We start from the raw sequence: 72089 nt of genomic DNA, 5'->3' as shown, positions 1-72089 counted from the left end.
ACTGCAGTAAAGTTATCATGGTATGAAGGACTGAGTAGAAGTATTTAGAACTAATCTTTCTTTCCAAAATAGTAAGCAAAAAATCTGTACTATGTGCCTGGGCTATCAAAAAGATTTGACAGATGCAGAAAGTGAATCTTAACACACTGTCACTTAATTTACTTGTTTGGTTTCGGAATAAAATGGAGAGACAGGCTAAATCTGTGTGGAAAATGGAAGCTTAAAAGAATTCTGTATCATAAGCTTGACATTTTGTGATTTACCGTTCTATGAGAAAATCCTATAGGAGAGAGTCAAAGGCTATATTTGGCTACGATCTCTCAATGTCTTCATTTCCCAAGGCAAGTGTCACTTGGAAAATAATGAGGTTCATTGAAATAATTATATAGATCAATTAGACAAACAAAACAATGTCTTTTGTTTAAATTACTGTTTAACAAGTGAGAATTCCAGCTATTACACGTAGGGAAAAGATAAACAGGTTGAGATTTAGGAAATCTAATTTCTTGTTTTTAATGTGTCACCATCTGAATGTGCAACTTGGGGAGTATTTCTTTCGTTCCCTGGGTCACTTTCTTCATATGAAAAATAAAAATAATGAATTCGATAGTCTTTAATAATTCATTCAATTCTCAATGCCTAAGATTTTTAAATTTATTTCTTTATAGATCAAATTATGGCCTCCATGTATTTGAATTCTCAGAATATTCTCATTATAACTTGAAATCCAGGATTATCATTCTGCTTCAATTGAAACATGCTTCAACACTTTCCAGAGACTTCTGATTTTGGAAAGCTTTTAAATTAGACAGAGATCACTGAACTTAAAGAACACAGACTGGTTTTTAGTTCTACCACTTACCAGCCTCACTATCCTGGACAAGTGAAATAAACCATTCTAAGCCTCAGCTTTTTTATCTATGAATTGAGAATAGTGTATTCATTTCATAGGGTTATTTGACATTGCATATGAAAGAGCACTGCAAATAGTACATGCTCAATATATGATACTTCCTTATAATAGTGAATTTAGGGCAGATTAGAAATGGACAGGCATAGTAACATGCCATTAACTGACTTAACAAAGTAAACAAATTAATAATAATAATTCTAAATTATCTAATAGGAGAGATGTGAAACTCTCAGAGGAAGAAGTTGACATGTTTCAAATTCCAAGTATTTTTTGAATCCATTTTTTAATGCCTCGAAGAGACAGGATGAGAAACCATCTTTTTAAAGCCTTGTTGAAAGATGGATGCTAAAGAAAGATCATGCTAACTACCTCAGTAAGCTTTTACATGGAAGGTAATGTGGAGCCAAAGTCAAGATGAATACTTGAGGCCAGACAGACTTGAATTATATCTTCAGGTCTGCTCCTCACTACCTGTATGTCCTGGGCTACAAGGCTTAACCTCTCCTTGTCTCAATTTTTCTTATCTGTTGGAAGGAAGAAACTTCCAACCATGTATGATTATATTTTAAAAATATTAAATGAGATAATTTATGTAAAATTCTTTGCACAATGCCTAGCATATATGAAGCCGTGAATATCATTTTTTGATATTACTTATAGTAATAAAGGCCTTCTCACAGAACTCTATAATTTACAAAATGATTCACATATCTTAAGAGGAAAGTAGGCTTAATTTCCTTAGTCCTTAATTATTTCAGAACTTTAATATTTCTGACATCACAAAAATGGAAATAGAGCTGATAAGGAGCTATTAGAACATTTAGAAGGGCATTAAAATGTTTTTAAGAAGTGTCTTTTCTAACTCTCTAATTAGAATAATATATAATCATCATAGAAAAATATAAAATACAGATAAGAAAAAAGATAGTTTCAGCATTACAATAACTTTATAAAATAATACAATTTTGCTCTATTTAGTTTCTGTATTTTTTCATACATACTTTTACATAACTGTACCTATATTTTTCCAAAAAACGTACATGATTTAAAATATAGTAAATAAGCATATTTCTACCAAGTTGAAAGCTTTTGGAGAAATGCTTCTTTAATTCCTGAAGGCAAAAAGGGGTGCCTTATTTAAATGCACTGAAATGGTTTATAGCTTTAAAGGGGACTGATTGAGTGCTAGCAGTATATCCATCTTGGTTTCTATATTATCACGTGCATCACTTATGGGCATAGATAAGGCTCTTCACATTTTGTGGCCCTCTTGGTAGCTATGCCTCTACTAGAGTCTACTCAGATTATTCTTACCAGTCTTTCTTCAGAAAATACCATAGCAATATTTTCTGGGGCTCTAAGGGGAGAAATATTATTTACTCCTCAAGTATACGCTATTATACATTACAGTAACTCTAGGAAAACAAAATCTAGAGGCATAAGAAGGGGATGGAGAGCATTGGACAAGTAGAGATCTCTTTTGTTGGGGAGGAGGTGTGCTAAGAAAAAGGTAGAAGAAAATGGGTTTGAAGGAGAGAGTATCAGTGAAGGAGAACACTTGTAAGTAAATCTATTTCTGTACGTCAGAATATTACATTTGACACTCATGTTAAAACTGTAATCATGTGTGACACTGTCTCTGTCTAATGCCAAAAGTAACTAATTCTGATATGTGTGGAGTGTGTGTGTATGTGTGTGTGTGTTAAATAGCACACAAACAGTCACTTTGGTAAAGAAGTAAAAAAAGATTCATGCTGGGTAGTTAAAAACCATGTAGATAAGTCATAGGCAAACATGTCCTCATTCTTTTTAATAATCCATTGCTTTGGATGGCATACATGCAGCCTCATAGAAAGAACACTATAATAAGAGTCATACTCAAGTGTCCTCCATTTTCACAGTCAATAATGATAACCTACTCTTTAAAAATGTTCAGTAAGAATGAAAATAACTGATATTGCCAATTACCTATTTTGTGTCTACTTTGTGCCAATTGCCGAGCTAGTAGCCCTCTCACTCTCAGACATCATTTGAATCAATTATCTTCATTTTACAATAAACAGTCAAGAGATTCAAAAGTTAGATACATTTTATAGAATTATTTTTGCTTTTTATTTCAATGAAAGGCTAGGATTGCAGCCCACTGACTTAAGTTGAAGAGCTTCCTTATCCTTTCTAAGTCTTAGTTATTTCATCTGCTAAATAAGGATGATAACAGTGTCTGACTCAATGTTGATGTAAAGATTAAATGTGTCTGGCACTTGATAAACATTCAAGGAAATATTGACTGTGTTAGTTGTGACATCTAGATATGAAATTGTCTCAATAAATGACAGCACTGCCTTAAGGTGATATCCAAAATCTTTGGAGTAATTTTTACTCTTTTCTCTCTTTACATCCACATTAGTCCATCAGCAAGCTCTATGGGATGTGCTTTTGTAATACATCAACCTCCACTGCAACCATCCTCCACTTTTGCTCCTACCATCCTGGTCCAAACCACCATCACTTTTCAGCTGGTTGTTTACAATAACCTCTTAATTAGTCTGCCTGCTTCCACTCTTGCTCCTCTGTAACCTATTCTCCATACATAGCCAGAATAATCCACTTGACACTTAAGTCAGAACCTGCCATTCTTCCATGGAAAACCTTCCAATGGCTTTACTTGTCACTTGGAATAAAATCATCTCTCTTACAATGATCTACAATGCTCTGTAAGATCTGCCATCAACCAATCCTTATTCATTCCACTCCAGCTACCCTCACCTCCTTTGATCTATTATACCAGCTGTGCTCCCTCCTCAAGGATTTTCCACTTGCTGATCTTCCTATCTGGAACTTTCCTTCCGTAGATGTCTTTGTAGCTCCTTCCTAACATTCTTCAAGTTTGGCTTTTGGGTATCTTTCTCAAAAGAGCCTTCTCTGACTACCTTATAGAAAATAATCCTTCTTTCCAGACTCCATGTATCCTTCACCTTGCTTTATTTTCCTCATAGCAGGTATTAATATTTGACATACTACATAATTCCTTTTTAATTTATTTTCTTTCTCTACCTACTACAATGTAAGCTCCATGAAAGTAGAGACTTTATCTGTGTTTTTATTTTGTTTTCTTTTGTTTTGTTTTACTGTTATATCCCACTTCCTAGAGTCTTGGGCATGTGGTAGATAATCAATAAATATTTGGAAATGAACTTATAAATTAATGATTAAATAGAGCATAAAACTATATTCCATCCCATAATCCTTACCCCCCTCATCCTACACACACACAATGGCCAAATTGACATAATTTGTTCCATAGCTTGGTTTTCTTTTGATTGATAAGGATACTCATGTTAGCTAAGTAAGGGTAGGAGTGGAATAGAGAGATTAATAAAAATCTTTTTTAATAACATTGTTTGTTTCCATTTGACTGCAAAACAGGTTTAAAGGAGATTTTTTAATAAATTGATTAAATAGAAACAAATCCCAAACAAAATAAAACAGAAACACTCATTGTGAAATAACACACAGAGTAAGAATTATCTCGGTTTTTATGAGTCTTTTAGCTGATCTTTCTAAAATATAATATTCTAATATCCAACAGCCAACAAATTATCAGAAAAGTGAAATCATGACTTTCATACAAATATAAAATGAGCACTACAAAGATTTGTTTTTAGCCCATTAATTAAAGAGGAAACAAATAAGATGTAATCAGTTTAAAGCAGAATCCAATGTACCACATTTACATTGTTCAATCAGGGGTGTATAATAAATTTACAAAGAAATACAAAACTGGCTTTATATGTAATGTTCAGAGTAATCAACTGAACTTCCACCAGACAGCATTTGCATTTCTATAGACAAGAATTATTTGCGTTATCAGTTTTCTACAATGTAAAGAGTTGTAAAATAGCTTAAAGGTAGTAAAAGCACAAACACTATACAATTATAAAACCCTATATATAATTATAAAAAAAAGAGAGTGCTATAGATAATATACAGATTTCCATTAAGGACACCCCATATCTTTATATTACATTTCAAAGTCTTGTACAATACTTTTCCTTGATTACAGTTAAATTTATTTAGCAGCTATACATCAAAAGAAGTAAAGACGCTTTTTAAATAAATTTATATAAAAGGAAAGTATTTTCTCATTTATTTTTATTTATTTACTAAGTGAAAAGTGCAACTTTCTGTATCTACTGGAGCCCTGAAGAAGCATACTTAAAATGAGAGATTAAAAAGAGTATACTTATGATGGTTATCAAGGTGTGCTAATAAGGGATGGTAAAGCACCCCAAGACTAAGGACAGTAGGAAGCCGTTCCCACAACTAGGCCTAGAGGGCAGGGGAGAGAGTGATCACAGGAACCCAGAGGGTCCACCCAGAAGAGACTAGTCTCAGTTAAAGACACTCACAAGAGGGAAACAGGACAATAAATACTCTGGCATTCTTTTCTTCTCACCTTCCCTCTAACATTGAGATAGTACTAACTGTTGTCCAGAAGGTAAAGGAAACAGACCAGGGATGACAGCTGCTCAAGGTGGAGAGAGTAACAGCAGATGTGAAGGGGTGAAAGGAGTACCCATAGTTAACATTCCAACAGTTTATCAATCTTTTTTCTATGAAAGAGAGCAAACACTTTTTTTTGGAGTTACCTGGACAATAAAACACAGAGGAAATAAGTAAAGAGCCTCACAACTTAGTTATTAATTTAATATTAATTGAATAAATAAATGAGTCACATACTGAACCAAGTACTGAGGATAAAAAGATGAACAAGACAGATACAGTCCCACTTCTCTGTGACCTATTTAAAGGGCTTTGAAATGGAAGAGGGGTGAGTTAGACTTAATCTCTATATCAGCAGTGTGCAGAACCAGAACCAATAGTTGTACAAATAGATGTTTTTTATATTTAAGGAAGAGTACTTAACATTTTTTACTGGCTAAAAAGCAATCAGTTTACTGTATGGTGAGCTCCTTGTGCCTGGATGTCCTCTAGCAAAGCTCCAGTGACCACTTGTCAGAAGGTGTTGTGGGGCGCCCCGTGGCCAAATGGTTAAATTAGCACGCTCCACTTTGACGTCCCAGGGTTTCGCTGGTTTGGATGCTGGGCGCGGACATGGCACCGCTCATCAGGCTACGCTGAGGCAGCATCCCACATAGCACAACCAGAGGGACCTACAACTAGAATATACAACTATTTACTGGGGGGCTTTGGGGAGAAGCAGAAGGGAAAAAAAAAGAGAAGATTGGCAACAGATGTTAGCTCAGGTGCCAATCTTAAAAAAAAAAAAAAAAAGAGAAGGTATTGAAGAAGGATTTCACCATCCTTGTAAGGATGTGAACTAGGCAGCTTCAAAAGTTCACTCTTTTTATAAAATAAAAAAGTAGCATGTGTCTTCTCCTCTGGCACACCATGAAAGAAAATAGCTTATATTAATGAAACGCTTTGGTCTTATCTGAAAACTCAAAATATAAAGTTCTCATCACTTTGCTATTGAAAATATTGTCTTTACAGGTTAATTCCTCACTTCTGAATTCATCATCAGCTTTGAAATGAAAGAAGACAGAATGAATGTGACTGAATTCATTCTAATGGGACTTACACAGGATCTTCAGATGCAGAAAATCCTATTTTCAGTATTACTTATCACCTACATTGGCATTGTCATAGGCAACCTGCTCATTGTGGTTACTATAATCTGCAGCCAAACTTTGGACTCCCCAGTGTATTTCTTCCTGGCCTTCCTGTTTTTGATAGATGCATGCTATTTCTCTTCCATAATCTCTAAAATGCTAGCAAATTTGCTCTTGGATTCAAAAGCTGTCTTCTTCCATGGCTGCATGACACAGCTCTTTATTGAACATTTCTCTGGAGCTTCAGAGTTTATCCTTCTTTGTCGTCATGGCTTATGACCACTATGTGGCCATCTGTCGACCTCTGCACTATTTGATCATCATGAACCACCGCATATACTACCTCCTGGTGGGGGAGTGTTGGGCAGTGGCTTTTCTCCACTATATTGTACAGATTCTATTTCTTTCTTGCTCCCATTCTGTTGCTCCAACATTATAGATCGCTTCATGTGTGTCATTCTCCCCCTGATACAACTTGCCTGCGTGGACACTTTCCTTATTTGTCTCTTGGTTGCTGCCAATGATAGGGTAATTCCTGTGAACACTTTTGTAATGTTATTGGTATCCTATGTGGTCATCCTGTGCTCCGTGAGGACTCACAGCTCTGCAGGGAGGAAAAAGACCTCTCTACCTGTGGCTCCCACATCATAGTTGTTGTGTTTTCCTTTGTGCTTTGTATTTTTATGTACCTGTGACCAGTAGCTACCTTTCCCATGGATAAGACCATAGCAGTATTCTATATTCCTGTTACTCCCATGTTAAACCCTGTTAGCTACACAGTAAGGAACAGAGAGGTAAAAAATGCCATTAGAAGCTTGTTAAAAGGGAATATAACTTCAGATAATGAATGACTCAAGATGAACACTTTATTTCTATCATGATCTTTGCATTTTTATGTTTTATTATTTTAAAGCCCTTCCCATACCTCTCACCTGACGCTTCCAGCACCTTTGCAGGGTAGGTATTATTATGATTATCCCTACAGATGAAAGAAAATGAAGTTCAAAAAAGCTAAATAACCAGCCCAATGTCAGAGACAGAGCTAGTATTCATTTAAATCCAAATTTGATGCTCTTTCAACCATTTCAAAGGTTATTGGACAAAAGGCAGCATTTACGCCAGAACCTCTCTTGTTTGGTACCACATTGAAACAGTTTCTTTTCTAATTTCAGAGTCGTATCATGTGCCTGCGTATATAAACTTCGGTATTCAGAAAGCCATTCTTTTCACTGGTGTCTAGAACACTGTGGAATATAATTTAGAAAGAAAATACTTGCCAGTACCTCTTGGCACACCCTTAATCTACCTAATATTTAAAATTATATTGGGTATCTTGTTCTGTTGAGCAAAAATTGCTAGTGTTTATAAAAATTAATTGTATTTAAACCTATTTAAATTTTTAATATGTCCTCACATGGTCACAACAACCTTGTAAAATTGAAATCTAGTGTTCTTATTTTACAGAAAGAATGGGGGTTCAAAAAGTTTAAATAACTAGATCATGGAAGATGTAAGTCAGCCTTGACCCCAAATATTCTTACTCCGTATCCTGTGATCTTTTCATTATACAGAATTCCTTGGAGCTAGTATGTGATTATGGCTTGGTATATTAAAATATTTTTTGATTATATACCATAGGAAGAGATAATTTATTAGATTGAAAGTTATTAGTGGCAATAAAATGTAGCTTTTTTCCAAAAGCCAATGGCAAAATACATCTCTAAAATAATTTACTATTAAAAAGATTCCTATATACTAATTTCTTGAATCTAGAACCTTCTCTGAAAACTGCTGTGGGCGATCTTTTATAAGGGGAAAAAAAAACATCAAACAGTAATCGTTACTCCATAGTTGACCAAAGAATCTATTTCTCAGCTAAACAACTGACCTAACTTTTAAGACTTTCTTGTGAATTATTTTGGCTGTTTTCAAAAATGAAACCTGCTACCAAAATACAAATGTGTACATGTCATAGATGTTTCTATAGCTTCCTCTTTTGACAGAAAGATCCAGCCTCCAACCTCATGGATACTGCATGTTTTATTGAAAAAATTGATGAATTCCATCACGTAACAATATTTAGCAAGCGTATTATGGTTATGGAAACATAATGGAGAGTAAGAACACCAGCTTCAGGATCAGGAGACATGGGTTTTATTTCTCACGGTGCCATCATCTCATTCTACGACGTTAAACAATGCTCCCTTTTTCTACAAGTAGTTTACTTAGTTAATTTAGAAGGTGTATCCAAGTTCTGTTATTCTGCTGATGCCAATATTTTTATTACCATAAATATCACTATATTTGCTTCTACTTCAATTAGAAGAAGTAAAATTGGAAGAGTTATGAGAAATTATGTGTCTATAGGCTGGCAATAGACTACAGCCCACCTCCCCAAACTTTTCCACTCCCAGTAAACAATTTAAGAGAAGTCCTTCTGGGATGAAAAGATCTTTGGATTGGATTAAGACAAGATGAGCTCTGCTCTTGAGCATTTTGTTACTTTGAGAACATGTTCCTCTACCTATTGAAGTGCATGAAGCTGCCAATAAGAACACTTTGACAGGTACCTGGTTTTTGCGAAATTAGTCCTTGAAACTATCAAACATCAAACCATACCTCAACTAGTTTCTGACCAACTGGGATATGATCCATATATAATTTCTTCTGCCTTCATTCTAGTTTACCCTTCCCATTTGAAAATATATGTTTCTATCTCTCTAGGGTTTTAAACCACCCTCTCCTTAGATTTGTATTATGGAAACAGATTTTTTTTGGAGAGGCCGGCCCTGTGGATGAGTGGTTAATTTTGCGCGCTCTGCTTCAGTGGCCCAGGGTTTTGCCAGGTGAGGCCCTGGGCGCAGACTTAGCACGGCTCATCAAGCCATGCTGAGGTGGAATCCTGCAAAACAGAACCAGAGGGACCTACAACTAGAATATACAACTGTGTACTGGGGTGCTTTGGGGAGAAGAAGGAAAAGAAAAAGAAGAAACAGCTTTATCCTGGAACAGCCCCAGGAACTTCTCTTTTGAAAGTTCCTTCATGGACAGCCCTTACTGTTTAGACTTAAATCTGCACTTTTTCCATTTTGTAGTACTCTAGGCCTTGGGAAGCTAGACAGGTATTTGGGTTCTAAAGCAATCTTTCCACTCACCATTGTAGCCATAATATTTTCTTCATTATCATGTTAATCTAATTCCACAATTGGCATAAGAAACAACTACATTGAAGAAGTACTGTAAACGTTAGCCAGTGTGAAGTGCCAAAATTATAGTAGAGTTTGTAACTATCACAATGCATATCTGAAAACAATATTTAAAAACTATGATCATCATGAATGGTAGTTCAATTAAAACAAAACATTATAATGAAAAGTTTGATTCAGATAGTTACCAACCTAAATGTTTAATTTATACAATACCAGATATATAGACTTTATGTTGAGTTCATTTGTTATCAAATATACAAATTTATGTGGTTGAGTTATTTTTCTCTTGTCATGGTGTTTTGTCTTCATGTAGACTTAAGGAAGGTGTTAAAAATTAAAGATGAATGTTATAAAAGTTGTCTTCTGATGTTCACTTAGATTACATGAAATAATTGGGTTGTTAGAAAGATCTGCTAATGACAGTGAAATACTCCAGAGGTCTAGTTAGCCACAGCTAAGAAACTCCACAGGATTTACCTACAAACAGGATATGTGTTAGCACTTATGAGGCTCAAGAGAAAGACCTTATCCGAAGGATGCCATTTATAAATCAACAAAGAACTTACTGTAGCTGAGCTAGTTGGCATTTTTAATCTTACAACTTGACTTCTTTCTTGGTGAACTAACAGCTGCCTGGGGGCCTGGCCCTGGAGCTAATTCAGACAAATTCACGGGTGAGATTTTTTTTCCAAGAAATAATATAATTATAGAATCTGAGGTTTAAATGGATCTTACAAATCACATAATCACTTCTCACCCCCACCAATCTGAGTTTTAAATCTCTTCAGCATGTCAAGTATCAAGGATAATAGAATCAATTACCCTGCTACCAATTCATAACTAAAAATGTGTTGGGGTCTGCTTTTTCTTATTAATACATATTTAAATTAGTTAGAATCATATTATCTATTTCAAATTGCTTTAAGATATTTCTCCACTTAATATTACAATGTAAGAATTTTGCTATGTTATTGAACAATTTTAAAAAATATCCCTGTTAAAAACTACACATTATTCAAAGAGATGCCCTATATTTTACTTATCCATTTCTTTAATGTTGGACATTCTATGTAATTTCTAATTTCCCAAAGCTCTTAATAATTGTATCAAACATATTTGTATGTAACGATTTTTAACTTTTAAAAATATTTTCTTTTGAGGATTACTCATGGACAGATTATTGTGGCGTCAAAGTAAAAAGACAAACTAATTTATCTCTCTCCATAGTTATTTTTAAATCATTTTTATTAACTGTGTCTTATTCTAATGTTCTGTCACTATACTCTTCTGATCTGTTGAGGAGTCCACCTCAGAATAAGGGAATGCAGTGAAGCTGTGCACTTTGTGTTCATGTCTGTGTAAGATCTTCATTTTGGGTAATTAAAAAAATGAAGCTCTTTATTCATTATCTTTGAAAGGAAAAGAAATATTTTTTGCAGAGTACATTTTGTTATATCAATATTTTCTCTTTTATTTCCATTGGGAAATTTATGTCCCCAAATTTCCTCATTCTATTAGCAATGCAATATCCTGTAACCAGAAATGTTGGATGATGGATGTTATGGGAGGATGGGAGGAGAAGACATGAGATTGCTAGGCAGAAACATAAAGGAGTGGGAGGATCTCATGGATGGAAGAGATGGTAATAAAATGTCTGGGGGGATTATGAAGGGCATTTAAAAGGGATACTTTTTATGGCTTTATATGGATGAACATACGTTAATATACATAGTAAGTGTCCAAAAAATATTTGTTTACTGAGTGAACATGTCATAGGTACTTACCATAAGTAATACACTTTATACACTTGTGTGTATGTGTATAGTACTTTATGTGTCTATCGTATCTAGTACACTATTTCTTTCTCTTTTCCACTCAAAATTTCTGTTTTTAAAATTTGAAAATAAGACTTTCCTTTGCTTGATAGATCCTCATGTATTGAACAACTATCCAAAAGTTTTTTTCTTTTAATCTCAGTCTACCGAAGCTATAAATTTACTGATGTGACTATGCTAAATTGTATGTGGAGCAGAATTTTGAAGAATAAACACAATAATTATCTTGAAAGTAAAATGACCCAGTAACATACCCTTTCCTAGAAGCATTAACATTTTCAAACTTACCCTAAAAAGTGTGTCAGAAACTATTAAACTGAAATGCAGCTTTCTTTCAAAAGTTTATTTACATTTCTCCTAAAGTAGAGAGTAATGATAAACAGAGTGGGAGGATGAGAGCACATGAATACCTGGGTTTGTGGGCTGGAGAAACATGCGTAGTTTTACACACAAAGAAGTGGCGATTCACTAAGTATTTATTCACCACCCAGTAGGAGCCAAATACTGCAGATATTCTGCCAGGCACTATGGTAGGCACAGAGAGGAAACACACATGAATAGCATAGGTTTTATGGTAGGTATCAGGCAGGGTGTGTCAGCAACGACATGTATTTTACCTAATCTGTCTTCTTATGACAGATATTTATTGAGCCTGTCTTTCTTTCCACACTTAGAGCTGTGGGTTCAAATGTGAACTCTCCTAGAAGAGGGAGGAACTCTTAACTTAGAAAATACATCTGAGAGTTGCAATTTGTAAGCTCATAGACACAGAGGAGGTCTGAGAAGGATGGGACACTGAAATGACTAAGTAAAGTCACGGAGTTGGAACCCGAAGAGTCCAGATATCATGTATATAGCCCAGTATTTTCTCAGTAAATTACAAATCAAATGCTGCCCTATAGATGATTTATAGGTGACAGATATTAGATATTTGAAGAGATGGAAAATATCATGGAGGAAATAAGAAAGAATTGAAACTATTACTGGGGCAAGATGTGCCAAGGACCTGCTCCATAGTTACAGTGACTGCTCTGTTTTCGTATTATCAAACTCAGAGTACAATCCCTGCATGATTAATAGGTATCTTTCTTTATCCCTTTATAGGTAATTTAGGCCTCAGCCAGGCGTTAATTCCTAAATGGATCACCTCACTCCCAACAACGTGACTGAATTTATTCTCTTGGGACTCACACAGAATCCACACTTGCAGAAAATACTCTTCATTGCCTTTTTGTTCATTTTCTTATTTACTGTGCTGGCCAATATGCTCGTTGTCGTTACCATCTCCCTCAGCCCCACACTTTCAGCTCCCATGTACTTCTTTCTTACTTACTTGTCCTTCATAGATGCCTCCTTTACCTCTGTCACCACCCCAAAAATGATCATTGACATGCTGTACCAGAACTATCTCCTTGGGTGGCTGCCTGACTCAGATCTTTGTGGAACACTTCCTGGGAGGATCAGAGGTCATCCTCCTCACTGTCATGGCCTATGATCGCTATGTGGCCGTCTGCAAGCCCCTGCACTACATGACCATCATGAGACAGGGCCTCTGCTGTCTCCTGGTGTTTGTGACCTGGATTGGGGGAATACTGCATGCCACTGTGCAGGTTATTTTCATGGTCAACCTGTCCTTTTGTGGCCCCAATGTCATCGACCACTTCATGTGTGATTTCTTCCCACTGTTGAAGCTTGCCTGTAGGGACTCCTACAGGCTCAGAATTGTGGTGACAACCAACAGTGGGGCTATGTGCTTGCTCATTTTTTCAATGCTGCTCATCTCCTATATAGTCATCCTGAGCTCCCTGAAATCCCAAGGCTCCAAAGGACGACGCAGAGCCCTCTCTACATGTGGCTCCCACTTTACTGTAGTTGCACTCTATTTTGTGCCTTGCATATTCACCTATGTGCGTCCTTTGGCCACCTACCCTATGGACAAGTTGGTGGCTGTGTTCTTTGCAATCTTCACTCCCATGTTAAATCCTATCATTTACACAGTGAGAAATACAGAGGTGAAAAATGCCCTGAGAAGTTTGTTGAAGATGAGAGTAACTTAGGCTGTTCATAACACCAAGAAAGTGGTGATATATATATATATATATATATATATATATATATTTTGGGAGGATTATATGTGTTGTAAACTGTTAAAGAAAGTTAACAAATTCTGCAGATCACTGACAGAAAAAAAAAACCCACATGCTAACATTTATTGAATACTTAACAGTGGTTAAGCTCTTTCATACATTCTTTTGATAGCTTTTAATGTACTTTACCAAGGCTTCAAAGGTCATGTGCATAGATTCAGGATATGCAATGGAAAGAACAACCATTGATCCCTAGTTTGATGATTCTAGAGTGTATTTTTCTCGAATCCCACTGCTACTTTACTAAATTTTTCATACATATGTTACTTGGATGAAATCAGCTTTTTCATAGAACCATGATCTCAGAACTTCTTTTGTTTTTGCTTTGTCTGTTGTAAAGGAAAAAAAAAGGATAGAAATTCTTAGCTGGATGTAGAAGGGACAGATGGGGAATGAAAAAATTCACTACAGATTTTTTACTTTTGGCACTATGAATTTACAAAAAGCAAAAAATACAGATACAAAAGGAAGAAAGAATAATTTATAACCGAACTTTATGGGTTTTTTTGGCACAAGAAATAAGCCAGAAATGTTGAAATTACTCTTAATTTTGTCTTATTTTCATAAATATCCTTATGGCTCACAGTTTTTCTTGAATACAAAGGAAGTTTTTTCTTTTGCCTTACCAAGACTTGAGGAACCATTTGAAGCAATAAAGATGAACATTCTTCTATTTAAACTCAACATAAAGGCATATACTTAAGTTCCAAAGGTATTGCTCTGTAGATGTGATACGTATATTTACACTAAAGGAACACTGTGTTATCTATCAGGCATATTCACTTAAGTTAGTTGATTTTTCATGTATTAAATTGGTAGTTCCAATATTACTGTCGCCATTTTACAGAGAAGTCGATGCCAAGAAAAGTTTACTAATTTACTTGGCTCAGGTCGCATATCTCATGTTTCAGCTACAAAATTTGAATCCAGGTCTTTCAGATCTCAGTCCTACTTTCTTTGAAATAAAACTCAGTTGTCCATGTTTACGTCTATAGATAAGATACTTTTCTTCAGCCTTAATGATTCACGTTGTCCTTCAATAAAGATTGTGTCAAATTTCTTGTAGCCTTGTCTCAGATGTAGCAATATATTTAAGCAATTATACTCCTCTATGGACAAGGAAAATCAGATCTTTCTATATTAGTACATAACACTATAAATCAAAGCTTCTCTGACTATACCACATCAACTTGTGTTACTTCTCACAAAATTCCCTTTCTCAAAGTGTGGTCCTCTAGAGCTATTTTTTATTTTGACCACACAGTAACGCCAGAGCATGGTACACTGTTCTCTTGGGTGACTAGGTGTTCTAGAGTATGCATGGCTCTACCAAATTTGTAAGAAATAGGACCTTTTCCCACAGATTCTAGGCTTGAAAGACCATATAAACAGGACTTAGTATATTAAAAAGGATCAAGTTTACAATTGCTGGGGAGAATCAAACATTTCAGCAGAATCTGGATTAAATGATGTGGTTCATTTTGACTGTCAGATAGGAGATGAGAGAAAGCCAGTGGTAAGGAGAGGAAAAAGTATTGAGTAAATGTTGTTTCTACTCTAAGACAAAAGAGGGAAAATAAGGCCAACGATTGTGTCTTATAGGTAACACCAAGTGCTCAGGGGAGGGGTGATAAGATTAATGAAACACAAATTATAAATTGTCAACAGCACCCTTGGAAGCTGTGAGAACTGAAGGAGGGAATGCAAGCCAGTCTGACATTCTCAGTAGATGGAAACCTCTGGTTTGTGAATAATTTTAAGTCATGTTAAGATGTCCCTTTTTATTCATCATCAAGAATCTCTCATGAGGTCCAACTGCCATCTGATTTTTTCTAATACTTAAAACAACATATAAGGAAGTAAGTATATTTTCCACAAACAATTAATAAGGTAAATAATATTTGGATCTATTGTATAAGGATGCTTTGGTTTATATGGACTTTTAATTCAGTGAAAATAGGCATTAAGTGAGGAGAGATCAATAACCCGTGTTTAATGCCAACCATAAGGCATAAGTTTTGATAGGTTCTCTACATACTTTAACTCTTTTAGTGTAGCAACAAGTTTTATTAGTCTTTATTCCATTTTATACGAGCAGAAAATGAGGCTCAGTGAAGTTAAGCAACAATATCAAGTCTTTTAGACTCTGTCATCTCTACTCTTCCCACTTCACAATATTGCTTGCCAGCATGATGTCAAAATTTCAACACACAGAACTGATCATTGGTTGCATTGTCAAGATTGCCCTTGAGGCATTCATCCCTTATTTTGGGGCATCACTTTCTTCCCTTGGCTGTCCCTTGACCTCCTTCTCCTAGGTCACGTGCATTCTCTTGATTCCTCATGTGTTAGAGAAAAGCCATCTGATGATCTTGTAGGGGAGTAAGACATTTCCTCTACCCAAAGTGGGTTCATCTGGCTGGAGAACGAAGTTAATTCACATGAGACAGAATAGCAGGAGAAAATTAAACAAAGCTTTATAACATGTATACATGGGAGGAGTCAGGCAAGCTGAGCAACTTGCCAAAATGGCTGAAGTCCCCATGTAAATATCATCTCAGCTAACGACAAAGGAGGATGTTGGGGATGGAGGGGGGGTCAATCATGGGAGATTACCACACAAGTACAGTAAACAAATGCAGATTTAAGTCTTTGCCTTTGGCATTGATTAAGAGCTTCTAGAGAGAAGGTCATCCCCTTTCTTCTCCCTGGTACTAGAGGGAGGCACCTTTACAGATAGAGATTTCCTTTACAATGTAAATGTCTCCTAACAAAGGGCCAGCAAGTTCCACCCCTCAGAGCCTCCTTCCCTGTCCCAGTTTATCAAAAGCAATCAGCCCAATAATCCTCATACCAAAGAGACATATCTTGGCGTGGCCAAGACCAGTTCCCCACAATCTCATTTCTATAGGTGTATTTTCCTACATGGGCATCATGGAAAGTGAGATGTAATGGGCTCAAGAAATAAAAGTCAAAGGAGAAATTTCAAAGGAAGTGACACAGGTGAGAGACATGTTTGGAGGAAGAATAAGGAACTCGATCATTGAGGAGAGTGATACTCTGGGCATGAGGGTAGCACTTTGAAGAGCTAAATGTTGTTTCTATAGGACTTTTCCCATTATTATCTCATAGTGCTAATATTTATTACTTGAAAACTGGATCCATTGTCATTTAAGTTCAGCAAACTTTGACTTAGTTCATTTATCAAAATATATTGTTCAGTGCCAACAGTGTGCTGGAGAGTTCTGGGGGCTGTTGAATACCACAGACAAGAACTGTGTTTGTATGTGATGCAGGGTCGGTGAGCCGAGGAGTCGAAAGAAAGATTTCTTGGACTCTCAAGATCTGGCAGTAGTGCTATTTTATTTAGAGAATAGTGTGGAATAGCATGGGGACAGGACCCATGGGCAGTCGGAGCTGCTGCTGCCGGCATGGGGACAGGACCCATGGGTAGTCAGGCTGCTTCGTGGGGACAGGGCCCACAGGCAGGAGGAGGTGCTGCTGCAGCCGCTTCTGCTGCAAACATGGGTGGAGAGTAAGGCTAAATTTAAGGCATAGGTATGTGAGCCATCTCTTTACAAAACAAAGGAAAGAACATGTAAAATAATTAAAATGGTATCAGTGCAGGTGGGGTCTGGCCATTGGATGGTCCCACAACTTTTAGATAAGAATCAAATTGGATTAAGTAAAGGCCAGAAGCCACCACCCTAAATCAGTTACATGAGGTTGTCAGACAGTAACCAACTTAAGTTCTTGCCTTCCCCATTAAGAGTTTCCAGAGATAAGGCCATTCCCCTTCTTCCTGGCACAGAGAGGAAGGCATCTTTACAGATGGAGGTTTCCCTTACAAATGTAAATGTTTCTCAGCAGAGGGCAATCAAACTCCAGTCCTCGGAGCCTGCTTCTCATCTGCAGTTTTGAAATTAACCAGCCTAAAATCCTCATCAGTATGGATCTTAAATTCAGGGCGGAATAGATGGATAATAAACAAGTTAACACATAAATAAAAATGTAATTGTGTTAGTAATAAGTTTGCTGAAAAACATTTTATTGAGAGGGTGACTCAGAGGAGAAAAATTAGATATAGATTTGTGTAGTTTGAAGCACAGCTAGAATTTTAGTTAAGATCAAGATTAAAAAAACACATTATTTCTCCCCTTTCTTTTTGTAAGTAAGTTTCTTTAACACATGCATTTGCAACGGGGATGTTATCTCCCCAAAGGTAGGTAAAAATGATTTCTATGGAGACGAAAATATCTTACTGCTTTTACATATAAAGCATAGATATACATAAAGTACATAAATAGTATATCTGTGATGCTAAGATTGTAGGGGGGTTGTTAGGGAAAGAGTATCTAAAAAGGTGCCTTAGGCGGGCAATACTGAAAAAAAAGGTGGAGGAGCACTGCCTAACCCACAGTTAGGTAAGGACATGGAGTAATGTTAGAATGTTAGTAAAGATAATCCAAGTGCAGAGGTTGGTGCATCACCTGTGAGGAGGATATTTAGTAAAGCTGAGAGACTCTTCTTTCTCACGAAACTTCCCACGGTATGTGGGCAAATGTTAATGACCAGGTGTAATCTGTGAAGTATATTGTAAATGTAGCGTATTGATATTTTTTTACTATTGAAAGTGGAAAAAGAATAAATACTGTAACCCCAAATATTTCTAAATTGAAAACATGTCATTTGGGAGTACAAGTTGTTATGGGGTGAGACAGAATTTAGTTCTTATTTTTTCTGGCTGAGGTACCTTTTTTAATCCTTAATACTTGCAACTGTACTTCAACTAGATATGACACAATTTTAATAATACTCTTAAAAGATGAAAGAGCACCAAATTAGGTGATAGAAAAATTCAGTCTTGATACGTGCTATGTGGTCAAGAATAAATCCTATTGACTTTTCTTCATTTACATTAATGGGCAGATGGATCTTTGTATGGCCATTCTGTTATTGAAGAAGAGATCTTAGTTGTGGAGTAAATAATTGAATGGTTAATACAGTGATCTGATTTTGTGTTCATGGAGCATGAGCTTGACCTGGCTCCAGTGAAGTTCCGCCCCTGGGAAAAGCAGATCATTGCAGAGGTGGTTGGGAATTCACTGGTATGGTGATTAGCTCTTCAGTCAGTAGAAACATAGCCTCAAAGGAATACAATTAGAGTGATGCAAGTGTGCACACTTTGAAATTCTATGCCCTTTGAAAGTGCACTCTGCCCTCTTTAGGCCCAGGGCTACTACCCAAAGGAAAACATCTTATTAATGATGTTTCTTCTAAGATGTGGATTGGATATTGTTTACAAATTATGCTCAAAATGTAGCCAAATGGCAGACATACTTCCACAAATTATTTTGTAAACAGTTTACCTGGCTGTGTTTTGGGGCAGCATTTTCTATTTAGATGAAATTCAAATTCCTCTGCCAACCACAAGGGTTGTTTTCTATTTAAGTTGTTGGACACTTAGAGCATATATTTCAAATCTTTCTTTAAAATTATTAGAAACTCTGATTCTATCAAAATAACTTCCCTTTTTTATTGTGGTAATGTTGGTTCATAGCATGTTAATTTCAGGTGTAAATCATTATATTTAGATTTCTGTGTAGATTACATCATGTTCACTACCCAAATACTTATAATCCATCACCACACACGTGCCTAATTGCCCCTTTCACCCTCTCCCCTCCCTCCTTTCCCTCTAGTAACCACCAATCCAATCTCCGTTTCTATATGTTCATTTGTTGTTGTTTTTCTCTTTTATGTATGAGTGAGATCATATGGTATTTGACATTCTCCCTCTGACTTATTTCACTTTGCATAATACTCTGAAGGTCCATCCATATTGTCACAAATGATTCGATTTCATAATTTCTTATGACTGAGGAGTATTCTATTGTGTGTATATACCACATCTTCTTTATCGATTTGTCCCTTGATGGGCACCTAGTTTGCTTCCAAGTCTTGGCTATTGTGACTAACGCTGCAATGAACATAGGGGTGAATGTATCTTTATAGATTTGTGTTGTCATGTTCTTTGGATGAATACCCAGCAGTGGAATAGCTAGATCATATGGTAGTTCTATTAATTTTTGGAGGAATCTCCGTATTGTTTTCCATAGTTGCTGCACCAGTTTGCACTCCTAGCAGCAGTATATGAGAGTTCCCTTCTCTCCACATCTTCTCCAACACTTGTTGTTTCCTGTTGTGTTAATTACAGCCATTCTGAGGGGAGTGAGGTGATATCTCATTGTAATTTTGATTTGCATTTCCCTCATAGCTAATGATGTTGAACATCTTTTCATGCGAATGTTGGTCACCTGTATATCTTCTTTGGAGAAATCTCTGTTCAGATCTTTTGCCCATTTTTTAATGGGATTATTAGTATTTTTGTTGTTGAGATGTATAAGGTCTCTGTACATTTTGGATATTATCCCCTTATCATGTATATGGCTTGCAAATATCTTCTCCCAGTTGTTAGGTTGTCTTTTCATTTTGTTGATGGTTTCCTTTGCTGTGCAGAAGGTTTTTAGTTTGATGTAGTCCCATTTGATTATGTTTTCTACTGTTTCCCTTTCACGGTCAGACATGGTACTTGAAAATCTGCCACTAAGACTAATGTCAAAGAACATACTGCCTATGTTTTCTTCTAGGAATTTCATGGTTTCAGGTCTAACATTCAAGTCTTTATTCCATTTTGAGTTAATTTTTGTGCATGGTGTAAGATAATGGTCTACTTTCATTCTTTTTCATCTGGCTGTCTGGTTTGCCCAACACCATTTATTGAAGAGATTTTCCTTTCTCCATTGTGTGCTCTGGGATCCCTTGTCGAAAATTAGCTGTCCATAGATGTATGAGTTTATTTCTGAGCTCTCAATTCTGTTCTATGGATCTGTGTGTCTGTTTTTCTGCCAGAACTATGCTGGTTTTATTACTATGGTTTTATAGTATATGTTGAAATCAGGGAGTGTGATATCTCCAACTTTGTTCTTTTTTTCTCAAGATTCCTTTGACTATTTGGAGTCTTTTGTTGTTCCATACAAATTTTAGGATTCTTTGTTCTATTTCTGCGAAAAATGTTGTTGGAACTTTGAAAGGAATTTATTGAATCTGTAGGTTGCTTTAGGAAGTATGGGCATTTTAACCATGTTAATACTTTCAATCCAGGAGTACGGAGTATCTTTCCATTTCTTGATGTCTTCCCTAATTTGTTTAAAAAATGTTTTATAGTTTTCAGTGTACAGATCTTTCACCTTTTTGGTTAACCTTATTCCTAGACATTTTATTATTTTTGTTCCAACTGTAAATGTGATTGTATTCTTAATTTCTCTTTCTGCTACTTCATTGTCAGTGAACTCAACTCATTTTTATATGTTGATTTTGTATCCTGAGGCTTGACTATATTCATTTATTATTTCCAAAAGGTTTTTAGAAGATTCTGTAGAGTTTTCTATCTATAAAATCATGTCATCTGCAAATAGTGATAGTTTCACTTCTTCCTTTTCAGTTTGGATTGCTTTTATTTCTTTTTCTTGCCTGGTTGCTGTGGCTAAGACTTCCAATACTATGTTAAATAAGAGTGGTGAAGTGGATATCCTTGTCTGGTTCCTGTTCTTAGAGGGATGGCTTTCTGTGAGACTAAGGACACCAAGATGACCCTGAAAATCAGAGTTGAGTATTTTTTCCCTTTTTATTGTAGGTTGTGGTAAAGCAGGGTGAACTTCAGTGTGCTGACTATCCTTTTTAGGATGCTGTCCAATGTAGATTTTCTTAATGAGCTTGTTGCAGCAGAGAGGATGATTTCAGATAATCAGAAGTTTTACTTATAGTGGCATTTCTATTGAGTCCACATATATCAGAGGCTGTTAACCTTTCATGTAGCAGATCCTGATTATTCAGCATCCTCTATGACAAATTTACTTTTTCCTCTCACTGAAACTATAATAAGCACCAGTGTTAGTTCAGCAAAACAAGAGCCATATAAAAGAGTAAATTATAAACTTGAGTATTCAATAATAAGAACCATTAGATTTAACAGATCATCTTGGAATTTATTTAAATCCTCTCAAAATTATAAAAGTATAACTAGACTTTTTAATGTTGATATAAGAAACAAATCCAGATATAGCTGTAAAAAGAGATACAGACACTGGTATAAATGTAGATGCAGGTGCAGAGGTGTTTTCTGTTTCCTTATATCAAATATCTCCTCCTGGAGGAGAGGGGGCAGTGTATCTGTCTAGTCATGTTTACTTTTTATGACAATTGATGGTATATACTGCTTTGAGAATAGCATCTATGTCTATATTTACTAAATTAATTGATGAAACAATGTGGTAAGTTACATGAGTTTATTGAATTCCAGTAAACTATTGTGTTTATATTTAATTTAATTTCATTCATTATGTAGTCTTCATAAACGTATTACCAAATAAGGAGTTTTTAAATTAACTTTAATTACAGAACTGATACTGAAACATAATCTCTTTAATAAAAATATTGTATACCTCTAAAAGCCCCTTTGGCCATCACCCCCTTTATTTCTCAGAAGTAAATCTTTCCTTCCACACATTCTCCAATTAATTTATGAGCACAAATGTTCTCATAGAAACTACACAGTAGTCTGTGGTTGTGATTTATTTTAACATACAAGTTATCATACTGATTACCTTTGTGTAATTTATTATATTTTCCACTCAAAAATATATCTTAGTGATTTGTATCACAGTAAATATGCCACAAGGATCCAAAATTTAAATTTCTACCTTGTTTTCCATAATAAGAATGTACCACATCTTGTTTCCATTCTACTGTCAGATAGATCATTTCCATTTTCCAAATTTGAAAGTCTGCTATGAATATATTTTTCTATGTTTTCTGGAGTATTTTCACTGGGCCACTCATCAAAGTGTTATATAAACAGGCTTTTTAATTTTATTTTTATGAAGTTGATGAGTGGGAATAGTATCTCATTGTTGTTCAAGCTTTATTTCCCTGATTCTAATGAGGTTGGGCATTTTTATATATGATATTGGCTAGAAGTAATTTCCTTTCTGTGTATTGACTAGTCAAATGTTGTCTTTTCTAGAAAATTGTGTTGCTTTTCTTTAAATTATTGCTTTGTAGGATTTATATTTACACTCATTTTGTCACTTTTTAAAATACTTTGTTCAAGGTGGGCACAAAGGGTGAAGTGGTGCACCTATAATATGACTGACAAATAATAACGTACAGCTGAAATTTCACAACGTTGTAAACTATCATAATCTCAATAAAAAGTAAAAAAGCACTTTGTTCAGATAGAATTTTGTCATACAGAAAGTATAAATATATATTTTATGAATTTGCTTTCTGTAATTTGCTTAAAACAAATCCCTACTCTATGAAATAAATCCATTATAATTATTTCTCAAATATTTTTCCTGGTTTTATTTGACACATTTATATCTTTCAACCATCTGGAATATAATTTTTATGCCTTGTGAGGTATTTTTTTCCTCCAGAGGGAGATTCAAAGTCCTAACATCAGTTACTGAAAAGTTCATTATTTCACATCAATTTTAAATTTCAATTCAAACATAGAATAAATTCCAATATATTTATGTGTTTATTTATTGGCTGTCTTATTGTCTAGCTATCTGCTTTCATCAATTCTTTAATTGTCATAGTTTTCTAATATACTTCCATTCTGAAAGGTATGTCTATCTTCTTCATTCTTTCTTTTAAAAAGTTAGCTTAACTACTGTAGATATTAACTGTTTCTGAATTTTGGAATCAGATTTTCAAGTTTCATGAAAGTTTTTGTCAGAATGTTTGTTTTAATTATTGAATGCATTGATTAATTTGGGAAGAATTGACATCTTTTCTATATTGATCCCACCTAGCTATTAACATGGTATATCTTTTTACTTGTTTCAATATTTTTATATTTTTTAACACCATTCTATATTCAAGGAGGGAATTTTATTTGTAAGGACAAATAACCACAGTTAAAAGAATCTTTAACATTGTATTTTAAACAAATCACACTGCAGCTCAGAACCATTGCAATTGGAGTTTTGCTTGTGTGACAGTGATATTGCCAGAGATTTTTCAAAAAATCAGACCACAGGGTGTTAACTTGGGATTCATGGATTCAAGTTCAATCAAAAGTCCATGAACCTCTTAAAATCCTATTAAAAATATCTTTATATGTCAAATGTGCATTTTCCTAACACAATGTCACAGGAACTCAGAGGGAATAATGGACAGTGTTCAATTGCTGTTATAGCTCTTCACAATTAGGCTGACAGATTTTATCAATGTGTTGGGTTAATCTTTTTATAAAAATGAACCTCGAGTTTAGCTGTTTGTGACACATTTTAGATGAGTTTGGAGAAAGGAAGTAAGAGATGTAGTATAATATTTTACACCAAAGAAATATTTTCTTTTTAACTAAAATATTATAAGGATTGGTCCCAGGAGCCTGTAATGAGCCTGGCAAAGAAAGTTAGTGGCTCAATTCAAAGAGATACAAGATAGTGGAACAGATCTAGTGAAGAAGAGTGTCTGGATGCAGTTTGCCCCTCAAGTGTGCTGCCATAAAAGAAAGTGTCAGAAAATGTGACCAAAGGAGAAAAATGATGAGAACTCCTTGCTTAGACTGGGAAGTGAACTGTACTCTACCCGTAGGTAGAGATTGTATGTATTTTGCACACTGCTATACTGTTAGTACCAATTATAGGGGTTGTATCATAATAAACCATCAACATATTTTCATTGAATAAATAAATGGCTTTTAAAATAAATCAATAATTTTAAAAAGCTCAGTGTTTTCGAGTATATTAACTTCCCTCTCTATATGATCAAACTCACAGAAGCAATAGGACAGAAAAACATCATAGAATTTATCCTCCTGGGACATTTTAGCTATGAGGATGTGAAGGTTGCCTGCTTTGTCCTGTTCTCGCTTTGCTATATTGCAGTTCTCTCAGGAAACCTGCTCATTCTTCTTACCATCAGAAGCAGCCACCTCAGTGAGTAGCCTACATGCTTTCATGGATGTCTGCTTCAGCTCCACAGTGGCCCCCAAACTGATCACGGACTTACTGGCCCAGTAAAAGACGATCTCCTACAATGGCTACACACCCCAGATGTTTTATGCTCACTTCTTTGGTGCCACTGAGACCTTCCTCTTGGTGGCCATGGCCTATGACCACTTTGCAGCCATCTGCAGGCCCCTTCACTACATAGTCATCATGAGCAGACAAGTGTGCTATGTCCTTGTGATGGCCTCTATTATGGGAGCATTTATCCATTCAATCCTGCATGTATTGATTATTATTGAACTTCCCTTCTGTGGTCCCAATCAGATAGACCACTATTTCTGTGATGTATTCCCCTTGCTGAAGCTGGCCTGCATGGACACCAGCTTATTGGTCATTGTGACCATTACCACCACAGGAGTGATATCCATTTTGACCTTTGTTGCCTTGGTAATTTCTTACATCATCGTCCTATCAACCCTGAGTACTCATTTATCCGAGGGCCACTGCAAAGCCCTCTCCACTTGCAGCTCACACATCACTGCTGTGTTCACGTTCTTCTTGCCCCTCATCTTCACCTATGTCCCCACTGTTGATTCTCTCAGTGATGATAAGCTTTTTGCCCTATTTTACACCATGATTGCACCCATATTCAACCCTCTCATCTACACACTGAGAAACACAGACATGAAGAACACCATGAGGAAAGTGTGCTGAGGTACATTGTTTCAAGGGAAATGAAGACAATGGTGTTCAAACCTTTGGCAGATCCTGTTCTATCTACAGAATCATTAATGCCAATAAATGCACAGATACAGAGATGTGGTGGGCTGTCATGAAAATTTGCAAGCCCTGAAGAGATAAGGACCGTCAGCCACTCTCTTTCTGTTACTTTTCTGAGACTGTATAGAAGAGAGGTGGACCAGATGATCTCCAGATCTCTTCCAGCTCTGACAATCTGGAATTTACGTCTGACTTTTGAACCCTTCTGCTTTTTATGATCCATGATGTAGTGGGCATTATAGCACTTTTATCAGGGCAAATTGTGGGTAAATTGTAAAGACTGCATGGTTTGGCAGTTGTGCCCTGCTTTAGGAAACAGATATCTTGACTGAGATACCTCTCACAGATAGAGGTCCTAATCATTTCCAGTTTTTCTTTTTTGAGGAAGATTAGCCCTGAGTTAACATCTGCCACCAATCTTCCTCCTTTCTGCTGAGGAAGACTGGCCCTGGGCCAACATCCATGCCCATCTTTCTCCACTCTATCTGTGGGATGCTTACCACAGCATGGCTTGACAAGTGGTGCGGAGGTCAGCACCTGGGATCTGAACCAGTGAACCTGGGCTGCCAATGCGGAACATGCAAATTTAACCACTGTGCCATCCAGCCAGCTGCAAGTGTTTCCATATTTTTGAAGTCTCCATTGCAATAAAAAAAAAGCAATGATAAAATTATGTGTGTTGTATATTTTAAATCTTTAAATTAACATATTGGAGGTTTGATTAATTCAAGAATATACCTCATAATCCCAAATTCTACAGTTTGACCATGCTGTTCTTGGATCGGCCAGCTCTATATTGACATGTAACAAGCCCTTCTAAAACCTGTGTCTTATACTCTAAGCATTTAATTATCACTTATGTGTTCTTGGGTAAGCTGGGGTTCAGCTGATCTAGGTTGAGCTTGATGGGGCTTAATTCCAGACTTCAGGGTAGATTTGCATTCCTTACTTGTACATTTATCAGTGTATAAATCAGGGGGTTTAACATGGAGTGACAATGGTGTAAAATACAGCTGCCATCTTATCCTCTGAAACGGCAGTACCAGGGTGCATACACATGAAAGTACAGGGACCAAAAATGAGGATGACCATAGCAATGTCGAAGCCACAGGTAGAGAGAGTTTTGCACCTGCCTTCTGCTGACTGCTTTCTCAGGGACACCAGGATGATGGTATATGAGGTTAGCAAGACAATAAATATCCTCAGTGATGACAGCACTGTTTGCTGTTACAACACCACCAACCACATATGTGTTTGTGCAGGCAAGTTCCAGCACAGGGTAGACAGCACAAAAGTAGTGATCAATCTCATTGGGTCCACAAAAGCATAGTTGGACTATGAGAGCCTCTTGGTTAGTGGAGTATAAGAAACTTCCCACCCAGATTCCCAGCAACATTTTATTGCATCTGTCCTGGCCCATTATAGCTATATAGTACAGGGGTTTACAGATAGCAACATAACCATCATAACCCATTATAGTAAGGATGATGATCTCAACCAAAGAAATGTTCCCCCAAGAGTTGCAACATGCACCCACACAGGAGACACTTTTGCTCTTGGCTGGTAGGTCAAAAAGCATCTTAGGAGCTGTGACTGAAGAGTAACAAATGTCCACAAAAGACAAGCAATTGAGAAAGAAATACATAGGGGACTTGAAAAGGTTGCCCATGTAAGTTATCAGCATGATGAGGAGGTTTCCCAGAAGAACGACTGTGTAGAAGAAAGAAAACACCCCAAAGCATAATTCTTCAACCTCTAGGTTCTGAGAAAGACCACGGAAAATGAATTGAGTTACATTGTTAATTTTTTTCCATGGAATTAATCTATGAGGCCAAGTTCCCAAGAGAATTAAATTATGAGAAAGAAAAACATAAGAAAGACCAGCAAAATTTACTTCTAACTCAAAACAAATGTATAGTCACAGTAGTTGAAAATGCAAAAATGGATGCTTACTGTTTCTTAGCATGTGTACTTAAAGAAATTGAAATTCACATATTCTGATCATCTTACCTCCACATGATAGTCGATTCATTCACTTCAGATGAGGAAACAAAGTCTAGCGAAATAAAGTAAATCCCCTAGTCACACATCTAACCAAGGATCTCACCTCCCTCACCTTTTATTAGGTTTTTTCATCTGTTTGTTTCTAAAAATTTAGTTAGTTCTTATTCTGTCCAAGGCACTCAATGTAATTTTGAAACACCTTCTGTGTTTGGGGATATTGTAACATTTAGATATCTGAAAAGATTCACTTTATTTTTAACACAGAAATGTAAACATATATCTGCATTTTTCCTTCTGAATACTGCCATGAGTATTCAAGTAGTTGAAACCAGGTGACCTCTGCAGGTTCTTCTTAAGAAACGTGGATCTTTTTGTACATGAATTTATGGTCCCCTATTTGATATTGTACGGGAGGAAGACATTTCCTCTACCCACTGTGGGTTCTTCTGGCCAGAGAACGAATTAAATTCACATGAGACAGAATAACAGGTGAAAATTAAACAAAGCTTTATAACATGCATACATGGGAGAGGTTCAGGCAACCTGAGCAACTTGCCAAAATGGCTGAAGCCCCCACCTTAAATATAATCTTCAGCTAAAGACAAAGGAGGACGTTGGGGGTAGGGGGAGTCACTTACAGGAGGTTACCAGACAAACACAGTAAACAGAAATAAGTTATTACACAGATTTAAGTCCTTGCCTTCTGCATTGATAAGAGTTTCTAGAGAAAAGGTCATCCCCCATTCTTCCTGGTATGGACAGGGAGACACCTTTACAGATGGAGATTTCCTTTACAATGTAAATGTCTCTTAACAAAGGGTAAGTAAATTCCGCTTTTCAGTTGCTTTCCTATCTGCAGTTTATTAAAAGTAATCAGCCTAAAATAATCCTCATGCCAAAGAGACACATCTTGAGGTGGCCAATTCCCATCCCCCACAATATCAAGCTCTCAGAGTCAAGAGGTGGTGTGGTGCAGTAGAAAGAGGACCTGATACAAACCTGATTCTGAGATAATGGTGCTGTAACTCTAGATAAATCATTTATCTTCTTGGGGCTTCTGTAATCCAATTTGTGAAATGATATAGTTTCAATTTCATTATCATCTATCATATTTACAGTAATTTCTACCATGAATTAAATCAATTCTCTCAGCCTGGAATAGCCATAAAACTCTGATAAGGAGGCAGAAATAAGAGAAGATAAAGCAATAAAATAAACCGCTGGAGGCAAAGCAAGATCTGTTTGATTTGAATCGAGGGAAGGAGAAGTCTTTGATAATTTCTGGATTCCTCAGAAATTACTTTGCCTTGATATTTTAAAGATTCGTCTGTTAATCAGAAAAAGAAAAAGAAAACCTCTGCCCTTTAATTTCACCATTCCTTCATGTATCCTTTTAATCTTTCATGTTTCATGCTAGTCTATATTAGCTCTTCCATGTAGGATAAATTAAATATTCCTGGAAGAGTTCATCACTGAAAGATACTTTAGTATACTGAAAGACAGGTTTAGGAAGAGGACAATATTTAGTTTAAATGGATAAGTCTTCAGTGATGGAATTTCGGGTACTCTAACAGGGTCACTGGAATGTATATGTGGAAAGGGGTATGTGGAATAGTTTTGATCAAAGGGGCTTACAAGTTATTCCTCAAACCAAGCCACAGATGTAAATTATTCCTTTAGTTTTAGGTTAGGATAGGATTGCACAGAATCTTATATAATTATTAGGAATTTTGCCCACCTAAGGCAACTTCATTGCAAGTTAGTGCTTACAACTCTGACTGATCTCTGTTCTTGGCTATCCCTTTGAAGCAACATTGTGCCTTGCACTTCTAGCTTTTGGGAAACTACAGGGCTGTGTTTCCTCAGGTCTGTATAATAGTGTTGACAGAGCAGTCAGTACAAGTGTACCTTTTTTTATATATTACAAAATAATAATAATAGGAATAGGAATAATTCAAATTCAGACTCAAGCACATCCCTATGTTTTTTTTACATGCTCATTCCCCTCTGGTTTTTCTTTCTGAATTAAAAATTACTACTCTCACTGAGAGAGTCCTTCAACTTTAGAGAGCTCAAATCCTAGTAGTTTTTGACAACCATGAGTTGTGTTGCTTGCTTTTCATCTAGAAGACTGAGACTTGTTCCACCACTGTCCATACCCTAAGTCCTAAAGGAATTATTCTTTCTCCTTGAATCAAGACCCATCTCAAAGAATTCCTCTGTCAACTTTCTGAGCATTTCAAACATGGTAATGTCTCAATTTATTTTGAAATTATTGGCATTTTCTTATTCACCATCATGTTACCCTATGTGATAGTCACGTATGGATGCATTTCATTACCTTATCATCATCTTAATAATTGTATTCTCCCCTTATTTCTGAAAACAGGGTTGTTCTACCACATGCCCAGCTGGGTGGCCAGTGCAGGACAGGTTGCCCAGAGACCAAAGAAAAAACCCAGAGACAGCAAACAGACATATTGGTTCATTGGGGAATTAACTTACAGGGAAGGTCCAGTGTGGCTGGTGGGACAGGCAATATGCACCCACTACTGCCCCCTGAGAGAAGCTTGTGTAAGTAGGCAGAGGAACAAAGGCTGCATGCTTGCCATGGGGGACTGTCCCTGTATGACCTGCATTCCGAGGGCCAGAGCCCCCATTAGAGGGCCTCTATGTTCCCTCAGACTGTGAAGGTCCTTGTTCTAACTATCTCACGAGAAAGCAGTTGGGTTGGCCAAGCCCAGGACTGTTATCATCATGAGTGCTGGCATGTAGTCCAGACAAGGAGCTTCAAGGATACATTGTTTTTAAAGGGGCACACTGGCTAGTGCCCCTACAAATGTCTTGCAATTGTATTACAGTTATTCACAATATAGATATTTAATTGAATTCTCTTTTTCTGCAAATGTTTTATATTAGTTTTAGAATAAAAACAATCTCACCAGTTTTGTCCAGGGCTTGAGTTTTGCTTTATTTTCCTGTCTTTCCTGAGATAATTTGGGTACGGCTGTCCAAAATAAAGTGAGAGTGATGCTTTGTAAATTGCCTTATTAGTACCAGAGAATCTCTGACCCCAAAAACTCAAAGGCTGATAGAGGTTGTATTTATTGTTCACGGTTCTGTCTCTCACCTACTGAAATCTGCCATGTCACAGTATCTTTGACAACAAATGCTCTTTTCTCTACTTCGTGTAAGGTCTTCTTAAAGAGAATGATGCAAAATGTTAATGACCTTGGAGAAAGTCTTTCTCCCAGTTTCCCTCCATAATCAGGATCACATCAGAAAACTAACGAGTTTTAATTTCCAGATGCCTTTTCAATTTGCTAAAAAAAAATTGAAAATTTTCCTTTATTTGATAAATTTAAAACCTGATCAATTCTTATGTTTAAGACCAAACACTAATCTTACGCATTTCTGCAAACAAAAATAATTATAACAGAAGGAGGGAGGGAAGAGGATGAAAGAGGTAATAGGGCATATGCATACAGTGATGGGTGTCAATTACTCTTTGGGTGGTGAACATGATGTAGTCTACACAGAAAATGAAATATAACGATATACACTGAAATTTATATAATATAATAAACCAATGTTACCTCAATAAAAATAAAGAAGTTGAACAAAAAGAAGTAATTGTTTTATGATTGTTCATTGGACTAATGTGCTTCAGTATATATATTAAATAGATATTTAATATAACATATATTAAAATATCTCTTTTTGGCCTATATCGCTATTGAATTTTACTTATTCTAGTCATTTGAGAGTTCTATTTGATTGGAAAATAGTGGACTCAATAGTCTATTGGGGTTCACTGCTTTTGTTTGCAGTTGGATCTCTGCTGTTTTCTGGAGAAAATGATGGGAAGAAGTTCAATTCCAGCCTATACCTGGGATGAAACATAGTGCAGGCTTTCCTCCTTTTACTTGTTGATTGTAAACCATTAAGGTTGACTCTTGACTACTAATATTCTTTTTTATTTTTTTCTATTCCTACTCTTTTCTTTCCCTTCATTCTTGCTTTTCTTTCTTTCACCTTTCCATCCTCATCTCACCTCCTTCTTCCTTTTTCTTGCAATGTCCCAAAAGTCATAATACTCTTAATTGTTCATATTCTTAGAGGGAACTTATGAGCTGCCACCACTTGGTAGTAAGCACAGCTGATTTCTTGATCCACTGGACCTTTTAAGAGAGGCTATATGTTCGTTTTTCAAACCATCTGTAAACAGTGTATCCATTATGTCCCCTTTCCCTTTGGCCAAGGTTCTCCCCACAGTGAGCCACTTTCCCCACAGTTTCTGGCCATGTCCTGGACACTTCCTGCAGTTGTAATGGAAGGAATAGTCCAAATTAGCATCTGGGGCATTCACAGCAAGATGTAAGCTTGATGGGAAAGCCATTAGGCATACTTAGGCTCCAATCATGAAACATAGTATCTATCACCTCAGGAACAACACAGAATCTCTGAGGAAGGATTCCAGAAATGCCCACATGGGTGAAGCCAAGGTCCTGTCAAGTCAAACCCATAAGTGAACTTAAGATGGAGAATAGTTTCATCTATGATCTCTTAATATCATGGTAAAGTGTGGACCATTGATAGAGTGTCTCTGGCTACAAGCAAGGCAAATATAGGAATCTGGGTGATTCTTCATACAAATGAAGCTCAGTAGAGTTCACCCTTTTGCTACTTATATCTGCTTGTATTTTATAATGATAATAGGGTCTTTTTGGAGAGGGAAATTCCTTCTTCCACTAAAGGAGAGATCAGAGGCATAAATTGACTTCTTCAAGAAGCTAGCCACTTCTAGTTTGCTCATAAGACATGAAGTAGGGTAAAAAAATCAAACCATATTCTCTTCTGCAGTGGCTGTTCTTAGGGCTATAACTGATATTCATCAACTTGCTACTCCAACCACTGGGACTTGATCTCCTTTACGTTTAGCTGTTACGTCTCAGTTGCTTAAAATCTCAGGTAAATTTAACTTCACCCAAAAGGGATTTCATTCTTTTTTGCTTTGCCTTTGTCAGCAGAAGCTACTGAAAACCAGCAGTCTCCCTAGTCATCAAATAAATGATTTGGAATAGCACCCCCATTTACAGTATATATTATCTCTGAAATTTAAAGGCCCATGAAGTACTATGCCTCTTTCTTAATGGTAGAAGACATGAATAGAAAACACTACTTTTACATTGAGGGAATCTCTGCATCCTCCAGACCACAGGACTCCTAAGAACTCTAACCATGTGACAATCCCCTGAAACTTCACAATGGTTATCTTCTGCTTTCTGCCTGTATGAACTTGGAAGTGTGTAAGTTACCTATTGTTATGTACTGGATAACAGTACTGAGCCAAAAATTAGTGGTTTAAAACCACACAATTTAATCCAAAAGTTAGTTGTTTTAAATCACAAAACCAAAACTTAAAGGCTCAAAATAAAAACACTTATGTGATTATTATTCTGCAATTTGGGTTGGATCAAACTGGGTGTTTTTTCTACTGATTTTACCTGGAAACACTGATGGTTTGAATGGGGTAGAAGGTCCACTATACCTTCATTCATATATCTGGCAATTGATTCAGATACTTCAGTTCTCTCTCATTCTCCAGTAGTGTAGATTGGGCTCCAGCACACCATAATTGTTTCAAGGAAGTTATTGTTTCATGAAAACTAAATCTTCAAGGTTTCTCAAGCCAAGCTTCAGGAATCATACAACATCACTTTTTACCACATTCTACTCATGTGGTTGAAAGGTTACACGTGACATGTGTCACAAGGTTAGCTCAGATAAAAGTAAGTAGAGATATATTCTGCTTTTTAATGGTATGAATTGCAAGAGTTGTGGCCAGTGTGTACACTGGGTTATATAGGATACTTGCTCATTCTTGCTCACTAGTCCATTTAGCATAATGGTGTCATCTATATAGTGGACAATTGGATGTTTGCACAGTGTTCAGAAGATTAAATTTGCTGGGATTCTGATATGAAAAAAATGACAAGAGATAATATGGCCCTCAGGCAAGGTTCTATTGTCCTTGCCTCATAAGGTGAATTTATTTTCTTCTACTCTGTCATTGTGTTGGCGAAGAGCTACAAACCAAGTACTAGAGGATCTGATACTCCAATAAGGTTAAGACATCATTCACTGAATCTTCCACTGGGAATACTACCTAAATGATATTATAACAGTCCAAAGTCATATAAGTCATATGCTATAATCCATCTACTTTTTACATGGGTGAGACAAATTAATTAAATGGTGATATTATGCAAAACTTCAATCCTTCAAATCTTTTGTGGTTACTTTTATCTTTGAAATTCCTTGCAAAATATGGTTTCATTTCTGATTTCCTATTTTGTCTTTGACATAGGAGCTCTTATTATAGAAGAATCAACAAGAGGTTTCTTCCAGGTGTTATGTATACATACATTACAATTAAATATTTGAGGAATGGGGAAATAATCACAGCATATATTCATTGACACATCAAACCTACTCTGAGGCAGTCTTGTACCAAAACTCAATTTATCATGTGGCCTTCATAAGCCTCCAGTTTAACTGGAGGATTATGATAGTATTTTAAGTTTCTTCTATCAGTGCAAGGTCAGATATTATATCGAATAATTCTCAAGAGGTCTGGGTATTCTCCTATCCTCAACAACACAGTTCATCTGGCAAACTGATCCCTTGTCAGCCTCTCCTCTCTCCCAGGAAGCTCATGCACCTCCATGTAATTTGTTATAATCCATAATCCTATCCAAGCTCCAAGGAGATGGCTGCCCATGGAGATTGCCAAAATATTGAATACCAAGTCCTTATTCAATATCCAGAATATCTTTATCCAGAATTAGATTCCTCCTGCCACTCAAATCTGACACTTTCAAGATCCATTCCTCAAAACTGTTCTCCTAGCTCCCACAATTTTAGATTTGTGAAGTCCTGCAAATACATTGGGGGTACAGGCTGTTTCCTTTCACATTCAGAGCTTTACTTGTGTCACGTTGATATTTGAGTCTATTTATTGGTCTAGGTAATAAGGGTTGTGGCCTTTGATATTGAGAAACAAAAATATGAATCTTTTGAGGATCTTGTTTCAGGTGAAGTTACTGTGTATTATCCACTCAAAGGTATGCTATTATTTTGGAGCATGGATAAGGGAATCACTCTGCCGTCCAAAGGTTAAGATAATTTGAAGGTCCAAGTTCTCATGTTTTCTCACCCTGAGTCACCTTGGTCACCTGGAACTCTAGTAACCTGTAGGACGTTTGCCCTTGATGGGCAGCATTGTGCTCTGAACTTGGCTGCTGAAGAAGATGTCAAAGGTGAAGTTCATATGGTACCATTTTACAGATTAAAAACAGGTGGGCTTTTCTCTTGCTACATGAGAAATAATATTCCCAATAATAAAATTTACAAGCAGTCATTCTGTATGAATTATATACATTAAATTGTCAAATACAATGTTGATCAATTGAAATTTTAATCATGATAATCAGGGATTCAAAGTCACTGTTATATACTAACTTTTTAATAACATATTTACACAATGTACATTCCTGGAAAATAAATTTTTAATGATCTCTAGGTTTAGTGTTTATCTATTTTTAACAGCTTTGTTGAGATATAATTCACATCCTATACAGTTTGTTCATTTAAAGTGTATAACTTAGTGGTTTTTAGTATGTATATCTGTGCAACCACCAACACTATCTAACTTTACAACATCTTTGTCACTCAAGAAAGAAATCTCATAGCGACTAGCGGTCACTCTTCATTATCTACCACCATCACCAGCAACCCTAGTCAAGCAGTAATCTGCTTTCTTTCACTATGGATTTTCACTATGGCTTTTCTGGACATTTCATATGAAAGGATTCATACAGTATGTTGTCTTTTATAACCTGCTTCTTTCACTGAGCATCATGTTCTTAGATTTTCATCCATGTTGTGGCAAGTATCAGTATTTATTTCATTTTTATTAATAATAATATTTCACTTTATGTATATCATTTATGCATTCAGCAGTTAATTCACATGTGAGTTGTTTCACCATTTTGGCTACTATGAATAATGCTTCTATGAACATTGATGTATAAGTTTTTGTGGAATATGTATTTTCATTTCTCTTGGATAGACACCTAAGAGTGAAAATGCTGGGTTATTGGTAATTATATCTTTAATCTTTTAAGGAAATGCCAAACTGTTTTCTGAAGTGATTGCAGCATTTTATATTACCACCAGCATTGTACAAGAACTCCAATTACTCCACATCCTCACCAACACTTACTGTTGTCTGTCTTTTGATTCTGACAGCATAGTGGATATGAAATGGTATCTCAGTATGGCTTAGGTTTACATTTCCTAATGACTGAAGATGTTGGCCACCTTTTCATGTGCTTTTGACCATTTGTATTTATTCTGTGAAGATCTCTTTATTCAGATGTTTTTCCAACTTTTAATTGGATTATTGTCTTTTTATTATTAAGTGATAGGAGTTCTTTATATATTCTAGAAACAAGTTCCTTTCAGACACATGATTAGCAAGTATTCTCTTCCAATCTGTGGGTTGGCTCTTCACTTTGTTGGTGACATAATTTTCAGTACAAAAGTTTTCATTTTGGTGAAGTCCAATGGAACTATTCAAAGTCACTATTGTGTACTAATTTTCAATAAAATATTCATACGTTTTCCACTTATGAGAATGAAATTCTTAATGACAATTGCAGTTCTGTTTTTTTCTATAGAAATGATCAATAGATTGATCAGCAATTTTTATTGGGATGTAGAGATATTGATAAGTTTTTCTTTAATAGAATTCTTTTTCTGAGAAAAATTTTACATACAATGAAATGCATAGCTTTTAATATATGGTTTGATGAGTTTGATAAATGTATATACTCATGTAACCATTAACAAATTCGAGATCCAGAATACTTTCATTAACTCAGAAAGTCCTGTCATGCCCCTTTCAGTAAGTACCCCCAGATGCAACCACTATTTTGATTTGTTTCACTCTATTTCACTTTTGCCTATTCAAGAACTTTTCACATAAATTGAACCACAGCATTTACCCATTTGTGTATGGTCTCTCTATTTTTGAGATTCATGGTGTTTAGGTGAGTATCATTAGTTCATTACTTTCATTTGCTGAAGATTATTATGTCTATTCTGACAACTTCTGTCTTTTATATCCAGAGTATTTGCATTTAATGCAATTGTACATTTTTGGAGTTAAGTTCATCTTATTGTAATTTACTCCTTCCTTTGTCCCCTTTATAAATTATTTTCTTTCTCTCCTCTATTCTTTTGAGCTAAGTGAGTAGGTGTTTTTTGTTTAGCATTCAACTCTATATTCTCTATTGACATCTATTTTTAATAGACTTTATTTTTTGAGGAGTTTTAGGTTCACAGCAAAATTGAGCAGAGGTACACAGTACCCCCTACTTCCACTCATGAATAGCCTTCCCATTATTAATATCCCCACTAATTATTTGAATCTGGTACTTTCTGCTGACTCAGAAAGAGCAAAGAGAGGTTGGTGTTAAGATGGTGGCATAGGCAGACTCTGAACTCACCTCCTCCCATTAACACAACCAAGTTACAACTATTTTTGGAACAATTACCACTGAGAGAGAACACAAACTGGCTAAAGAGAACCTCTGCATCAAGGGACAATCCTGACAGAGGCAAAAGAGACAGAAATTCCTGTTTGGAGAGAAAAAAGCCACTTTTGTGGTCCATGGAGCTTCACAGCCAGGCAGGAGCAATCTGAAGGTAAGCAGCCTTTCCTGGAGGAGTGGGGAAACTGAGTAGAGGAACATTACTGCTATAAGCATTCTTCAGACTCAACACAACTGTGACAAGTGTCATAATATCTGGCTTTGCTGGCTATTAACTACAACAGGGAATACCTCTAGAACAGCTATCAGACATAAGCAGATAAAAGTCACCTCTTAAAGGGTCCACACAAAAACTGACCCATTTCAGAAAATAACCTAAAATCACCAGAAAGAAAGATCTATTGCTCTTTGGTGAAAAGAGACTTCCCAAAGGACTGAGACATTGACAGCAGCCAATATTGTGACCTAGTACAGGCATGCTGGCAAAGATACTGGCAGACGCCATTGGAGTTCTTCACTTGGCCTGTTAGCCCAGGGTCTGCCCCACCCACTGGAGAGTTCATTTAATCCATCTGAGCTGGGGCAGGCAGCCCAACCAAGGGCCTGGCTCCACTCAACAGCAAGCCCTAGGGCAAATTTTTGACCTGGATAGACTGAGTGCCTGGATCCTCTGCAGGCAAATGAGTGGCTCTTCTCTGTGGGGTTGGGTAGGCATGAGGAGATTGTGGAGTGTGTGGGGCATTGGTGGAGTGTGTGGGGGCCTCTGCAGTGGGGCAACTGGGTCCACTCCAGAGACTCAGGATGTATGGACAGGCCAGGACTGTGTTGATGGTGGGTTTGGATCCATGGGCCATGGGGTTTATCAGAGGCTGTAGACCTGTGCATCTCAAACAGCCACATAAGGGATCTGCCCCCACTTTAGAAAGCCTGAAAGAATTGGGTACTCCCATGCCTGGGGTCAGTGGCACTCAGCTGTAATCCTGAGACAGCTGACAATAACATTGCAGGCCAGAGGCCTAGAGCAATTGTAAGCTTCTGAACCTATCAACCAACCATGATGGGACACCACACATTTAACAGAAAAACTGGACCACAAATGTGCTATTCGACATTGCAGCCAACTGTTGGGGCAAACCAAACCAAATAAATTGACTGAAGGGTCCATAACAGCAATATGCAGCTGAGCATTACAACCAGCTGACCAGGGGATAGCCTAGCCTGCCTGGGCACTTGCAGCAGGAGTAACCCAGCCACAGCAGAAGGACACATGTAGCCCACACAGGAGTTACTCATGGAACATCTAGAAGTGGTGACAAGAGGGTAGCACATGGCTGGGCCTCAATAGGTGTCTCCCACATAAGGTCAATTCTCCAAGATCAGGAGACATAGCTGACTCACCTGCTACACAGATATAAGTGCATAGAAAGAGGCAAAATGAGGAGGCAAAGGAAAATATTCCAAGCAAGGGAACAGGGCAAAACTCCAGGAAAGAAGTAAGTGAATAACAATCTACCTCACAAAGAGTTCAAAAATCATAAGGATGCTCACTGATCTTGGGAGAAGAATGGATGAACACAGTGAGAACATCAACAAAGAATTGGAAAATATAAATAAGAACCAATCAGAAATGAAGAATATAATATTGGAAATGAAAAATTCAATAGAGGCACTCAATAGCAGAGTAGATGATACAGAAGAATGGATCAGTGAGCTGGATGAAAGACTAGAGGAAATCACCCAAGCTGGACAGATAAAAGAAAAGGAATTAAAAAGTATGAGAACAATCTAAGGGACCTCTTGGACAACATCAAGCACAGAAACATTTGTATTATAGGTGTCCTAGAAGGAGAAGAGAGAGACAAATAGGCAGAAAATCTATTTGAAGATATCACGGCTGAAAACTTTCCTAACCAAATGAAGGAAACAGACATGCAAGTACAGGAAGCACAGAGCGTACCAAACAAGATAAACCCAAAGAGGCCCACACCAAGACAGATTACAATTAAAATGTCCAAAATTAAAGATAAAGAGAGAATCGTAAAAGCTGCAAGAGAAAGGCAACAGGTGACATACAAAAAAGCCCATAAAGCTATCAGTTAACTTCTCAGTAGAAACTTTACAGGACAGAAGGGAGTAGCAAAATATATTTAAAGTGCTTAAAGGAAAAAGTCAACAGCCAAGAGTACTCTACCTGGCAAAGTTAACATTCAGAATGGAAGGAGACATAAAGAGATTCCTAGACAAGAGAAAATTAAAGGAGTCTATCACCAAGAAACCAGTTTGACAAGAAATGTTAAAGGGCCTTATTTAAGTGGGAAAGAGAAGACTACAAATAGGAATAAGAAAATTATCAGAAACAAAAAGGCAATAAAATCACTGATAAAGGCAAAAATAAGGTAAAGTTTGCAGATCAACACCTATGAAGGTCAAAAGACAAAAGTACTAGAATTACCTATTTCAATGATAAGAGAGTAGTGGATAACACACACACACACACAAAGAGGTTAGATATGATATCGAAACATAAAATCTGGGAGGAGAGGAGTAAAAGAATAGAGCTTTTAGAAAGAAGTCAAACTAAAGCGACCATCAACTTAAAATAGATTGCTGTATACGTAAACTATTATATATGAACCTCATGGTAATCCCAAGCCAGAAACTTGTAATAAATAGGCAAGTAATTAAGAGAAAGGAACTCAAACATAATACTAAAGAAAGCCATCAAACCACAAGAGAAGAGAGCAAGGGAAGAAGAAAGAAACAAAGAAGTACTAGTAAAACACATAGAAAAAAACCACAAAATGTCAATAAGTACATATTTATCAATAACTACCTTAAATATTGATGGACTTAATGTTCCAATCAGAAGGCATAGGATGGTCCGTTGGATAAAAATCAAGATGCATATTTATGCCTCATGCAAGAGACACATCTCAGACCTAAAGACACTCACAAACTGAAACTGAAGGGATGGGAAAAGATACTCCATGCAAATGGCAAAGAAAAGAAAGCAGAGGTAGCAATACATATATCAGAAAAAATAGATTTTAAAACAAAAACTGTAACAAGAGACAGAGAAGGGCACTACATAATGATAAAGGGAACAATCCAACAAGAGGACATAACACTTGTAAATATCTATGCACCCAACATAGGAGCACCTAAATATATAAAGCAATTATTAACAGACATAAAAGGAGAAATAGTAACACAATAATAGCAGAAGACTTTAACGCTCCATTTACACCAATGGATAGATCATCCAAACAAGATCAATAAGGAAACATTGGTCTTAAAAGACACATTAGACCAGATGGACTTAGTAGATATATATAAACATTCCATCCCCAAACCAAAGAATACATGTTCTTTTCAAATGCACATGGAACATTCTCCAAGACTGATCACTTATTAGACCCCAAAACAAGTCTCAATAAATTTAAGAAGATTGAAATAATACCAAGCATCTTTTCTGACCACTAAGCTAAGAAACTAGAAATCAAATACAGGAAGAAAATCAGAAAAGCTGCAAATATGTGGATATTAAACAAAATGCTACTGAACAATGATCAGGTCAATGAAGAAATCAAAGGAGAAACCAAGAAATACCTGGAGACAAATGAAAATGAAAATACGACCTGCCAAAGTCTGTGGGATACAGCAGAAGCAGTTCTCAAGAGCGAAGTTTATAGTAATACAGGCTTGCCTCAACAAAGAAGAAAGATCCCAAAATAAACAATCTAACAGTGCACCTAAAGGAAGTGGAAAAAGAACAACAATGCCCAAAATGAGTAGAAGGAAGGAAATTTTAAAAATCAGAGCAAAATAAATGAAACAGACTAAAAAAAAACAGAAAAAATCAATGAAATCAAGAGCTGATTCTTTGAAAACACAGACAAAATTGAAATACCTTTATCTAGGCTCACCGAGAAAAAAAGAGAGAATACTTTACAAATAAAATTAGATATGAAAGAGGAGAAATTACAATGAGCACCTCAGAAATACAAAAAATTATAAGAGAATACTATGAAAAGCTATATGTCAACAAATTGGATAATCTAGAAGAAATAGATAAATTCTCAGAGTCATACAACCTTCAAAAACTGAATCAAAAAGAAATAGAGAATTTGAATAGACAAATCACCAGTAAGGAGATCAAAATAGTAATCCAAAACCTCCCAAAAAATACACATCCAGGACCAGATGGCTTCCCTGGCAAATTCTGCCAAACATTCAAAGAATACTTAATACCTCTCCTTTGCAAACTCATCCAATAGGTTAAAGAGGAAAGGAAGCTTCCTAACTCTTTCTAAGAAGTCAACATAAGCCTTATACCAGAACCAGGCAAGGACAACACAAAAAAATGAAAATTACAGGCCAATATCACTGATGAACATCAATGCAAAAATACTCAACAAAATACTAGCAAATCAAATACAATAATACATTAAAAAGGTCATACAATATGATCAGGTCGGATTTATTTCAGGGATGCTGGGATGGTTTAACATCCACAAACCAATCAACATGATACACCATGTTAACAAAATGAAGAATAAAAATCACATGATCATCTCAACAGATGCAGAGAAAGCATCTCACAAGATTTAGCATCCATTGATCATAAAAACTCTGAATAAAATTGGCATAGAAGGTAAGCACTTCAACATAATAAAGGCCATATACCACAAACCCACAGCTAATATCATTCTCAATGGAGAAAACCTGAAATTTATCCCTCTAAGAACAGGAACCAGCCTAGGATGTGCACTTTCACTACTCTTATTTAACATAGTACTGGAAGTCTTAGAGCAATCAGGCAAGAAAAAGAAATAAAAGGGATCAAATTGGAAAGGAAGAAGTGAAACTGTCACTATTTGCAGATGATATGATTTTATAGACAGAAAACCCTAAAGAATCCACTAAAAAACTTTTAGAAATAATAAATGAGTATGGTCAAGTAGCAGGATACAAAAATCAACATACAAAAATCAGTTGTGTTTCTATACATTAACAAAGAAGTAGCAGAAAGAGAAATTAAGAATACAATCCCACTTACAATTGCAACAAAAAGAATAAAATACCTAGGAATAAACTTAAGCAAAGAGTTGAAAAATCTGTGCACTGAAAACTATAAAACATTGTTGAAGAAAATTGAAGACAACAAAAAGAAATGTAAAGACATTCAATGCTTTTGGATTGGAAGTATTAACACAGTTAAAATGTCCATACTTCCTAAAGCAATTTCCAGATTCAATGAAATCTTTATCAAAGTTCCAAAAACGTTTTTCACAGAAATAGAACAAAGAATCCTAAAATTTATATGGAACAGCAAAAGACCGCAAATAACCAGAGGAGTCCTGAGAAAAAAGAACACAGCTGGGGCCATCACAATCCCTCATTTTAAAATATGATACACACCTATGGTAATCAAAACAGCATAGTACTGGCACAAAAACAGACACAAATCAATGGGACAGAATTAAAAGCCTATAAATAAAATCATACATCTATGGACAGTTAATCTTCCACAAAGGAGCCAAGAACTTCCAATGGAGAAAGGAAAGTCTCTTCAATAAATGATAATGGGAAAATTGGACAGCCACATGCAAAGAATGAAAATAGACCTCTATCTTTCACCATACACAAAATTAACTAAAAATAGTTCAAAGACTTGAATGTAAGATCTGAAACCACAAAACTCCTGGAATAAAATATAGGGAGTACACTATTTGACATCGGTCTTAGCAGCATATTTTCAAATACCATGTCTACTCAGGCAAGGGAAACAAAAGAAAAAGTTAACAAATAGGACTACATCAGACTAAAAATCTTTTGCAAAGCAAAGGAGACAACGAAGAAAGCAAAAAGATAACCCCAAAACTGGGAGAAAATATTTGCAAATCATTTATCAACATTGGTTGATCCCCACAATATACAAAGAACTCATACAATTCAACAACAGCAAAAAAACAATCAAAAAAATTGGCAGAGGATAGGAACAGACATTTTTCCAAAAAAGATACACAGATGGCCAACAAAACATGAAAGCATGTTCAAAATCACTAATTATTTGGGAAATGCAAATCAAAACTGTAATTAGATATCACCTTACACTGGTCAGAATGGCTACAGTTAGCAAGACAAAAAACAACAAACGTTGGAGAGGATGTGGAGAAAAGGGAACCCTCATGCACTGCTGATCAGAGTGCAAACTGGTGCTGCCACTTTGGAAAACAGTTTGGAGACTTCTCAAAAAAATAAAAACAGAAATACCATATGATCCAGCTATCCCATGACTTGGTATTTATCCAAGAACTTGAAATCAATGATCCAAAGAGGTTTATTCACTCCTATATTCATTGCAGCATTATTCACAATAGGCAAGATGTAGAAGCAAATCAAGTGCCCTTCTACAGATGAATGGATAAATAAGATGCCTTATGTATATGTATATACTCACACACATACACATACACACAATACTACTCAATGTTAACAATAAATAAAAGTGAGCAGGTGTGGCTATACTTATGTCAGAAAAAATAGTCTTTAAGTCAAAAATGGTCAAAGGAAATGAAGGACATTATATAATGATAAAAGGGTGAATTCATCAAGAGAACATAACAATTATAAAAATATATGCACACAACATCAGAGCACCAAAATATATAAAGAAAATATTAACATAACTGAAGGGAGAAAGATGGAGCAATACAATAATAGTAGGGCACTTCAATACTCCCACTTCAATACTAGATCGAACATCCAGGCACAACATCAATAAGGAAGCAGCTGACTTAACACAATAGATTAAATAGACCTAGCAGACATATAGAGAAATTTGCACCAACAGTAATGGAATACTTATTAACTATCTGAACCAAAAAATAGCATGAGAAAGGAAGTAGGAAATATTAGAGCAGAAATAAATGAAATAGTGGAAAGAAAAATAATAGTAAAATCAATGAAAATAAGATTTGTTTTCTTAAACAGATAAACAAAATCAATAAAGCCTCACCTAGACTAAGAATCAAAAAGGACTCACAAATAAAATCAGAAATGAAGGAGGTGATAGTTCAATGGATGACACAGGAATATAAAAGATCATAAGGGACTATCATAAACAATAACCCAAAGAAATGGATAAATTCTTAGAAACATCCTACCAAGATTGAATCAATAAGAAACAGAAAGTGTGAACAGACCAATAACAAACAAGAAGATTGAATCAAGAACTTTCTTACAAAAACAGGTCCAGGACCAGAAAGCTTTACGGATGAATTCTACCAAACATTCAAATAACCACAAATACCAAAACTTTTTACACTCTTCCAAAAAGTAGAAGAAGAGAGAATACTTCCAAAGTTTTTTGAGACCAGCATTGCTGATGCTAAAATCAGATAAAGACAACACAAGAAAAGAAAACTTTATGCCAATTTCCCCGATGAGCATTGATGCAAAAGTCCTCAATAAAACACTATCAAACTAAATTCAATAGCACCTTAAGAGAATCATTCACCACAGCCATCTGAGATTTATACCTGTGATGCAAGGATGGTTAAACATATGAAAATTAGTAAAAGTCTTACACCATATTAACAGAATGAAAGACAAAAATCACATGATTATCTCACTAGATGTAGAAAAAGTGTTTGACAAAATTCCACACCTTTTTGTGATAAAAACTCTTTAACAAAATAAGTATAGGAGGAACAGAACTCAATAAAATAAGGTTTTATATAAAAAATCCACAGCTACCATTCTCTATGATGAAAAACTGACAGCTTTTCTTTTACAATCCAGAACAAGACAAAGATGCCCACTCTCACCACTTCTGCTAAACAGAGTACTGAAAGTTCTAGCCAGAGCACTTAGGCAAGTAAAGAAAATAAAAGGCAACCAAGTTGGAAGAGAAGAGGTAAAATTACCTCTGTTTCCAGATGACATGATTATATACTTAGAAAACCCAAAGACTGTACAAAAAAACCATTAGAACTAATAAATTCAGTAAAGTTGATACAAATTCAATGTATAAAAAGCAATGGCATTACAATAGAAAAACAAGGAAGTACCTGAAATGGAAATTAAGAACAGAATCCATGTTAGAAATAAAAATAATAAATACTTAGGAATTGACCTACATAAAGAGATGGAAGTCTTCTACATTGAAATTATAAAACATTGATGAAAATTTAAAAGGACACACATAAACGGAAAGACATCCTATACTCATGTGTCAGAAGTACTAATACTGTTAAAATGTATTAATACCCAAAGTGATCTACAGATTCAATGTAATCTCTGTAAAATCCCAATGTGTTTCACAGAAATAGATAGAAAAGTATTCTAAAATTCATATGGAACCACAAAAGACCCCTAATAGCCAAGCATCTTGGAACAGAATATAGAACCCAGAAATAAACCCATGCAGGTATGGTCCACTGATGTTCAACAAGGAAACAAGAACACATAATGTGAAAAGGATAGTCTCTTCAACAAAGGGGGTCGTTAAAACTGCATATCTAGAGGGAAAGATGGAAACTGGATGCCTACCTTACAACGTACAAAAAATCAACTCAAAATGGATTAATACTTTAATGTAAGAACTAAAACCATAAAATTCTTGAGAAAATACAGGGAAAAACTTTCTTGATGTTGGCCTTGACAATAATTGTTTTGGATATGACATGAAAAAGAAAAGCAATGAAAATAAAAATATATGTGTGATTACATCAAATTTAGAAGCTTCTGCACAGAAAACAAAATCAACAGAGGCTGGCCCAGTGGTGTAGCAGTTAAGTTCATCTGCTCTGCTTTGTCAGCCTCGGGTTCACCGGTTTAGATCCTGGGCACAGACCTATGCACAGCTTATCAAGCCATGCTATGGCAGGCATCCCATGTACAAAGTAGAGAATGATGGGCACAGATGTTAGCTCAGGGTCAATCTGACTGAGGAAAAATAGGAGGATTAGTGGCAGATGTTAGTTCAGGGCTAATCTTCCTCAAAAATAAACAAGCAAACAAACAAATAAATAAATAAAAATCAACATAAAAAGGCAACGTACAGAAAGGAAAAATATTTGCCAACTATACATTGAATATGGGGTTAATACTGAAAATATATAAGGAATATATGTACCTCAACACCCAAAATACAAATTATTCAATTAAAAATGGGCCAAAGTTATAAATAGATGCTTCTCAAAAGAAGAAATTCAAATAGCTAATACATATCTGAAATGGTGCTCAACATCTCAATTAATCAGAGAAATGCAAGTGAAAACCACAATGATATATCATCTCCAAAATATTAAAAAGGAAGGTGTACTCTAAATTCATTTTATGAAGCCAACATTACCCGGACATCAAAGCCAGATAATGAGATTACAAGAAAGGAAAACTACAGGTCGATATACTTGATGAATAAAGATGCAAAAAATATCGTAAATTGAATTTAACAGCACATTAAGGATTATACACTATGGTTTAATGGGAATTATCTCTGGGATGCAAGGATGGCCCAAAATACACAAATCAACAAATGTGATATACTACATTAACAGAATGAAAGAGGAAAATCATATCATCATCTCAATAGATACAGAAAAGACATTTGACAAAATACAACATCCTTTCATTGATAAAAACACTCAAAAATTGCATATACATGAAGCATACCACAACATAATAAAGGTCATATATAACAAATCCATTACTAACATCATACTCAATGGTGAAAGTTTGAAAGCTTTTCCTCCAAGGTAGGGAACAAGTCAAGTGTATCCACTCTCACCACTCCTATTCAACATAGTACCAGAAATGCTAGGCAGAGCAATTAGGCAAGAAAAAGAAATAAAATGCATCCAAATTGAAAAGGAGAAACTAATGCTGTATCTGTTTAGAGATGATATGATCTTATGTGTAGAAAATTCTAAAGACTCAACCAAAATACTTTTAGAATGAATAAACAAACTTACTAAATTTGAAGGATACAAAATCAACATACTTAAATCAGTTGCATTTCTGTACACTAACAATAAAACACCTGAAAAAGAAATTTAAAAATATCACATTCACAATAGCACAAAAAACAATAAAACACTTAGGTATAAATTTGACCAAAGAGGGGAAAGATCTGGAACATGGAAAGCTAAAAGACTTTCATGGGAGAAATTAAAGAAGAAACCAACAAATGGAAAGACATTTCATGTTCACAGATTGAAAGAAGTGATATTGTTAAAATGTCCATGCTACCCAAAGTAACCTATTATTTACTGTAATCTTTACAAAAATTCCAATGGCATTTTTCACAAAAATAGAAGAAATAATTCTAAAATAAATATGGAACAACAAAAGACCCTAAATAACCAAATCAATTCTGAGAAAGAAGAACAAAACTGGAGGTATCACACTTCATGATTTCAAACTATACCATACACTATAATCTAAATTGTATGGGACTGGCATTAAAATAGCCACACATCAATGGACCAGAATTAAGTGCCCAGAAATACAACCAGGAATGTATGGTCAACTAATATTTGACAAAGATAAGAATACTCAATGGAGAATCGATAATCTCTTTGATAAGTGATGTATGGAAACTCGATAACCACATTCAGAAAAATGAAATTCCGCCCATATCTTACATCACTGGCAAAAATTAACCCAAAATTTATTAAAATCTTAAATGTTAAATCTGAAATCATAAAATTCCTAGAAGAAAACATAGGGAAAAACTCCTTGACATTAGTCTTGGAAAAAGTTTTTGGATACATCAAAAGCATAAGCAAAATAGCAAAAATCAACAAGTGGGACTATAGCAAACTAAAAAGCTTTTGCACAGCAAAAGAAACAATCAATAAAATGAAAAGTAAATCTACGGGGTGGGAGACAATATTTACAAACCATCTACCTGATAAATGGTTAATATCCAAAATATATAAAGAACTCGTATGACTCAATACCAATAAAAACAAATAATCTGATTAAAAAATAGCCAGAAGAATGGAATGGACATTTTTCCAGACATACAAGTGGCCAACAGGTACATGAAAAGGTGCTCAACATCACTAATCATCAGAGAAATGCAAATCAAAACCATAAGGAGGTATCATCTTATACTTAGAATAAATATCATCAAAAAGACAAGAGCTAAGAAGTTTTGGTTAAGATGTAGACAAAAGGGAATGCTTGTGCACTGTTGATGGGGATGTACATTGGTACAGCCACTATGGAAAACAGTAGGGAGGTTCCCCAAAAAATTAAATATCAAACTACCATATAATACAGCGATCCCGCTTCTGAATACATCCAAAGGATTAAAACAGGACCTCAAAGAGATTTCTGCAGTTTCATTTTCAGTGCAGCATTAGTCAAAATACCCAAGATATGGAAACAACCTAAATCTCTGTCAAATGATGAATAAATAGAAAAGAAAATACATTATGAGTGTATGTGTGCATATATACTTTTGTACATATATTTGATATATATGTAAATATACATACATCTTTCATATGCATATTCTTTTTATAATGTAAGTGCCTGACTTAAGCTTTGACTGCCAACACATCCATTTTAAAGAAGCATCCAGGGGCCACCCCACAGCTTAGTGGTTAAGTTTGCACTCTCCACTTCAGAAACCTGGGGTTTCGCCAGTTCGGATCTTAGGCATGGACATAGCACAGCTCATCAGGCCATGCTGAGGTGGCGTCCCACATAGCATAGCCAGAAGGACCTACAACTAGAATATACACCTACATACTGGGGGCTTTGGGAAGAGGAAGAAGAAAAGAAGGAAAAATAAAAGATTGGCAACAGATGTTAGCTCAGGTGTCAATCTTTAAGAAGAAAAAAAAAAGGCATCCACTTCAAGGCAGGCTATCTTAAATAAATATATTCCCAGCCATGTGAGTAGATAAAGAGCCAGGATGTGGGCCTCCACCCCACCCCATGAAGCTCCCTTTTTTAGAGATCCTGGTTGATTTAGATAACTGGCTATTTGAGGCTCTTGTTATTTTTCTTCTTTTTTTCTCTCTTCTCATTCTTTAAATTGCCTCTCTTATGTTCTGAATTTGCCAATGAACAGTGAGTTCTAGAGACCCTAGGTCTTCACCTTCGACCTCAATAAAACCCCCAGGCTCTCCCCAAACCCCTAAGACCTCAAGTCATAGAAGCTGAGAACTGAATGTTGGTTACCAAGGTACAGGGGTTATGGGAAATGGAAAGATGTTGGTCAAAGGGTACAAGGTTTCAGTTATGTAGAATGAATAAGTTCTAGAGATCTAATATATAGCATGAAAACTATAATTACAAATACCATATTGTATACTTGAATTTGCAAAGAGGGTAGATCTTAAATGTCATCACACACACACACACACACAATGGAAACTAGGTAGAGACAATGGGTATGTTAATTAGTTTAATTGGGGTTATCTTTTCACATTATAGATATCTCAAAACATCAAGGTGTAAAAGTCAAATATATGCAATTTTTGTTGCCAAAAAATCTCAATAAAGCTGTTAACAAAAGTGTTAAAGTCAGCATTCAGATTCACGCAGTCTGACTTCAGAGATTATACTCTTAATCTTTACAGTCTATCACCTACTTTGATGCTAAAATGAGTGTAGTTTATGATCACTGCAACAACTTCTTAATATTTACGGTGTTTTCTGCCATTTACGAAGATATTTGAAATAAGACACAATACAGAATAGAGGTGTTTGTTACTGACTTGGAATCACACATAGAAGTGGTTTAAAACATTGGTTACCATACTTAGCAAAACAACCCCAAGGAATTTGTTTATTTCTCTCACCTTTAGATTTTTCATCCATATATTTTCCATAGGAAAACATGACTTTGTACTATTTTTGTGAGACACGAACATGATAACCAGAAAGCTTTGGACATATATCAGACACTACTTGTTCCTAAAATAAAAGGAAAACTAGAATTCATAGTTTTTCTTTTAGATGAAGTGCTTTTTAGGGCTGGCAGTCACTTCAAAGGCATCTATTGGATGGATATGATATCCTAGAAATTTAAAAAATTTTACTTCATTTTCCCAGTTTTAATTTGACTAAAAGTGCTTTTGAACCACTCAAACCCTTCCAATTTTTCTTCCCCTTTGTAGCTTTGAATTCTATTTTACAGTTTTGATGTTTTTCATTATATTTTAGTTTATTTCTTTTCTTCTATACCTCCTACCATCAATTATTCATCTAAGATGCAAATCACCATGAAAGCCTGTATAGTATGTGTGTGTGTGTGTGTGTGTGTGTGTGCATGCGTGTGTTTGCCAGTGCTGGTGTTATAGAGAAGTAAATTAGGTAAATTTATGATGAATCATAACATCTCCACTCAGAGTTAATTTAATGACACTCCTCATGCACGACATGCCACTATGGGACACCAGTGCAGACGCTGAGCTTCATGTTTCGGGAAGCAAAAAGAAGTGACAAAACTGAAAACTTGTGTTATTTTAAATGAATTTATTTTAAAATAATCTTTGACAGGAGAATAATATTAGTATTGGTAAGGTTTTCCATTTAAATAAGGAGAATCAGTATTAAAAATGAAACGGAATCTTGTAAGAGTTACTAAGATTGTCATCCACTTTAGTATACTGAAATTGATAAATATTAAAAGTCCATGATATTACCCCCAGCATTCACATCCAAGGCACAGGTGTTAATCTGCTCTGCCCACTCTGGGCACCAACATTCTATTGGCAATTCTAACTTATGATTCTGTACTACCCCTGTATTGGGAAGCACACATAGAGAAAGAAAGCAGCTTCCTGCTGCAGTAATGGATTCTATCTCCACTAATTATAGACAAGAGTAGTATTTCTTTAATGTCAATGGTACTTTCTTTTGTTTCATTGACATAATCCCACTTTAAAAAATAATATACATTTCTTTTTCTTCAAACCGGGTTCTACTTCTATACACTTCATTCTCAGAGTATAGGTAGTATCTCTTGTGTATTTTTAGTTTTCATTAAGTCCTGACAACATACATTATTTTACTTTCTTACCTCTTAGAATTGTAGGATTCTACTGTTGTAGCTCCTATATACAATCACACAAACAGCTGACTATCTCAAGGTCTCTGTCACATTACATTTATAAAATCCCATACATAAAACCCCAATTATTTTAACAAGCAAAGAAAACATTAAGAAAAACTATTTTAGAATATTATTATATAAAAAAATCCTTTGATTCAATAATATGCAACTTTTCAAGAAAAAATAATGAGGTAATGTAATGAACTTCTTGATACACAAAGTTCCTTTGCTCTGGAAGTGTTCAAGAAAAAACAGAATACCTTATCTGAGGTGCTAAAGAGGGAATTACTAATCATAGAAAACTAGCTACACTTTACTTATAGATGCCCACATGCTTGAACAGTTGTGATCGTGTAGTGTCTCTCTTCTTATTGAACCAGAGTATAGACAGTGTTGTGAAGTGTATTTCACCATCTGCAAAAGCAGAATTGAGCTCTCAGGTAGAGAAAGCGTCGGAAGAGAAAGAGGCTGAAGATAGGAGGGGAGCTACTATCTGAGGGCAGAAGCACAGAAAAAGGTAAGACAATCAGGCACATTTTATTAGATTGCATGGGGGAGTCAGAATGTACACTATCATATTTGATATCTGTACAGATTGAGTTGAACCATGACTCAATAAATAATCAACTGAGGCCCTCAATTCATTTTTTGGTTCCTGAGGTAATTTTGATATGCCATAATTTTCTCATTGCATTTTTCACTTGTGAATTCCTCAGTGTGTAGATGAGTGGGTTGAGAAAGGGTGTGCCAATAGTATAAAATACTGCTACCATCTTGTCCATGGGGAGAGTGGTTGGGGGGCGTGTATATATGAATATACATGGACCAAAAAATAAGATAACTACAATGATGTGGGAAGTGCAAGTGGAGAGAGCTTTGTTCCTCCCTTCTGCACTGTGATTTCTCAGTGAATGCAAAATAACAATGTATGAGGTCATCAGAATCACAAAACTACTTGAGCAAATAGCCCCACTGTTAGACACCAACAACAGGTTGATTAAATAAGTGTCCATGCATGCGAGTTTCAGCAAGGGCTGCAAATCACAGCAATAATGATCAATCAAATTGGGTCCACAGAAAGGCAATCTCAAGGCCAGGATAATCTGAGCTATAGAATGTATAAAAGACCCTATCCATGCAAGAACAATCAGGATGATGCAGACCTGCCGGCTCATAATAGTTGGGTAATGTAAGGGCTTACAGATGGCTACATAGCGATCCATGGCCATGCGTATGAGGACAAAGATTTCCATGCAGCCAAATAAATGTAGTGCAAAGACTTGGGTCATGCACTCATTGTAAGATATGATTGTTGTGGCAGAGAGAGCATTCACAATTAGTCTTGGAGCCGTGGAAGTTGAAAAGCACGAATCAGCAAGGGACAAGTAAAATAGGAAGAAGTACATGGGGGTCTCAAGTGTCTGGTTGGACTTGATGGTCACAATAATAAGCAAATTCCCCACCACAGTTCCCACATAGAAAATGAAGAAGATTACAAACACCATTTTCTGCCTCACAGGATCTTGTGTCAATCCTAACAGTATGAAGTCAGTTACACTGTTATTTTGTTTCATTGTTTCAGTCGAAGCAGGCAAAATGTGGGGTAGAAATAGGTAATCTGCAAAGGAGAAAAATTATGAAATAAATACTACATTTGAAGGTCAAATACATGTACTGTATTGTGGAAGTGCCACTTATCCACGGGTGATCACCAACTTCTGTGTTGTTTTCTCTGAATAAAATAGAAATGAAAAGATTTATTCAATATGTTTACCTGACTGTTTATGAAAACAACAAAATATATAAATAATGAAAAATTAAATGATTCTTCAGGCATAATAAACATTGATTTAGGAGTTTTAGTATGAATGGATAACTTCTTGAGCTGAATGTCTTTCTTTAGTTTTCAGTGAAGACCTATTAGAAGCATGTTGAAAAAATAGAGAAAACTTGTGAATGATTTATTCTAATATGCTTTCACATTACATAAACCTGGTAGTCCAGTTATAAAATATCTTCTGGTAAATACTCTGAATATTCAAGGAATGATATCAAAACAAAACTTCCTTAATAAAACCCAAACACACACACACAGGTTGAGAGAGTGAGGGAGACTGAGATAAAAACAGACACAAATTTAGCAATGAACACCGGGTTAGTTGATCCAGGATCATGAGACTTATTTTAATTTTTTTCCTTGATGAAGTTTATTTCCTTTCACTTTACTTCTCAAACTTTTCCCATAGTTTACAGTCCTAAATTCAACTTCTATCATTAAAGTTTATACTTTTTAAATTATACTCTGTGTCCAAAGTTAAATTATTCCCATTATTCATTATTTTTCTGAGTCTTTCAACATATTTTATTAAGACATAAGGAGATACTGAGATGAAAACTAAGAAAAAATAGAGGGAGAATGTTTGCCATAAATCAGAATGTTCTTTCAAATTTCTTGTAATGTTAAGCACCAGGGATTTAGAAAATGAGCTCAAGAAGCTCCAAGTCATAGCTGAAACTTTTCAATAAAATTTTTGGGATCTAGATTCTTGAATTTCCCATACATTGACTTCAGTAAGAAAAGATATAAATAGAAGGGAATTAATACTCATTCATATATACCAAACGGTAGACGAATTCTTTTACGTTCCTCTCATGTATATTCTCCAGATAATAGCACAATGAAAAGCATAAGATAAGCACCAAACTGGTAAAATATATATATGACATATATGCCAGACAGAAGCATAATCTCGTCGATGGATAAAATCCATAGATGGATTTTAGAGATCAATTGTTACAAAGACAGCATAAGTAAGTAATGGACAATAAACTGATTTCAAAGAAAACCTTTCCTTCACAGCTAAATACATTCAAATTTAAATTCCAATTAGATATCTTTTTCACCTATCATATTAACAGTGATCTTTTTGCTAAGTGTCATTTAACAAATAGTACTGAAAATAATGTGGGAAACGATCAATCTCCACATTTTTGGTAGGAGTTTAAGTGGGTGCAATCTCTTAGGGAGTGATTTTCAACATCCATGATATTACAACTGCATATGGATGTAAGTCTAGCGGTTTCATTTACTGTGGAAAATCTCACTCACAGGCACAAAGACAATCTTTGCATCCTTTTCTATGGTAGCAAAAGACAGGACACAACTTCAATGGCCATCAGAAGGAAGCTGAATAAATCATGGAATGTTCTTTATGCAATTATTAATCAAAATGAACGATATAGATGACATTTTTTCTAAAATATGTTGTAAAGTGAAAGAGTTCAGAAGGCTGTGCTTAAGAATTTAATATACTCATTAACAGTAGAATAATATATATCACATACACATACACATATAAATTAATTGTATTTAGGAAAGTACCAAAATAGCATGACAATTGTGGTCTCTAGGTGGGGAAATTGCATTGTTAATGTCAGAGGTGGAAAGATGACCTGCCTTTTAATATATTCCCTTTGATAATATTTGAAACAGTCTTAATCACACTGCATTAAAAATAAAGCTTCTAAAATCTTTACCTTAGGAATGATTTGTTATTCACATTGGCATATTACGTAACAATAACCACTGTCTTGTGATTTATGCTGGAGGGACAGCAAAATTCTTAGATCACAGTAAGATCTAGGAGTTTGGGTAAGACAGTGAGTCAGCTATAGAGGCAGTTCTGGAACTCGGTACTCTTTACCACGTTACATAGCCCCAGAATGCCACTAACTACAGGTTCACTTGCAGTCTTAGAAGTTTTGCAAATATTCTCTTTGTCAAACTCTTTAGCAAACAAGTGAAAAGTTGTTTGCAGTTTCTAGCAATTAAGTATTATAAAATGATTATCTCTCTATAGTCTATCTATCTATCATCTATGTATCTAAGTCACAAGATAGAGATATAGACAGACTGACACGTTTATACAGCTCACAAAATTGATATATACGTATATACATATATATGTATAAATGAGTGATAGATATGAGTGACATACGTTATAATGAAGCAACATAACGAAAGTAATTTTTATTTGTTCACTGCTGAATTTAAGCATCTAGAAGAAAATATGTATTTAATAACAAATATTTTTTGAAATAGTCAAAGAATTAAGAGAATTTCCTATAGATACAATTCAGTAGTGTTCAACCCTATTCTGTAAGCAAATATCATTGAGAAGGGAAGCCTACACCCTACTATATTCACAGCAAAGTCATCATCTCCTTGGAACATTTCCTGGAACACTCAAACAGGTATTATTTCCATTGGCTTCTCTCTCATACTCCTGTCTAAAAATAGCCCTTACCTAGGGTCCATTTCCATCATGAGCTGCCGTGCATGTCTTTTATTTCCATCTTCTCAGTTTAGATCATAAAACACTTCTGGAAAATTTCCTAAACATTTTACCCTTCCACAAGTGCCTTTTAAGTATGAGATGCACACTGCAGCATTCATCAGATTTATTTTCTCTAAATACTAAATATAACTAAGTTAATCTCCAATACAAATCTTACCAGTTTTGATAAGAGCTCATGTAGAAGTTAGGGTATTCAACTGCCCACTTTTCTTCCCAAGACATTAAGGGGACCCTTACCTAAAAGAGATTTAAAAAATGATTTTAATATTCTTCCTGATTATCTGGGATCAGGATTTCTTAGATCTCACAAAGAGGCTAGGTTCTCACCTGCATGCCAGAAGGCACAAGGGATGATCACAGCTTTATTTCATGCTTTCTGAAATCCACTCTCACACAAGATTTTGACTGGAAAATGCTTCTTTTGCCTTCCCTGTAGGAGTACTTAAACATGAATGATGCAAAATATAGGAGTGTGGGAAATGTCATTCCCTTAAGAGTCCCTTCCCTTCCAATTAAGAAATATGAGCCAGATGTAATAAAGAACTTAATCTTCAATTTGTCTGTACTAATTTATCTTCTCACCAATAGTGCAGTTGGGTTCCCTTTTCTCTACATCTTCACCAACATTTGTTATCTCTTGTCTTCTTCATGATAGCCATTCTAACAGGTGTGAGGTGATATACTATTGTGATTTTGATTTACATTCCCCTGATGATTATTGATGTTGGACACTTTTTTTCCTGTTCTTGTTGGCTATTGGATGTCGTCCTTGAAAAAACTTCTGTTTAGTTCCTATATTTTGGATATTAACCCCTTATCAGATATAAGGTTTGTAAATATTTTCCCCCATCCCATAAGTTGTCTTTTCACTTTTTTGATTGTTTCTCTTCCTGTGAAGATTTTCAGTTTATTATAGTTCAACTTGTTGATTTTTGCTTTTGATGTCATATACAAAAACTTTTTGCCAAGGAGATTTTCCCTCTGTTTACTTCTAGAAGTTTTATGGTATCAGATCTTGTGTTTAAGTCTTTAATCCATTTCAAGTTAATTTTTGTGAGGAGTGTAAGATAGAGGTTCAATTTCATTTTTCTGCATGTTGTTATCCAGTTTTCCCAACATCATTTATTGAAGAGACTGTCTTTTCTCCATTGAGTATTCTTGGAGCCCTAAATGTGACACACCATACTAATAAAATGAATGCTAAAAATCATACAATTGTCTCAATAGATGCAGAAAAAGCATTAGACAAAATACAACATACTTTCATGATAAAAATACTTGATAAATTGGGTATAGAAGGAACATACTTCAACATAATAAAGGTTATATATGAGAAACCCACAGCTAACATCATACTAAAATGAGAAAAGTTGAAACATTTTCCTCTAAGTCCTGGAATAATTCAAGGATATCCATGCTTACCACTCCTATTCAACATTGTACTGGAAATCCTAGCTAGAGTAATCAGGCATGATAAATAAAAGGCATTCAAATTGGAAAGAAGTAAAAATGTTTCTGTTTGCAGATGGTATGATCTTATATAGAGAAAATCCTAAAGACTCCACTGAAAAAAATGTCAGAATGAATCCACAAATTCAGTAAAGTTGCAGGATATAAAATCAACATACAGAAATCAGTTGTGTTTATGCACACTAAAACAAAACATCTAAAAAAGAAATAAAGAAAACAATCCTGCTCACAATAGCATCAAAAACAGTAAAATACTCAGAAATAAATTTAACCAATAAAATGAAATATCCATACAATGAATCCTAAACAACTTTGATGAAAGAAATCAAAGAAGATACAAACAAATGGAAGAACATTCCCTTTTCATGGATTGGAAGAGTTAATACTGTTAAATTGACTAGACTACTCAAAGCCATCTGTAGAATTCAACACAATCCTTATCAAAATTTCAGTGACATTTTTCACATAAATAGAACAAACAATACTAAAATTTATATACAATCACAAAAGACTTTGAATAGCTAAAGTGTTACTGAGAATGAAAAACAAAGTCAGAAGCATCACACTTCCTAATTTCAAACTGTATTGTTACCAAACCTGAAGTGAGTTCACTCACCCGTTACACAGCAAGCCAATCTCTGACACCGGGTGTGGTGGAAGAAAGTAGGAATTTTATTTTTGCACAGTGCTGAGCAAGGAGAGAGGGCAGCTAACACTGAAATCCCAAACTCCCCGAAAAGCTAAAAGGAAGGGTTTTTATCTGGGCCTTTAGGTAGGGGAGGGGGAGCATATGGCCTTGCTGGTCAGAGCTTTCCCACCAGCCTGTCTTTGGCCTTGAGAGACTTACAGAGAGGAGGAAACCCACGACCTTGCTGGTCAGCTGCTTTCCCACCAGTCTGTATCTCTTTGTGGGGGGAGATAGTCCAGCTGCTTGTCCTTGATGGTGTCTGTCTCCATGGGGAATAGTGGATTCTGGAGCCAGGAAGCCAGAGAGTAAGCAGGGAATGAGTGTTTTGGTTTTAACCCTATATTTGCTGGGTTTAATGTGGGGAAACTGATATCCGGGTCGGTATCAGTACTACAAAGGTACACGACAGTCATGAGTCACTTAATGATGGGCACATGTTCTGAGAAATGCATCAGTACGTGATTCCATCATTGTGTGAACATCATAGAATGTACTTACACAAGCCTAGATGGTATAGCCTACTACACCTCTAGGCTATATGGTACTGATCTCATGGGACCATCATCATATATGTGGTCCATTATTGGCCGAAACATCATTATGCAGCACCTGACTGTATGTGTGAATATTCTGAGATTTCTGCTTCTCTTATCTCTTCTATTTTCAAACCTCAATTGCATGCAAGATGCCAATCTGAGTTTATGTCCATCCGCCTCATTTTTGAATATGTCTTCACATGCTCAAAACCAGCAGATGTTCCTCTCCTCCCTTTATATAAGGTATACACTTTTTGTTTTTTTAATTTCAGATTTATTGAGGTATAAATGACATATAAAATTCTAAGTTATTTATGGGGCACATCATGGTGATTTGATGTTTGATATATTGTACACATTGTGAAAGGATTCCCCTCAACTAGTTAATTAACACATCCATCACCTCACATATTTATCTTTTGGTGTGTGTGAGAACATTTGAGTTCTACAGGCTTAGCACATTTCAGTTACACAGTACAGTCACCATGTTTTCAACTATAGTCACCATGTTCTACATTAGATCCTCAGACCTTATTCATCTTATAGCTGAAAATTTCTACCCTTTTACCAACCTCTCCCTATTTTCCCCACCCTCCAGCACCTGGCAAACACTTTTCTGTTTTCTATTTGTACAAGTCTGACTTTTCCTTCTTTCTTTATTTTTTAGATTCCCCATATAAGTCATCTTTAAATCTGATCATGCAAAACATAAAGAGGCTGGAGCATATTGTCAAGACTCTGTTTTATTTCTTACTTAAGCAATACCAATGTGTTTAACCTTCTCTTAGGTTTCTATTTAATCCTATTAAAACAGTTCTTGACTTTTAATTTTAACTGAAAATTTACCTTCCATTATAATCATAAATTGCATTTTCTGAATAAGATAAAAATACTTAGTAAGCATATATAGTGGCTGTTATTTTTAAAAATATAAATTTCAGTAAATATTTTGAAAAATCTATATTATGATGAAAATAGATAGCATATGCTGAATTTTCTTTTTTTTCCTAAGATTTTATGTATACTATCTTGTTTAATTCTCATGACAAGTCAATAAAACAGGGACTATTTTCATCTCTAGTTTACAGACAAAAATTTAGGCCCAAGATTTCATATGTCTTTTCTAAAGTTACAGGGCTATAAAGTAGTAAGTAGCCCCTGGATTTGGATTTATGAGTCTGAGTACAGAGTTCATATTCTCAATCATTATATTCTCCCACACATCTTGAAGCTATAATAAAAAATAAGTATAATTCATGATCGCTCACCAACTTCTAAATGTTTCCTGTTTTTAGGCCATCTTGAAGAGATAATTGAATTAAGAGATAAAGTGAGATAGAAACATTTATTACTGATTTGGGAGGCATACAGAACTGGTTTAAAACCTTGCTTCTGGCACTTCTTAGCAGAACAACTTCAAAGAATTTGTTTACTTATCTGAAATGTAGATTGTTCATCTGTAACTTTTCAATAGATATACCTAAATTTGTACTATTTTTATGAGACAGAAGTATGATAACAGGAGAACATTGGACACTTTTCAGGCATTCTACTTGTTCCTAAAATGAAAGTATAAATAGGATTCACATTTCTCTTTAAGGTGAATCATTTTAGATGGAGTGTGGTCTCTTTAAAAGAATACATTGGATGGATATCATGTTCTAGAAATTTTTAAAAAATGTACACTATTTTTTTTTAGTTTTAATTTAACTACAAGTTCTTTTGAACCAAATAAACGTTCTAAATTTTCTTCTTTATATAACTTCTTTTTATTCTATTATCTTAACTTTATTTTTTCACTTACATGTTAGCTTATTTTATTCTATACATTTTACTTTCATACATTCATTCATTCATCTGAAATGTAAATAACCATGAAACCCTCTATTTTGTGCATGTGTGTATGCTGGTATGGTTGAGGTGTAGATTAAATGAGTTTATAACAGAATCATGACATTTTCATTCTCTAGTGACTATATGGCCCTCTTCATGTATGACATTCCAATTTTGATGCACAAGGGTAGACACTGAGCTTCATAATGAGCCAGAAAGTTAAAAGAAATGAAAACAAGAAAACTTATGTTACTTTACTGAATTTATTTCAAAATAATCTTTGACAGGAGGATATAGCTAGAACTAGTAAGTTTGATGCAGTTAAAGAATTAGAAGCCTTAGCATGCATCTTGCCGGTGAACTAGAAAAAAACAAATAGCTGCCTACAGTCATATATGATTGTATGTTATTCCCACAATAGTCATTGACTAAGATATTTGATATTTGTACAGATTCAGTCAAACCGTGACTCAACAAATAATCATGACAAACCCTCAACTCACTTTTTGCTTTCTGAGGTTATTTTGATATGCCATAACTTTCTCATTTCATTTTTCACTTCTGCATTCCTCAGTGTGTAGATGAGTGGGTTGAGAAAGGGTGTTCCAATAGTGTAAAATACTGTCACCATCTTGTCTATGGAGAAAGTGGTTGGGGGGCGTACGTAAATGAATATACATGGACCAAAGAATAAGACAACTACAATGATGTGGGTAGTGCAAGTGGAGAGAGCTTTTTTTCTCCCTTCTGCACTGTGGTTTCTCAGTGAATGCAAGATGACAATATATGAGATCATCAGAATTACAAAACTGCTTGTGCAGATAGCCCCACTATTAGACACCACCAGGAGGTTGGTCACATAAATATCCATGCAGGCAAGTTTCAACAAGGGCTGCATATCACAGCAATAATGGTCAACCAAATTGGATCCACAGAAAGGCAGTCTCAAGGCCAGGATAATCTGAGCTATAGAATGTATAAAAGACCCTATCCATGCAAGAACAATCAGGGTGATGCAGATCTGCCGGCTCATGATGATTGGATAATGCAAGGGCTTACAGATGGCCACAGAGCGATCAACAGCCATGAGGACAAGGACAAAGATCTCCATGGCACCAAATAAATGCAGTGCAAAGATCTGAGTCATGCACTCATTGTAAGAAATGATTTTCTTTGCACAGAGAGCATCCACAATTAGTCTAGGGGCTGTAGACGTTGAAAAGCAGGTGTCTCCTAAGGACAAATAAAATAGGAAGAAGTACATGGGGCTTCCAAGTGTCTGGCTGGATTTGATGGTCACAATAATAAGCAAATTTCCCAGCACAGTTCCCACATAGAAAATGAAGAAGATTACAAATGCCAGTTTCTGCATCTTAGGATCTTGTGTCAATCCTAACAGTATGAACTCAGTTACACTGTTATTTTGCTCCATTGTTTCATTTGATGCAGGGAAAGCACTGGTTAAAAATAATCTGTGAAGAAGAGATGAAAAAGGAATTTTAAAATGAATACTGCATTTGGAGGCTGAATACATATGCTTGATCATGGAAATGCCACTTCCCAATAGGTATTCCTTACCTGTTGTGTACTGCTTTAGCGGAATGAAATTGAATTCATAGCACTTATTCAATCTATTTACCTGATTGCATGTGAAAATAATGATATAAGAAATAGAAAAATAATGAAAAAGTAAACGATTCTTCAGACATAATATACATTAATTTTGTTTATTTGGAATGAGTGAATAACTTCTTTGCTTACTGTTTTCTTTAAGGACATGTCAATATTAGTGTAGTGGGCTGCAGAAGTAGAGGAAACTTTTACATGATTTACTCAATATGTTTTCACATTTCTTGAACAGAGTTCATTTATAAAATACTCTTCTAGTAAATATTGTCTTAGAGAATGAGTGTCTAAACATTTCAGAGTATCTTCCTTGATAAAACCTAAACACATACATACACACAAATACACCACACATATAAAATATAAGGAGGAAGGTTGAAAGAGAGAAATGATAAAATTAAAATTTTAGCAATGAACACAAGCCAGTTGTTTCATTCCATCATCTGACATTGTAATCTGTTGCCCTGACTGTTTATTTCATTTTACTTTTCTTCTCAAACATTTCTAATTGTTTATGGTTCTAAATTCAGTTTCTATTGTTAAACTTCATATGTTCCAAAGTATACTATGTTATCCAAAGTTAAATTTTTCCCATTATTTATTATTTTTCTACATATTTCAATATATGTTCTTAAGATACAAGACTCATTGAGACTAAAATGAAGAAAAAATGCATGGAGAATATTTTCCATAAATCGGAACACTCTTTCAAATTTCAGGTTTAAGATTAAGCATAAGGGAGTGAGAAAATGAGCTCAGGAAGCTCTAAGTCGTACCTGAAACTCTTCAGTAGAATTCTTATGATATGTATCTTGAATGTCTTATACTCTCACTTCAAGTAAGAGACTATAGAAATAAAAAGGGAATTAATATTTATTCATATATAACTACATGTCGAATAGTGGATAAATTGTTTTACTTGCCTTTATATTTTCCAAACAATAGCATAGTCAATAGCAAATTATAAGCGCCAAACTGGTAAAGTATATTTACAACACACTGACCAGACAAAGCGTAATTTTCAAGGATAAATGGATTTCACTCATCAGTCTTAAAAAATACAGTAACATTGAGCCAGCATTGATTGCCTAGTGGTTAAAGTTTGGCGCGCTTTGCTTTGGCAGCCTGGGTTTGGTTCCCAGGCATGGAACCACACCACTCACCTGTCAGTAGCAATGCTGTGGGGGCAGCTCATAGAACTAGAAGAATTTACAACGTTACACAACTATGTACTGCGACTTTAGGGAGGAGGAATGAAAAAGAGAAAGATTGGTAACAGATGTTAGTTTAGGGCAAATCTTCTCCAAAAAAAAAAAGTAGTAAAATGAATAATGGGCCAAAGAATCAAATTTAAAAGAGACTCTTCTGCTTATGAAACATAATTAAGCATATGGAAAGATGTTCAATTTCATTAGGAGTTAAATACATTCAAATTAAATTTCCAATTAGATATCATTTTCACTAATTATTTGAATAAATTAATCTTTATGATATAAATTTGTTGACATATAGTGCTGACAAGTTGTGGGAAATAGTCAACCCCACTCATTTTGGTAGGAGTTTAAGTGGACACAGTCTCTTAGGGGGTGATTTTCAATATCTATAATATTATAATTACACATAGAAAACAATCCAGTGATTCTATGTCCTACAGATAATCTTATTGGCAAAGATGAGAAAGAACTTAAAATCCATCTGAAGGGAGCTGAATTAAGCAAGAATGGTACTTTATTGATACTACTCACTGATAAAATCGTTCATAAAAAAAGGCTGATATACATGCAATGGTCGCTACAATATACTTTAAAGTGAAAAATAAGAGGACAGAATTGTATGCTAAGATAGTAACTTTTAATTAAAAGCAGGATATACATATTACACACATACTGTTATGTAAATGAACTGTACTTTGAAGAATGTCAACGAAAGCATGCATTTGTACCTCTATGTGAAGAAACTGCATTCTTGGCATCACAAATGTGAGCAATATCTAATTTTTAAGGTGTGATATTTGGTAAAAATTTAAAAATACATCACTATCGTCATTTCATAAAAATAATAAATCTTTTTAGAACATTATCTTACCTTAAGAGATGGTCTAGGGGTCCAGCCCGGTGGTGCAGCGGTTAAGTGCTCATGTTCCACTTCTCAGCGGCCCCGGAGTTCGCCGGTTCGGATCCTGGGTGCGGACTTGGCACCGCTTGGCATTCCATGCTGTTGTAGGCATCCCACATATAAAGTAGAGGAAGATGGGCAAGGATGTTAGCTCAGGGCCAGGCTTCCTCAGCAAAAAGAGGAGGACTGTCAGTAGTTAGCGCAGGGCTAATCTTCCTCAAAAAAAAAAAAAGAGAGATGGTCTATTATTCACACTGGCATACCACTGAGCCATAACAACTGTCTCCTGATGTAGGCGGAAAGAAAATAAACATTTTTGAGGCAACAATAAGACCCAAGAGTGAAATGGTGAGCTAATCGTAGAGGTAGTTCTAGAACTCAGTGCTTTTTAATCACATTATACTCTACCACACTGCCATTAACTACAGGTCCCCTGGCTTTCTTGGATATTTTCCAAATATGCTTTTTGTCAAAACTCTTCAACAAACAAATGAAAAATTGTTTGCAGTTTATATCAATTAAGAATATTATATAAATATATTTCCTTATCTGTATCTGTTTACATATGTAGATATAGGTATACATATATTAGAATTAGACGTATACAAATAACAGTTACATATATACAGATGACACACTGTAGAATGAATCAACATAAGGATGAGAATTTTTATCCATAAACTACTGAATTTCAGCATCTAAAAAAAAGTAGGTGCTTAATAAATATCTATTGAATGAATGAAAGAATTAAGAAAATATCCTACAATCCAATAGTGTCCTTCACTATTCTATACTCAGGTGGCATTGAAGAAAAGGAAAGCCTGTATCCTACTATATCCACCATCATGTCATCATATCTATGGACTATTTCCTGGAACACCCAAGCAGATATTATTTCTATTTGCTTGTCTCTCACACATTCATTCCAATATACCGTACCTAATAGTGCCATTTCCATCAGGAGCTGCTGTGCACATTTTTTATTTCCATCATCTCACTTTAGAATGTAAAACACTCCTAAAAATGTCCTAAACTTTCTATCCTTCCACAAATGCATTGTATGTATTAGATCCTCACAGTAGCATTGGTAAGATTCATTCTCCAAGTATTAAATAAAACTAAGTTAATCCCCAGTACAAATCTTACTAGCTTTGATAAGAGCTTACGGAGAGGTTAGGATGTTCAGTTGCCCTCTTTTCTTCCCAAGGAAATTTGGACACTCTTTGCTCAAATGAGAATTAAAAAAATGATCTTAAATTCTGTCTGATTATCTGGAACCAGGATCTCTTTGCTCTCACGAAGAGGCTTAAGTTCTCACCTACATGCCAGAGGGCAGGCTAAGATGGTCCCAGATTCATCTCACTCTTTCTGAAATCTATGCTCACACAGGAGTTTGACTGGGAAATTCTTCTCTTCTGTCTTCCTTGCAGGATATTTAACACCAATGCTGTGCAATACAGGAGTCTGGGGTAAGTTATTCCCTGAAGTGTCCCTTCTCTTCCAATTAAGAAACATGAGCCAGATGTGATAATCCTCAATTTGTCTTATTACATTATGAAAAAAGGTGGCCTATTCTTGCAAGTAAAGATGTTGATACGGGTCATAAATGACATCTTTTGATTAGAATAAAAAATGATGGTCTTCTAGTGCTGAAGCCTTGGTTTCTAATCCCATTCTCCAATAAAATGAATCAGAGCTTCTTGTAGAAATTGCTGATTCTAGGTCTGGGGCAGGGAATGTACAGGTGAACCAGAGCATCTTGTAGTACTAGAAAGTAGAGAAGTGCTAACACACACACACACACACACGCGCGCGCGCTCGCGCACGCGTAGTGATGAAGTGATGGCAAAGGGACACAGGAGCCAAGTGAAAGAGCCCCAGTGGCCAAAGTTGTAAGAAAATTGAGCAACAAAATAAATAAAACTGAATTGAAATATAACTCAAAGTACAAAATAAATATCCATGAGTTATAATGATGCAAATAATTGAATAAATAACTAAATAAATAGGGGGAGAATATACCAAAGAATCCCAAGTGATTTACGTAGATACTCTGACCTCAAACACTTTGTCTGTTAAGTGTGGTCTGTATATAGTGGCTTCCTTCCAAAAACCACAGTATGGAAGGAGGGAAAAGAGTAAATTTACAGAGAAGAAATGTGACAAATACTACCTTAGCCAGGTGATCAAGATTATCATCAACAGTAATAAGTCACATTGAGAATATGTACCCGTTGATATGATGTGATGAATATGACACTTTACCTCTATGATCTTTCTCTCAGTAGTCTATAACCCCAGTCTAATCTTGAGTAAAATATTAGAAAACTCCAGTTGCGGGACTTTAAATGGAATGTCTGACTCTTACTCTTCAATTGTCAAGTTCACCAAAACCAAGAAAAGTCAGAGAAACTGTCACTGTCTGCAGGAGCTGAAGAACACTTGACAACTGACTGTAATGTGGTATCCTAGGTCAGATTCTGGAGAAGAAAAAGGCTTTAATAGAGACTAAGCAATCTGATTAAAGCATGGATTTTAGTTAAAAATGATGCAATAATGGCAATTAATTAGTTGTGATAAATGTACCATACTAATATAAGAAGATAGTAGGGGAAACTGAGGTGGAGTATATGGGAACTTTCAGTATTACTTTCACAACTTCCCTGTAAATATAAACCTTTTATAAAATATAAAGTTTATTAAAAATGAATGACTTGTGGGGCTGGCCCCGTGGCCGAGTGGTTAAATTCGCGCGCTCCGCTGCAGGCGGCCCAGTGTTTCATTGGTTCGAATCCTGGGCGCGGACATGGCACTGCTCATCAAACCACGCTGAGGCAGCATCCCACATGCCACAACTAGAAGGACCCACAACGAAGAATATACAACTATGTACCGGGGGACTTTGGGGAGAAAAAGGAAAAAAAATAAAATCTTTAAAAAAAAACAAAAGAAAAAAAGAATGACTTGTTTCTTTTTTTATTTTATTTCTTTTAATTTTTATTTTTTTCCCGATGTACATCATATTTCAAATTCTGTATACATTACATCATGTTCACCACCCGAACACTAATTATAGTGCATATCCTCACATGTGACCCTGATCACCCTTTTTGCCCTCCACCCTCCCCTTCCCCAATGGTAACCACCAGTCCAATCTTCAATGCTATGTGGGTTTTTTTTGGTCGTTTTTATCTTCTACTTATGAGTGAGATCATATGGTATTTGACTTTCCCCTTCTGACTTATTTCACTCAGCATAATACCCTCAAGGTCCATCCATGTTGTCACAAGTGGTCGGATTTCGTCATTTCTCATGGCTGAGTAGTAGTCCATCGTGTATAAATACCACATCTTCTTTATCCATTCGTCCCTTGATGGGCACCTAGGTTGCTTCCAAGTCTTGGCCATTGTGTATAATGCCACAATGAACATAGGGGTGCAAGTATCTTTATGCCTTTGTGTTTTCAAGTTCTTAGGATAAATACCCAGCAGTGGAATAGCTGGATCATATGGTAGATCTATCCTTAATTTTCTGAGGATACTCCAAACTGCTTTCCATAGTGGCTGCACCAGTTTGCACTGCCACCAGCAGTGAACAAGCGTTCCCTTCTCTCCACACCCTCTCCAACAATTGTTGTTTCCTGTCTTGTTAGTTATGCTATTCTGACCGTAGTGAGGTGATACCTCATTGTAGTTTTGATTTGCATTTCCCTGATCGCTAATGATGTTGAGCATCTTTTTATATACCTGTTGGTCATCTGTATATCATCTTTGGAGAAATCTCTGTTTAGATCTTTCGCCCATTTTCTAATTGGATTGTTGGTTTTTTTCTTGTTGAGCTTTATGAGTTCTTTGTATATTTTGGATATTAACCCCTTATCTGATATTTGGTTTGCAAATATCTTCTCCCAATTGTTAGGTTGTCTTTTCGTTTTGTTGATGGTTTCCTTTGCTGTGCAGAAACGTTTTAGTTTGATGTAGTCCCATTTGTTCATTTTTTCTTTTGTTTCCCTTGCCCGGTCAGACATGGGACTTGAAAATATGCTGCTCAGACCAATGTCATAGAGCATACTGCCTATGTTTTCTTCTAGAAGTCTCATGGTTTCGGGTCTTACATTCAAGTCTTTAATCCATTTTGAGTTAATTTTTATGCGTGGTGTAAGGGAATGGTCTACTTTCATTCTTTTGCTTGTGGTGGTCCATTTTCCCAACACCATTTATTGAAGAGACTCTCCTTTCTCCATTGTATGCTCTTGGCTCCCTTGTCTAATATTAGCTGTCCATAAACGTGTGGGTTTACTTCTGGGCTCTCAACTTTGTTCCATTGATCTGTGTGTCTGTTTTTGTGCCAGTACCATGCTGTTTTGGTTACTATGGCTTTGTAGTATAATTTGAAATCGGGGAGTGTGATACCTCCAGCTTTGTTCTTTTTGTCTCAGGAATCCTTTGGCTATTCAGGGTCTTTTGTTGTTCCATATAAATTTTAAGATTCTTTGTTCTATTTCTGTAAAATATGTTGTTGGAACTTTGATAGGGATTGCATTGAATCTATAGATTGCTTTAGGAAGTATGGACATTTTAACAATGTTAGTTCTTCCAATCCAAGAGCATGGAATATCTTTCCATTTCTTTGTGTCTTCTTCGATTTCTTTCAACAATGTCTTATAGTTTGCAGTGTACAGATCTTTCACCTCTTTCGTTAAGTTTATTCCGAGGTATTTTATTATTTTTGTTGCAATTGTAAATGGGATCGTATTCTTAATTTCTCTTTCTGCTACTTCGTTGTTAGTGTATAGAAACACAACCGATTTTTGTACATTGATTTTGTATCCCGCAACTTGACTGTATTCTTTTATTATTTCTAAAAGTTTTTTAGTGGACTCTTTGGGGTTTTCTAGATATAAAATCATGTCATCTGCAAAGAGTGATATTTTCACTTCTTTTCCAATGTGGATCCCTTTTATTTCTTTTTCTTGCCTGATTGCTCTGGCTAGGACTTCCAATACTATGTTAAATAAGAGTGGTGACAACGGGCATTGTTGTCTGGTTCCTGTTCTTAGAGGCATAGCTTTCAGTTTTTCTCCATTGAGAATGATATTTGCTGTGGGTTTGTCATATATGGCCTTTATTATGTTGAGGTATTTTCCTTCCATACCCATTGTATTTAGAGTTTTTATCATAAATGGATGCTGTATCTTAAATGATTTCTCTGCATCTATTGAGATGATCATGTGATTTTTATTCTTCATTTTGTTAATGTGGTGTATCACGTTGATAGATTTGCAGATGGTGAACCATCCCTGCATCCCCGGAATGAAACCCACTCGATCATGATGTATGATCTTTTAAATGTGTTTTTGTATTCAATTTGCTAGCATTTTGTTGAGGATTTTTGCATTGATGTTCATCAGTGATATTGGCCTGTAATTTTCTTTTTTTGTGTTGTCCTTGTCTGGTTTTGGTATCAGGATAATGTTTGCTTCGTAGAAGGAGTTGGAAGCTTCTCTCCTCTTCAATTTTTTGGAAGAGTTTGAGAAGGATAGGTATTAGGTCTTCTTTGAATGTTTGGTAGAATTCACCAGGGAAGCCATCTGGTCCTGGACTTTTACTTTTGGGGAGGTTTTTAATTGCTGTTTCGATCTCCTTACTGGTGATCAGTCTATTCAAATTTACTACATCTTCTTGGTCCAGTTTTGGAATGTTGTATGTTTCTAAGAATTTATCCATTTCTTCCAGATTATCCAATTTGTTGGTGTATAGCTTTTCATAGTATTCGCTTATTATCTTTTGTATTTCTGAGGTGTCCGTTGTAATCTCTCCTCTTTCATTTCTGATTTTATTTATTTGAGCCTTCTCTCTTTTTTTCTTGGTGAGTCAAGCTAAGGGTTTGTCAATTTTGTTTATCTTTTCGAAGAACCAGCTCTTGGTTTCATTAATTTTTTCTATTTTTGTTAGTCTCTATTTTGTTCATTTCTGCTCTGATTTTTATTATTTCCTTCCTTCTGCTGATTTTGGGGTTTGTTTGTTGTTCTTATTCCAGTACCTTTAGGTGCACTTTTAGATTATCTATTTGGGATTTTTCTTCTTTGTTGAGGTAGGCCTGAATTGCTATAAACTTCCCTTGTAGAACCGCTTTTGCTGTATCCCACAGATTTTGCAATGTCGTGTTTTCATTTTCATTTGCCTCCAGGAATTTTTTGTTTCTTCTTTGATTTCTTCATTGACCCAATCATTGTTCAGTAGCATTTTGTTCAATCTCCACATTTTTGTGGCTTTTCTGGTTTTCTTTCTGTAGTTGATTTCCGGTTTCATACCTTTGTGGTCAGAAAAGATGCATGGTATTATTTCGATCTTCTTAAATTTATTGAGACTTGTTTTGTGGCCTAACATGTGATCAATCCTGGAGAATGTTCCATGGGCATTTGAAAAGAATGTGTATTCTGTGGTTTTTGGATGGAATGTTCTGTATACATCTACTAAGTCCATCTGGTCTAATGTGTCCTTTAAGGCGAGTGTTTCCTTATTGATCTTCTGTTTGGATGATCTATCCATTGGTGTAAGTGGAGTGTCAAAGTCCCCTACTATTATTGTGTTACTGTCTGTTTCTCCTCTTACGTCTGTTAATAATTGCTTTATATATTTAGGTGCTCCTATGTTGGGTGCGTAGATATTTACAAGGGTTATATTTTCTTGTTGGATTGTTCCCTTTATCATTATGTAGTGCCCGTCTTTGTCTCTTATTACAGTTTTTGATTTAAAGTCTATTTTTTCTGTTATAAGTATTGCTACTCCCTCTTTCTTTTCTTTGCCATTTGCATGGAATATCTTTTTCCATCCTTTCACTTTCAGTTTGTGAGTGTCTGTAGGTCTGAAGTGTGTCTCTTGCATGCAGCATCTACATGGATCTTCTTTTTTTATCCTGTTGGCCATCCTATGGCATTTGATTGGAGCATTTAGTCCATTGACATTTAAAGTAGCTATTGATAAATATGCATTTATTGCCATTTTGTCACTTTTTATTTTTTGGGGGGTGTTTTAGTAGTTCTTCTCAGTTCCTTTCTTTTTCTCTTCCTCTCTTCACTTGTGGTTTGATGGCTATCTTTAGTAATATGTTTGATTTCTTTTGTCTTACTTTTTTTCCTGCTTGTTATAGGTTTCTGGTTTGTGGTTACCATGAGGATCCTATTTAATATACTCTGCATATAACAGTCTATATTGAGTAGATAGACTTTTTAGCTTGACCTCTTTCTAAAAGCTCTACTTTTTCACTCCCCTCCTCCCACATCATATGTTTTTCACATCATATATAGTCTTTGGTTTAGTGGGTGTCTATCCATTACCCTCTTATCATTGAAATAGGTGATTTTAGTACATTTGTATTTTAACCTTCATATTACCTTCACAGGTAGTTGAACTCCTACCTTTACTATACTTTTATCTTACAAGTGATTGTATTGCCTGTTTTTTCTTGTTGTTGTTTTGGGGTTTTTTGATTTTTTTTTCTTTTATCTCTGTGGTCATTGCTTTCCCACTTAAATAAGTCCTTTCAGCATTTCTTTGTAGAACTGGTTTCTTGGTGATAAACTCCTTTAATTTTTGCTTGTCTGGGAAGCTCTTTATCTCTCCTTCCATTCTGAATGACAGCCTTGATGGATAGAGTATTCTTGGTTGTAGGTTTTTTCCTTTTAGCACTTCAAATATGTCGTGCCATTCTTTTCTCGTCTGTAGGGTCTTGACTGAGAAGTCCGCTGACAGCCTGATGGGCTTCCCTTTATATGTCACTTGTGGCCTTTCTCTTGCTGCTTTTAGGATTCTCTCTTTGTCTTTAATTTTAGACATTTTGATTATAATATGTCTTGGTGTGGGCCTCTTTGGGCTTCTCTTGTTTGGAGCTCTCTGTGCTTCCTGAACTTGGATGTCTGTTTCCTTCCTCAGGTGAGGAAAATTTTCCTCTATTATTTTGACAAATAAATTTTCTGCCCCTTTGTCTCTCTCTTCTCCTTCTGGGACCCCTATAATCCAAATGTTAGCACTCTCGATATTGTCCCAGACTTCCCTTACACTGTTCTCACTCTGTCTAATTCTTTTTTCTCTTTTCTCTTCTGCTTGGGTGATTTCCTCTAATCTTTCGTCTAGCTCACTGATCAGTTCTTCTGCTGCCTCTACTCTGCTATTGAGTCCCTCTAGTGAATTTCTCATTTCGAGTATTGTATTCT

The 72089-nt window shown here is 35.6% G+C and overlaps 3 protein-coding genes and 2 pseudogenes across 3 annotated transcripts; 2 read left to right on the top strand and 3 right to left on the bottom strand.

Moving 5' to 3' along the window:
- The first annotated feature begins 12709 nt into the window (after positions 1–12709).
- Positions 12710–13647, top strand: LOC103567964 (olfactory receptor 4C3D-like). The gene is given in 2 exon segments (XM_008544723.2): positions 12710–12988; positions 12990–13647. Coding segments are annotated over 2 exon segments (918 nt in total). The 5' UTR covers positions 12710–12728.
- A 10927-nt stretch (positions 13648–24574) lies between these two features.
- LOC103567970 (olfactory receptor 4P4-like) lies at positions 24575–25499 on the top strand (annotated as a pseudogene).
- A 967-nt stretch (positions 25500–26466) lies between these two features.
- Positions 26467–27559, bottom strand: LOC139074605 (olfactory receptor 4S2-like; annotated as a pseudogene).
- Positions 27560–51770: 24211 nt separating this feature from the next.
- LOC103567971 (olfactory receptor 4C11) lies at positions 51771–52909 on the bottom strand. Its single transcript, XM_008544727.2, has one exon. It carries the CDS (start codon positions 52820–52822, stop codon positions 51890–51892), a length of 933 nt encoding a protein of 310 aa, XP_008542949.2. The 5' UTR covers positions 52823–52909; the 3' UTR covers positions 51771–51889.
- Positions 52910–60632: 7723 nt separating this feature from the next.
- Positions 60633–61565, bottom strand: LOC103567965 (olfactory receptor 4C11-like). Its single transcript, XM_008544724.2, has one exon. The coding sequence runs from the start codon at positions 61563–61565 to the stop codon at positions 60633–60635; it is 933 nt and encodes a 310-aa protein (XP_008542946.2).
- Positions 61566–72089: the final 10524 nt, after the last annotated feature.

Source organism: Equus przewalskii, chromosome 11, assembly GCF_037783145.1.
Source record: "Equus przewalskii isolate Varuska chromosome 11, EquPr2, whole genome shotgun sequence".
Classification (NCBI taxonomy): domain Eukaryota; kingdom Metazoa; phylum Chordata; class Mammalia; order Perissodactyla; family Equidae; genus Equus; species Equus przewalskii.
The sequence above is the reverse complement of the archived record's forward strand: the minus strand, read 5'-3'. Positions and strand labels throughout refer to the sequence as shown.

Coding starts and splice junctions, on each gene's coding strand:
- LOC103567971 (XM_008544727.2), bottom strand. CDS start 52,822: ATGAAACAAAATAACAGTGTAACTGACTTCATACTGTTAGGATTGACA.
- LOC103567965 (XM_008544724.2), bottom strand. CDS start 61,565: ATGGAGCAAAATAACAGTGTAACTGAGTTCATACTGTTAGGATTGACA.